We start from the raw sequence: 72,089 nt of genomic DNA, 5'->3' as shown, positions 1-72,089 counted from the left end.
CTCCCTGTAGGAAGTGCTAAAATCTGGTCTTCAGCCAAAAATGCTGCTATCAACTGTCCTCCCATACCTCTGGAAGACTTCTGATGTGGCTATATTTCTTTCACATAGTGTGCACTTTGTGCAACACCCCTGTGCCAAAGGGACTCCTTTTAAGAAGGGCTGTGCAGGTGAATGTGCTATTTTGCATTAGACACACTCCCTCATCAGAAAATACAACTCTTCAGCAAAGCAAAGTGTTAGGCTTCATAGCTCCAAAAAGACCTCTGCAGTATAGTCTGCTGCAAAATATGCAATAAAGGCCTTGTAGTGTAACCTCCTTGTATGGGTGCGATGATTGTCTGGTTGACTGACCATCCCAAACAGGAACGGTGTATATGCACATTGATCAGTCATGTTCATGTTCATATCTCTGACTTTGTCCATAGTTATCATGGAGCAGACAAATTTGTCTAAAGACAAAGGTCCCTCACGTACAATAGTATTTCATTCACAGGGTTTAATGTAGCTATTTGGGTGACTCCTCAAGAGCTAACCATGAGAAACCTCTCCAGCTGTAAGGTGTGTTGACTTTGAAGCCCTGAGAACTGCTGGCAGTTGCAGGAAAAGCAGCAGCACACTGTGTGTGTGTGTGGGAAGAGCTGACATCCCTGCAGTCTGTGGGGGCTATGGCAGGACTTTTGTCTTCCAACCCCAAATGCCTTGCTCCTTGGTCTGCATTTGGCCAGGCACACTGCTACAGCTCCTAGAGTTACTTTCTAATACATGGTGACTTCTGAGAAGCAGACCTGAGCAGGTCATGCAACTGATTTGGTACAAGGCAGCAGCTGTTTTTACGAAGAGCATATTAAATGTCAGAACACCTGGATAATGAGCTAGTGAGATGCTTTCAGTGAGGAGAAGACAAGACTACCAGCTGTGGAGCTGAAAAGTAGCCTGTCATCTACAAATCAATGTCATGACAGGAATCTGCACATTGCTTTGTTTCAACAGCCTTAGCCCTTTGGACATGGTATGTGGTAGAGGTATTTCTCCTGAACATCACGGTGCCATGCTTTTGCATTTAATAAACTGCTTTTCAAAAAGTGTTGATTCTGAGCCTCATGATAAGACCAGCTTATGAAAACATTGGGATGTTATTGACTGTAGCTAGCTTTGATATGCATCCCTTATCATGTGCCCTAGCATCTGGGCCCCAGCTGACATAGAGAAATCCCCTGTGCATTTTCTCCAAGATACAGAGAGTGTTTGATGATTTCCTTCAAGAGCGGGCTTTATTTTCCCACCTGCTGGCTCAGCTGGTGTTGGATGTTGACTCTGTCCCAGCTCTTGCGTGCTGGGTCCTGGGAGCCTCAAAGGTGATTCCAGCCACATCAGTTACCTGCAAAAAACGAGAAATAAAGATGGCTAATGAAAAGGGGATTATAATTGCTCTGCTTGATATTTTCACAACTTCTCTTATCGTCTTTACTCTCAACAGCTAGTAAGAGTAAATGTAAAGTCCCCTTAGCCTGTGTCTAACCTGCTTGGATGTCAGTATGTCTATGCACTTTTGCCACCCACAAAAGTTCTTGGTCATGGCAAAAAGATTGAGAGGGGGGGAAAATGGAGCTGAAGAAAGGGCTTTTGAAGAAATACAAGGACAAGGACTGGGGGGGAGGTCAGATCTGACTGATCCAAGAGTTCAGAACAAACTCATGAAGTAAAGGAAAGGGAAAGGGGGAGAGGAAAGGAAGGGAGAACTGAGATCTGAGAGGGACCCGGCGAGCGAACCAGAAGGCATGGGATGGGAACAAACGGACATTGAGCAGCAAAAGACAGGTCAGATCAGAAGTGAGGATCGAGGGAACTAGACTGGAAAAGTGCTAGGAACAGGGACTGGAAAATGAGAGAAATAGGAAGGCCTGGGCAAGGAAACTGGGACTGCAATGTATAGCTTCTATTAAACCTCCAAATCTAATTTGTTGCACTTGAGGAAAAAATGTTAAATGCATTGTTTCTCAAGAAGTCTGTTGTGAATATAAACATAGACCCATGTTATATGGAATGCAATATGCATATATTTGATCTGTAAACATAACACTAGGTGGATTTAGACCTATGCAGGGCATGCTATACGGTGTAGTCATGGATATAGAGTTGAAAAAAGGTGTTCCTGCTGAAACTGGTGATAGCCTTCCTCTGCCGATCTGTGCAGCACAGCAGCTCAGGAGGAGCTAGTGGACAGGCAGGTCAGGATGTCCAGACAGCAGTGGCCCCAGGACCACCATGCCAGCCCTTCCTTGCTTCTTTGTCAAGCCCTTGCGCTTGGGTCTCAACTCCCCCCAGGCTCTGGGTCCAGCCAGCGGCAGGAGAGGGGTCCTGCGCGTGTGTGTGCAGGGTGCACAGCCTGCTACCTGGCAGGCACCAGTTGCCATCTAGTGGCTATTTTAGGACTATCTGTGCGTGGAAAACATTTTTTTCTAACCAGCCTGCAACCCTGCAATTGCTTTTCTAGAGAAGATTTGCACAATTTGCCCCCCAAAGCCTCCTGAGCGACTTGCACAGGAACAAAGGGCCTGAAGCATGTAATGGAGAACATGTAGGCCTTTCTGTAGCACACACAGTGTTTGGCTTTGCTTTGCAACGAGGCAAGTTACTCACCTGCTTTCTAGGTGTGGGTTTTGCAGGTGGAGAAGGCTGTGAAAGTCTCAAGACCAGCCGAGTGAGGCCTCAGCCCTGCTGGGAAAGGTTGGCTCCCTTACTGGCAACGCTTCCAAGGAGTTTGGCAGCACCAAGATCTTTACCTCTTGCTTGCAGTGATTCTGGCCCCTAACAGATTATTGGAATATGCTGAAAGTTCTTCTCATTATGTTTTAGTAGGTTCACCCTTGCCAGATCCCCACCAGACCAAGACACAATATTCTAGCTGTTGGGCAAATATAGAGCAAATATTGGTCCAAAGGCTACATTGCACATTGGCTCCACACCATCTCTTTCCCCTGGTCAATGAAAACTGAAGAGCTGGTGCAGATAGACTGTTTCAAGTCTGATGCCCTTGAGTGAAAACAAAAGTAATTTGACTCCTTTCCCATTCTTTTTCTTTTTTTTTGTTCCAGAAGAAAAGAGGTGATAAAAGCTGAGAAAATTTGAGAAAGGTGCGAAAAGAGGGAGAGGAGTGAAGGAATGAGCTCTGGGAAGGATGCCCTCCATTCATTGGTGTCTTTGAGCAATCCCATTATCTCAAGAAATCAAATGAACAAATCCCAAGAGAAGAATTAGGTGAACTTAGAAAAGTGAAACAAAGAAGAAAAATTTCATTATTTTCTTAAAAGACAGATCACTACGAAAGAATGGAAAGAGTTTTCTTCTCTGTCTCATAGAGTGCCTCAGTACAACACATTCCCACATCCAGCACTGCGGTAGCATTTGCTTGTCTTTATGTTCACTTGTGATGGATTATTCAATTTTGGATTATGGCCATTGTGGTATAAAATCATAGTAGCAAACATTATCCAATATTACTTTAAGTACTTAGTACTTACACCCTGATCCTATTGCTGTTTTCAGAAGCAAAACTTCCCCAATTCTGAAAATACGATAAAATTGTATGACCATCTATTATGAAGTTATAATGGTAACTGGACAGTGTTTTGTTCATGCAAGAAAAATGAAGCTAGCAATGTGCCTGTAACAGTAAAGCTTTGTCAATGTGTTATAAGGCACAGCTGCCTTTCTCCTTTCTTGGCTACACTCGAAGAGGCTCCTTGGTCTGTTAGCTCTGGGCTAAGGCAAACTAATGTATACCTGCAAAGCTTGACTGCAGGGCACAAATCTGGAACCTTTATATGAAAAAAAAAAAAAGTTAGAAAAAAAATCATAGATGTCTGAACACTGGAAAAAAGCACACTGTTTTTTTTTTAAATGCAGAACACTTCCCTTGTTTCATATGTTTATTTCAAAACAGAAGAAACCTTTGATTTATTCATCCTTCTAAATTGTGGCTTTTATGCTGTTCCTCCTTTACTTTTTGTTTTCCTTTTTTCAGTGGGGAAAGAGGGAAAGAAAATATACGAGATACTGAAAGCTGAGAACAAAAATGGTTTTGATTTTTGAAAACAGAAAAGTAACAAAACCAGGTTAAGCAAAATGCAAGTCTTCAAGGGGGTAGCACCCAGCTGTAAGAGATACGGTTCTACTGGAAATAAAAGGCTTAAATGGCAACAGAGAATTTCAGGTTAGAAAAAACATTTTAAATCTAATCAGCAACAAGGGTTAGGTGACTTGGGGGACTGCCATCGCTGGAGATCTGTAGGGTCTGGCTAGAGACATCATGTATTTGGAATAGCTTGGAACAACCTGCCTGCTGAACCAGCCAGTCTTTGCCTCCTCCCAAGACAGTGGCTACCAGGCAGCTGACTTCCAGAGGTGCTGGTGCCGGACCTTCACAGCGAAACGAACTCATGATGACCTCCAGCCCCCTCTTTGGCAGTCCCATCACACCTACCGCTGCAGGGGGCGGGGAAGGGTACAACCTCCCAGCACCTCCCCTGGGCCCAACAGCCCTTCATGCACATCCCTGGTGGCTTCTCTCTACCGCTTTCACGCTCAGTCTCTGTCACCCGGCCCACCTGTGATCCGGAACAGGATTTATCTGGGAGCATGGTCAGGAGTGCAGGAGTCCCATTTTACTTCGATTGAAGCTTCCCCAAAAGGATATTTCTTGTGCTTGAGAGCTGAATAGAGTTCTACATTTAAAATTAGTTGAAAAGTAGTTTTATCATCAGTAGGTTTTGGTTTTTTTCTTAATTTAAGTGGCCTTATATTGCCTATTTGCTTAGCCTGAAAAATCCTGGCTGAATAGTTAAATAAGCACTATATTACCAAGCAATTCTTAGCTCTTGTTTGTATAAAAAGAGCAGAGTGAGCCTATAATTGTCTGAAAGGAAAGTCACATTCCAGATCTCTGCTTGCTTTGGGCACCAAAGCAGGAATGACTATTTAATTTTAACATTTTTGAACTTACATACTGGAACTGGTGCTGGAGTATCACTAACGTGATCACTGCACAGCTTTCTCTTATGTATTCCTCTTTATTCATTCATCTTAATATATGTTGACTTACAGAAATCATGGCATAGCATGTGCGACATGCTACAATGAAATCTAGAAAAGGGAGGGACATCATTAGAGGGTTAAGTTGTCCAGCTGACATTAAGACTGATAGCTTTGATATTCCTCTGTTACTCTCAGTTACGTCCTAGAGACGTGCACAGAGGCACAGCCAGTGCCTGTGCTGTCTGGCTGTGTGATCAGCAAAGGAACTGTGTTTAAAAACATGGCTCAGTTTTGGTCCATACATGTGGTTCGCTAGCGAGGGAGGGCCCAAATGTCACATATTTATGTGACAAGAGCTTTTTCTACTTTAGCTCTTTTCCCACCAGCTGATTAAGTCAGGTTAGGGCTGCACTTTGCATGTGGCTGGAGCCACGTATAAACATTGTCCTTCCATGAGGAAAAGCCCCAAATGGAGCTTGCCATGACCGCAGCAGGTACCTAATCTCCAAACTGAACTCACAACTGACAGAAAGGCTTATATTTCCCCAGTGGAAATTATATTTATTTTCAATGTATTTGGTGACATTAGAGATCAGGGCTCTCTGACAGCTTTTCTACATGACAGAGGTCCTTAGCCTGCTGATAAGAAATGTTGGTGGTGAGGACAGAGGTGCACACCCACAGTGCACCTGTGCCTTACATTTCACTATTAAGTCTCAGCAGGGTTATGTTAGTGTCTGTGAACACTCAGTAAATAAAAGCTAAGCTGAGTTAACAGCAAGCACAGAAGTGGCATTACAGCCACCAGTCCCAGCCAAAGTACTTCTAATAATTTTTCAGTACTTGCTTTTCACCTCTACTTTCTACTCCATGTCTGCTCTCCCAATCATATCCTACATAGCATAAGTTTTTTATGTTGCGCTAATACTGATCTAGATCTCAGTGCTAGCAGGGATCAGTGAAGTAACTCGGCCTGTCCTCCTGCATAGTCTAGGTCTTTGGTTGCCTCTCTTTTAATTTCTACATCACATCCACACTGACATTGCAAGTTTCACAAGTGGTGGTTGTGAGATGCTGAGAAAAGTAGTGCATCAAAAAGCTGGTAACATCTCCCTGTGCTGCTCCCACTTTGCCTTTCAAGTGCCATTACACTTTCTTGCCAGCCAAAACCAAATACACAAAATAAAAAATAAAACCTCATTGTCAGTGATGCTTTTTTTTTTATGTGAAGGGTTTTTTTTTTAATAATCTTCACGTAAGCCATTTCCGGTGTGGGAAAAATGAGCTGCCCTGACCTGGACTGTATCTCTAGAAAGGGGCAAAGGAAGAATTTCCAGTGTTGAGGCCACAGAGAAACAAGAGGCCTGTGATTATGAGAGGATTTACATTAACAATAATTAATATTGTGATACCTTCCTTGGCGGTAGATACCCATGGGGTGTCACACCACTTCAGGAGGAACCCTGCACAGTGCCTGGGGAAGCATCCAGGCTAACCAGGTGTCTGGTGAGAAGTGCAAGCTGGACAAACAACCCTTCAAAGTCTGTTTTAATATCTAATTTAAGGTGAAAGGAGATGCCTTGTCTTGTTTGGGAGCCACAGACATAAAGCCTACTTTGGAATTAAAAGCCTAAGCATTTCTTTTTGTCAAACATTGAATGAGACAGTAGTACATGTATGCCCCTAACATCCATTTCCTCAATATGCTATGGAGTGGAAGAGTCATCTGGAATGTGGACAGTGAGACCCAGATCTCAGCTCCTGCTTCAGCAAGTAGCACATGTCATAGGATATGAAATATCTTAACAGGAGAGAAAGTAGTACACACTTTCGGATACCCTACAGCATTGCCTTCCTGAGCCTTGAGGGTTCAAGTCCCCACATGCTTTATCCACGGCAATAAGAAAAGCCTTCTTTCTTTGTGTCTTTGGAAGAAAGGCCAACAAAGGTCCATCCTTGGTGAAACCTAAGCAGGGGGTAGATAGCATCTTCCAGCACTACATGCTTGTCCTTGAGGAGCTAATCTTAGATGTTTCCTACAGTCCAGGGATGTCAGCTTCCAGGACAGCTTGCTCAGCTTTGTGGATCGCATCTGGGGATCTGTGTCTCCTAATATAGGAAATTTTGATGCTTCATTTGGATTCCTAACTTCTTCAGGGAGCCATCTGGCTTAAATTCAGGTGTTTCAACATTAGATCCAGTTTAATCTTTGAGCACAACCCCAACCTTTACATCAGTTTTAGAAATGGTGCTTCAGTTCCTAAAGAACCATCAAAAATCTTGTCCCATGTCAGAATTTAAAGCATCCCACTAGGAGAGAACCCATCGCACCCCTGCAAGTCATTTCACTGTTAAACTACCTGCTGAGAAGTGCCACAGCACAATACAGCTAGTCTAAATTTGTCTGGCATCATCTTTCAAAAATTGCATGATCTCTTCTTGGTACATGGTAGACAGCAGGGATCCCTGACTAGTTAGATAATCCATGCTTCTTGCAAGGAGCCTCTTTGTTTTATCACCAGGGAAAGATAAAACCCACCAATTAGCTCACCGTCCATTTATACAGCAATTACTCGATACTGAGGTACCATAAGCACATGTGAGAGCTAATGGCGCACCTGGATGATCAATGTAAGTGTACCCAAATCCATGGTACAATGAAAGCGTTATTCCACAACCCCTCTCTGCCACGTGGCCACCTTCTTTGTGTGGACAGCAATATTTGCACAGACCCATCACCAGCTGCTTTAGTAAACTGACCACATTAAAAACTAATCTGCAGTTTTGTTTTGCAAAGGAAATATAGGGCTTCCTGGTCCAGCAGCCTGTGACTGTACAACTCGACATTGGCATGGGGGAAGGCACTGGCCAAGGGGCAGAAGAGGGAAGGTGAAAGGTGCCTTGCAGTCACAGCCTGGCCATGAAACACCACCCTAGGCTAATTAATTGCACAGGCAGTGCCAAAAACCTATTCCTGCCCTACTAAGTTACGGCCATTTCAAACCATATTTTTCTTCCCCAGTTGTTTGGCAAGAGTGTTATATTCCTAGGTTTAAATACAGCTATCTAGGGACTCCCAGAGAGACATTTGTTTTTATTATGTTTTTCTTTTGGACTTTATTCACAAAGCCAGCAAGGATAAGAGCTAAAAAACTGATATTTGAAAGAGGAAGGGGGTTTAAATCAGAAATAGCTTTTCAAGGAATTTTGGTGGAACATCAGAATCTGGAAACAAAGATTAGAATGTAGATAGAATTTTCTTGGTGTTTAAAACTTTCATGTTTGAAAAAACCACCCTGCTTGAAACAGGCCCAGGATTTTTGAGAAGCTGATGGAAGTAATGGAGTGTGACGTACGTAGCTGGGACAAGGAATCGATTGGAAGAAGCGAGCACTGTATCTTTAAGAAGTTGCCAAAACTTGCAGAAGGCTGACATGGGCAATTTCCTCTGAACCGAAGTTACCAGCAAATGAAATAGATGGAAGGCTGTTGAAGTCATGAAGGTAAGAGTCTTCTGAGCTGGTATATGAAATGACCAAGCAGGCAATGTTGAGAATACCTAAATTATCAAAACCTTGGAGGAAATGTATGCTCTATGAATGTGCAGTCACCTTTGTTAAGATGTTCACATTAGATCCTAAAACTGAAAACATTTCACATGGAATGACTTTAATGGGAAGAGAAGAAAAATCTACCAGTTAAATTCACTCTTTACAATATAAACAGGTACAGCTTCAAGGAATTCAAACACTGCTTAGGGGGGACGTGTAGAAGTCACTCAGTGTATCCCAGCTTCAGGGCAGCAATTCTCTTCAGACCAGTGACCCTCAGCATCACAGAGGTCCCATTACCTCTTTCAAAAGCAAGAAGTGACAAAAGTCTGTGGCGGAAAATGATCTTTTCCCAGTGCAGAACTTGATACAGGTATCAGACTGACCACTTTTCCTGTTGACACCTAAGCCTGTATTGGACTTGCATCATAGTGGACGTCTGTTGATAGTCACTACGATCAGGAGCACTTGTTGCTCTTGGTTGCTAAATTTTATGGGACAAATTTTTACTGAGTTTCTGGACTGATGAAGGCAGCCTAGGACAGTATGCGGCCTCTGAGGGATCAGGGCCAAAGGTTGCTCTATACACATGGTGCTCTCAGAACATAGGCTGAGAAAGAAGAAACAGTGGGCGTGTGTATTTGGGATGGATCTCCCAGACTCAAAAAAGACCCCCAACAACTGAGAAGTAGATGTGTTACTATAGAAACTGTTGGAACAGAAAATTGAGGCATTCAGAGATCTGCCAGCATCAGCAAAAACTTTGCCCTAGCTGCTGAGTGCACCTACTGACTTTGGATCAGGTTCTAGAGAGAAATCACACCAGTTGCAAGAGTTACAAGCTTGCCAGACCCCATCAAAAAATGAAAACTGCAAATGAACTTTTACTGATGACCCTTTAGCTGGTTTAAAAAAACCACCACCACGAAAACCCCAACCGAACAAAATCCATTTGTCTGATTTAAAAATCTATATGGTAGATAACCCCATAGTATTTTAGGCTGAAGACGGTAAAGAGATGTAAGTAACATTTAACTAGAGTGCACTGGAAAATATGAAGAGATATTGACAACTAGCCAACAGTCAGCTGGTTAACACAGGCAGCTGAGGTATGGTAAGCAGGACTCAAGTTCTTGTTCTCTGAAACTCAGCAGGGGCACTTGAACTCCATCTTCCATCAGGAGAACTCTGTTTCACTCGATATTTTAATATTCAGAGAAATTAAGCCGTTCCAAGAAAAGGAACAGGAAGAAAAACCAGCCATTATAACATTAAAAATAGCCAAGTAGTTTAGAAATGTATTTGGTTTGCAGGGTAGCCGTGTTCTTGCACTAAAGGTGGCAACAAACTGCCTCGAGCACCTCTCTCAGTGAAACGCTTTCAGGACGTTCTGTTTCATCAGTGCAGAACAGTACTTTTTTTCCTGAACTCTCTAAATTTGGGGTAGGAAAGTATAGGTGTTTTATATATATGTTGAGGTTGAAGTTGGACTACAAGCCTAACTTCTGAAAAAGAGGGATGTGCCTCCTGTGGCACCCAAGGGAAAACTGATTCCTCTGCCCCCTCTCTTCCCTGTGCTCAGGAAGGGCTCTGGGAGACAGAGTGTATTAAAGGCTTGGAAACTGTAAACATTCAATATCCAAGTTAAGCTTAATAGAGCAGACCACTACTGTACCTGTAAAGTACAATATTAATTTAGATGACAGACACTTGAAACTACTCAGCAAAGAAAAAAACCATTCCAAACATGGATTGACAGCAATGTGGCTTGGCAGAAATGTCTATTTTGTTGACAAGGAACAAGAAGCTGGTGTTCTCATACATCACACAGCGAGTGGAGCGTGCATAAGTTAAGAGTTTGTGGAACTGGCACTTTTTTCCCTCCCTTTAAGTAAAAGTGGCTCTCTTGCTGAACAATATTTCCTTTAATGCCTTCATATTATGAAATAATTTAATGAATGATCAAAGATACATTCCAGAGGCAAGAGGATTTTCCTAAATATTATGAAATATATGAAAGGTGAAAGGCAGTAGAAGACCTTCTAGGAGGTGAGCTCTGTGAGACTGTCATTGATCTTCAGGGTTGCATTTCTCTACTGAGATTATTAGATAACAGACAATTGAGAGGGTCTGGCACATGTAGGAACTTTGTCACTCATGATCCATCAGAAGAGATATGCCTCTGAAGTAGGCTGATATAAACCGTACTGTGGCAGGAGAGGTATTACCAACAGAGAGACAGAATAAATGATTGTCTTGGTTTTGGCTGGGACGGAGTTAATTTTCTTCATAGTAGCTAATATGGGGCTGTGTTTTGGACCTGTGCTAAAACCAGTGTTGATAATGCGGAGAAACCTTAGTTGTTGCTAAGTAGTGCTTACACTAGTCAAGGACTTTTTCAGCTCCGCATGCTCTGCTGGGGAGTGCATCGGAGTGATGGTGTTTGTCTTCCCAAGTAACCGTTACGTGTGATGGAGCCCTGCTTTCCTGGGGACGGCTGAACACCTGCCTGCCCATGGGGAGCAGTGAATGAATTCCTGGTTTTGCTTTGCTTCCACACGCAGCTTTTGCTTTACTTATTGAACTGTCTTTATCTCAAACCACAAGTTTTCTCACTTTTACTCTCCAGCTCTCTCCCCCATCCCACTGGGGGAGAGTGAGCAAATGGTTGTCTTGGCCTTAGTTGCCAGCTGGGGTTAAACCACAACAGTCCTTTTTGGCACCAAACATGGGGCTCGAAGGGTTCGAGATAACGACAGGCTCGGCTGGAACATGCTAGGTCAAATTCATAGCTGTTATTGCTCTTTAGCTACTAATTGTCAGGCTCCTGTGCTTGCCGTGGGGCTGTACATGGGAGTCTAGTGCTCGCTACAGGCTGCTTTTTGCTTTCGCTGCTTGCTGTACTGCTGCACTGCTGACCACCTCTCTGTGCCGTGCCTGGGAACATTTCGATAGCAGCCACGGCCACGCACCTGGGCTGGCGGGGCCTGGGCCTCGCTGCTGTTTCTGTGCTGCTGCACTGGGCAGGCTGGGACTGCAGTGCGAACCCCAGTCAAAGGGACAGGAGAAGGAGACCCCGAAGCAGCTGCGGCCGTGGATAAGGCCATGCCAGAGCAGGTACATCTCAAAGTGTCTGTGGCCGTGGTTACATCTGTGCCACAGCAGGTATGCCTCTGAAGGGACTGTGGAACAAGGGTAAGTCCATGCTGGAGAAGGTACACCTTGAAACATCTGTGGCTGTGGATCAGTCCGTGCTGCAGCTGCTACACCTTGAGGCATCTGTGGCTGCGCATGAGGTCGTGCTGGAGCACCTCAGAGCCTGCGGCCATGGATAAGCCCATGACAGAGCAGGTACGCCCCTGGAGGGACTGCAGCCACGGGCAAGGCCATGTTGGAGCAGATTCACTTCTGAAGGGACTGTGGCTGTGGGTAAGGCCCCGCTGGAGCAGGTCTATGTGTGAAGGCATTGTGGCCCTTGGAGGAGGCCACGCTAGAACAGGCGCACCTCAAAGTGACTGTGGCTGTGCATAAGTCCATGCCGCAGCAGGTATGCCCCTGGGGATACTATGGCTCCTAGATAAGGCTCCACTTGGAGCAGGTACGACCCTAAGGGACTGCAGTCTGTGGCTGAAGCAGGGGGAAGGGGAGGAGTTCACTGCAATGTTAAACCTGATGGTCTGGTCCAAAGGCACGAGGGGTGGAGACTGATGGAAATACCTTTAAATTGTTGTAACCTGCGATTTGAGTTGCATGTTATCGGAATTACTATAGCAGGAAGCCAGGCTACGAGCAAGGGTAGGGGTTCACTACAATGTTAAACCTTATAAGCTGGCCCAAAGGGACCAGGGGTAGAGATTGCAATACTTCTACCTTTAAATTGTTTAACCCAGGATTTAACTGGCACGTTACAGGAATTACTATAACACTGGGGGGGAGTGAGTGAGTGGCTGCGTGGGGCTTGGTTGCTGGCTAGGGTTAAAGCACGACAATGACAGTAGCGTACAGTGCAGTAAGGGGCTTCCTTAGGAACTCCTGAGTAATCTCACTTCTGAATTCACATGTAAGGAAACAAAACCAGAACAGATGCACAGAAGGATTCCAACTATGATTAAAAGTCTAGAAAGCACCAACTGAAAAACAAACAGTTCAGCTTGTTCAGCCTTACACAACAAAGGCTGAGAAGAAATCTACAATTTTGGTCTATGGATACTGCAGGGGGCAAAAGGGGAAAAAAAACCCAACCAAACTAAACAACCAAAAAGGGAAAGATTTAACTTATCCTACAACTGCATATGAATCAGTGCATAAACATTACTGTTAGTAATATACAGGTACATATCAGCAGTATGTTAGCAAGGTATCTATTAGTACGGCAGCAGTTAAGGTAGAAATCAAAAGGCGTTAATTTTCAGAGCAAAGAGGTTTTCTTTTTTTAGACTCAAGTTTGCTTAGGAAAAAAGTTACGTGTGGACCTGCTTTTATAGTGTGCCAAGCCAGGTAAGTGGTTAGGTCCTTTGCCAGCTGTTTATATACCTAAAATATAAGCACCCGTGAACATTTAAAGACTGTAATCAGGTAAAGCTTAGAGATATGGCTCCAAACAAATGCATTTGTAAAAACAAGTTCTATAGCAATACAATAAAAGGATAATAAAATATGGCAACTCAGGTTTTTGGCAAACATTTTATAATTTTTATATAAAAATCTCAGTAAGAAACCAAGCAGAGTATCTGACGGAAACATCTGCCTTACAACAAGTTCAAAAAAACCTCACAAAAGAAAGAGAAAGTAAGAAAAAAAAAAAGTAAAATTCCACCCCCCCCAAATCCTCTTTAATTATAAACCAGAATATCAACAAAACACTTAGAATAATCTCAGATTATTTGGCAACTCATCACATCATAACAAGAGACACATTTGATCATAAGAAAAGTTTAACTTTATATACAACTTCACTTGAACATTTGCTCTTACCAGAGTTAATATACATTAAAAAAAGATTCTGGCAATAATACCAGGCTCTATTTTTAATACCTGTGTATAAAATGTAACATAAAACGCTGAAGCTCTATAATTAGGAGACGTAACATTTGATTTCAATGGGTCCCTCTTTGTTGAAAAAGACAAATACTGAAAGAACAGGCGTTTAGCTGCAAAATAAAACTGTTTCATTTCAGGGTAGTGTTGGCAGACTGTGAATAAATCTAACCTAATACTATTTATTTCTTGAGGTTGGTAGTAAATTCACAAGTGAAAATATAATCTAGTAAGATTACATTTTACATTTTATACTTTGTCACAAATGGGAACAGAAAGGAGCCAAGTCCCTTTGACTATGCTAAACTACTTTAACGCATGCGAGAAAAATACTTTACCAACTGTCTTGCGCATATTTTAGAGAACTTCAGGTTTTAGACAGCCCTGGGGCAGCAGAGGGGAAGTTTCCTACTGACATCTGCATAGAATGTAAAATATATAATTAAAAAACCTAAGGTATATACTAAAGTTTACAGACCAATGCTTTCCATATAATAAATAAAATGTCCATCATTGATTAGATTCATACACAGAGTAAAATACAACCTATTTTTACAAGTTTATATACAAAGTGTATTAGTAGGCCCAGGGGTGCCTCATGGGTTGGAAGCATCTGCATTAGCGTGTCACATTGGGAAACCCCAACTTTCCAAGTCAGTGATAAAATATATAACTACTTTGTTTTTCATTCAAATACAAAGTAAACTTATTTTTCCTCTGAAAGAAATGTACATAATATTCTGTATAAACAATAGTTTATAAAGCTGTTTAAAATGTAACTTAAAAGTACTGCATTGATTAACTTAGAGCTCTGAAACAAGCACGTGCAAATCCCTTTGCTTTAAAAAAAAAAATAGAAGCGCAGATTTTTTTTTTTTTTTTTTTTTTTTTTTTACTTTTGACTCTTCCCCGAACAGTACTAGCTGGTAAAGATTATCGTTTTGCTTTCTTTACTGGTGTCTCCTCTGTTTTCTGCTGGCCTTTCCTCCGTACCACTGTTGGGCTGTCTTCCCTTTTACGTTTGGCAGACTGCACCTTTAACCTGAAAAGCATTAATAATTATTTTAACAATGGTAGGACCTGTAAAACAAAAAGGTTGGTCAGGCACAATCCTATTTAGGGGATGGGACTTAATTGCCTATCTCGGGTGAATTACCAGGATATATTATTTAAAACCTTATTACTAAAACATTATATACCAGCACAGACCACAGTGAGACCTTGCACACTCCCATCACATCTTAGTGGAATACTGCATTCTAATTCCGTATGTTGTAGCGTGCTCCAAATGTAGGATTTGGGGCTAGAGCTCTCCTCCTCCCTTCTCACTCTTCTGGAAAGACTTGTGGATTATAATAAAATATGATGAACTGCATTATCTTGTACCCTGTCTCACAAAGATGGAAGAATAGCAACAGTGGCTTAAGTCTTGTATACACAAGAGGGAGAAAAGTGCAGTCATCACGTATGCTTATCTCTAAGCATCTATATGTAACCCACCACATTTTAGCTGCAACCAGTTGTAAGTGTGGCTTAAACTCTTGGCCATCCATAACCATGTGAAGTAATGAACATGAGGTGAACTGTGACAGACACTGCCACACTGCCACATTTCAGAGTGGACGACAACTAAACGTGTTTGGCATATAATCCATTTTACAGGTAAACTACACAATGAATAGCAACTGTGCATCACATTTATCACTCCCTTGGGATTTTACACTGTGATCTCAACTTTAAAAATTAAAGTGTACCAGGGAAGGAGGAAAAGGGAAATATTTTCAAAACTTGTTATAAAGACTCTCAGAGTTTCTCCTCTTTTATCAGCTGATCTTAAAAAGATATTTGAAGCATTAGAATTGTGACATCATATGTTGCTTTAACCTGAACTACAGCTGCTCCTCCCCCTATTCAGGAAGGAATCACAGCTCAAATTAAAATACTGTATAACAGCGTTTTCAGATTCTCCCAAGAGTTTTCTTAGGACAGAAAGAAAAAAAAATCTAGTCTTCAAATGTTAAAGAAAGTAGGAAAAAGAGAAAACGTAAACAGAAGAAAATCCTTTAAAAGCTTTTATATATCACAAGAGAACAGAACAGAGCAAAGCTAGGCTGCTGCTCAGGTTTTGAAGCAGTATATTATATATAAAGGAAAGGATCAATGTAGTGTCTTCCAAAACAAATAATGGAAGTAGATTCAACTTTAATACTTACTGTGTCAATGGTGGAGATTTATTAATTTTTGTATCACTTGGAGATCTTTTTTTTGCTGCTAGGTTCTGTCGTTTTCTAGGAGAAACTGAACTTGGACTGCTGCCTTTAGAAGTTGCACGTGTGGTTGGCTTGCTGGGCTGCTTTCTGTAATACAAAAGAATGATGAATGTATATATAACAAAATACTTTCACCAAGTCACTTTCTTCTTGCATTCCAAGTGCAGAAAATTAAGACTGCACAGTATTTGCAACAAGTCAGTCAAAGGTGCCAAGAGAAACAGAGAAAAAAACCCCCCAACATTTGCATGCTTCAAGACACAAACTGCAATGTTGAGCTGTGTATTTTCATATCAAATACAGAATCAAAAGGCTAGTTTACTGACAATTTAGTATTTAACTAAATAAAAATCCTAGTTCCAAGTCTGCAATAATTCTGGTACATAAAACGTCCACATTTAAAAAAATAGCTTATAGTACCCACAGAAAAAACAAAAGCAGCAAAGGTGAACAGGCTGCAGAAGAAAAGAGAATCTGCTTATCCAGGGTAAAGAAAGAACTCATATTGGCTTCAGTATCCACCAGTTCAGAACCATGAGAAACTCGTTACTGGTGATCAACTTCAGAGTTTGGAAAACAGGTTACTTAAGTCAGAAAAAGTGATAATCCTACAATGCTGAAGATGACAAAGCTGCCCCTTCCACAGAATTATTCCAAATGCTACTTATAAAAAGCAGACTGTTTGCAGCACCTTGAGATAGAGATGCTCTATTACAGTCAGAGCTAGAAAGATAGCATTGGAAATCTGACACACAAAACAAACAATCTAATCTGTAAGTAAAAAAGTAGATGTTTCTGCAAGCAATCAGATCGAAAGCACTAATCTTATTACAATTTTAGAGTTAACAATTATGTGAGACTAAAGGAAGTCCATTTGCCTTTACCAAAACAAACCTGTTGTTTACTAAGTGATACTAGTAAACCTTCACAGGTTTTATTTAAAGGAAGACTACATAAGTGCTTTCTGATTTGAGCTCTGAAATTATGAATTCAAGAGCATGCTGTGAACAGTGCTTCAAATAAGCCCCAAGGGCTAACATAAAATACAATATGCCTAGGAATGAAGTAAATCCAGTGAATTTACAGAAACCTCACCATGAACAGAAAAACTAAGCCTGGACTCCAGTTCTGTTCTGGAAAGCAGCAACGTGAATGAAAACTTCCCAAAGCTGATAACTGTCTTTGCTTCCACAATGAAGTTGAGAGGATGAGCTCTGCTATAATTCAGTTTGCATACAAAAAGGCAGACCTATGCTAAGGGAGATGAAGAATGGCTTCCTGAAAATGGAGCCCCTGCTTCCACAACTAGCTGACTGCTTTCTGAGCTTGCAGATCACCATACTAGAAATTAAATCCTCCAGTACTGCAGATTTATGTATTTAACTTGGACAATATTTGGAAAAAAGAAACAGACACGGATAATTATATCTGCACCTTGTTCCAACTCCAAATATCAAATGGTGAATTGCACAGTTAAGTCAGAGGTCCCTTTTTACCCATCAGAACTAAGTGCCCTTTGACTCAACTTCTGAGACATCATTAGGATGAAGACTGCCAACAGTATCAAGCCTTACCTTCTGAAATATTCAAGAATGTCTTTTGAGACCCTAACAGTTTCCCCACCTCCCCTTTTGTCTCATCATCCCTAGAAGAGCAGTACTAGAATTAGAACCAAAATTATTCGGGGAGCTCTCATCAATTTAAAAAAAAAAAATGCAAAAAATTAAAAGCACAGTTACCTTTGAGCCTCTAATCTTGTGGCTGATCTAGTTGTGGCCCCGGAATGTGCTTCATCGTCTTCCTCACCGTCTTCTTCCTCACCTTCCTCCTGCTCTTTTAGTTCATCTTCAGATGATGTTAATTTCCGACGTTTTCTTTCTGGCTCCGGTGTTTCTGTCCATGTAAAATTTTTACACATGTGCTATAATTTTCCAAAAGCCCTCCAAAAGGATACGGACACTTAGTTTAGAAAAGGTATTCTATTTCACAGATCCCATTTTAAGTAAGTAATTTTCCATTTCCTTTATGCTTCAACATTTTAAATTCACACTTGTTTGACTTGATCTTGCTAACACATTCACCATAGTTTACTTACGCAGCTCATAGCCAGAATTCATAGAAAATTCATGAGGTTTTGTAGAAGCATCTGGGATGTAGCAATTTTGACATGAGATTACAGCAATTTACACGTATTTACATAATATTTACACTAGCTGTAACTCAATGATTTTTTCCTCAAGAAAGGAAAATTGAATAAAGCTTATCTTGTTGCTATTAGTAAACAGAAAGGCTCACTAATATCTCCTTATTGTGTTAGGAGCAGTACAGTTTCATGTTTTTACCAGTTTCCTCTGACTGAACCAGAGAACGCCTGGGCTTTCTTCCCCTTTTACGCACAATCATGTCTGCTTTCTCAGCATCATCTTCCTGAAAAAATAAAATGGAAGCAAGTAAGGCAAGAACAATTTAATTTAAATAGAAGACAGACATTTTGCATTACATACTGCTTATAAACTTACGAATGAAAATGGTTGCACTTACATTTGTTGTTTCGTTCTTATTAGATATGTCTGTACCTAAAAAGAAAGAACAAAACTTATGGCTGAACTTCAACTCTTTCACCAATCAGTTTAAAAAGGAGTTCTTTCAAACTCCATCAACTTTTCATAAACATCACAGAAGCTCAGAAAACATCTGAAGTCTGATTTAGAATATGGTTTTGCTGTATTTTGTTATATACAGAGACTGGACAATGATTTTTTTTTTTTTTTTAAAGTAGAATCACAGAATCATAGAATTAAGGTTGGAAAAAACCTCTAGGATCATCAAGTCCAACCCTTAAGTAGTAAGCCTATATATGACTGACATTATTTCTTGCTTTGTTGCATATGCTGTTTTGTTTTAATAGAAAAGCAAACATTTCTTGCCCCTTTCAACTACTGTCAACCCATTACAGAATCACAGAAAAATGTAGCTTTTCCAAGCTCTGGGGCCTCTGGAGATCATCTAGTCCAACCTCCTCTTCCAAGTATGGCTAAATTAATTGATCTGATCATACTGCTCAAGATCTTGTTCAATCCCAATTTTGAAAGTCTCCGAGAGCATGGTCCCTCCAGGCAATCTCTTCTAGTGCTTAACCATACCCATGGTGAAGCACCAAGATAGCTGTAGCTCAAACACAATATTTTAAACCTAACACCTGGTGTGCAATCTACGTGACTTTCTCCACTGAAGTACTTCTTACATCCAATTCAGTACTTCTTACAGACTGGCCCATGCATGTTAAAATACATTTATAACCTACAACCCATGTCTCAACCTGGCCTCTCTCCATGGTAGATGCTTACCACTTCTACCTTGACTAACTCTGAGATAAGGAAGAGATTATTTTACAAAGCATTGTCAAATGGAATTATCTGCAACACTGCAAGGATAAAAATCCTTAGCAATAGAAGGAGAGAAGCTGTCATGGCTTTAGCTGGGATAGAGTTAATTTTCTTGCTTTTGTTTTTCTGATTCTCTCCCCCACCCCACAGGGGTGGGGGGAGTAAGCGAGTGGCTGCGTGGTGTTTAGCTGCCAACTGGGGATGAACCGACAGAAGAAACCTAAACAAATGCAAGCTTTTATACGTTCTTCTCCTGACATAAAATTGCTGCCTGTTTTTGTTTTGTTTTCTGAAAGCTACACAAAAGACGACACACACTCTAAACCCATCACCAATTAGCCTGACAGAACAAACAGAAGAATGCCAATGCAACAGATCAAAAGTAGATCTCAAAGAGCAGAAACATATTCTAAAATTCACACACACAATGCAGTTCCTTTGTTAAGGTTATGGGAGAAAACTTTTACTCAAAAGTAAATGAAAAAATGCAAGGATGTGTAACTATTCAATAAAGAGATGTAATACATTTTGCAAACGTACATATGCCAATCAGGGCTGTCCACTGTATTAAGTATTTTACACAAAGTGAGTCTAACGTATAACCAATATTTCCTAGTTCTGTTGTGTGCAAAAGAGAGATACATCAAAATTCTGGTACATTTTGGTAAATTTGTAGCAAAATGGTTTTTGATTGAAGAATACTCCATGTAAGTACAAGACATGCCTTTCTTAACAGACACAACCCTCTCTTTAGTATGTGAAAATGTAGTACTTTTGCCTCAAGGTAAGTACAAAAATAGTAAGCTATAGTATTTAAAAAAAAATCTTAGTAACTTCACAGCAGCAACCACTGATTAGTGCAAAGTAATTTTATTTTCAGGTTCAGTGTCAGTGTTACGGCAGGATGCTGCTTTTAGAAACCAGATGTCTCTGAACTGCATGAGTTGTACTGGCTGCAGATAAACTCTCTGCTTCCCACTCCATATGCGAGTCTGTCCCTATCACAAACCCTTGTGCAGAACACCCAGAAAACACCAGAACAAGTAAGCTGCACAGAGGGATTCCACCTTAATTTCTTTTCACTGCCAGGGGTTTTCAACCCCTTTTCTCACAAGAATGCTAACATATGATGAAAAGTTTAACAGGATATTTCATCCGCTTCATACACTCTTAGTATTGCTCTGACATCAACAGCCTTTTACCTGGAAAACAAATGTTACTTAACACACTAAATTAAGCTTTAAGTACACAGTCAGGTGTCCATCCTTTTGAATAAAAAGCAAACCAGAATGCACTTTTACACTTTTCTTGCATTCTTGTCTGTTCTATTTGCAGTTGATAGAAACCAAGTACCACACAACCAGCAAACCCTCCAGAAACAGTTCTGAAGCATATGGATTAAAGCTGACATTTTAACAAATGCAGAGATAATAGGAAATAGTCCATATGTGCACTGCAGCCAGATTACTATCTCTGTAGAAACCTAAACTTCTGGAAACTCCAAAAGATTTTAAGACTTTTTTTCTCAGATTTGTTGCATGAATGTTTGTAATTGTTTACAAACCATTTTTTCACCTGCCTTTCCGGTTCGTCTGCTCCCTGAATGGATTTTAAAGTCTCTTTTATGAATGGCCATAATTAGAAACACACATTCGAACAATCAGTGGGGTTCCGACTCCACATACGTGAAAAAATAACTACGCCATCTAAAATTCCAAGTTTGACCTCTTACAAATCACAGATGTTTGAATACAGAAGAGAAATAGAAAAGTATCTCACTTTAGTTTGTAGCACTCAAAGTACATTTCTGAGTAAAGTTAAGCGATCATCTTCTAAAGATCTTACAGCAGTTGTGAAAGGGGAAAGAAATATCCCCTCAAGCTACCACTAAGCTCTTTAGACACATATCCACAGAATCCAATTAACTGAACAAAATTTGAAATTTTAAAACAGTTAATGTAATAAGGTTGATCGATAGTTGCTCTATCGAAGAATATAAGCAGAAATGGAAACCAGTTCTAAGAGCCAGTTTGTTGGGACACCTACCTGCCTCTAAAGCTCTGCCGTGTGCCTATCCACACAAACAAATTATTTGGTATACTCCGCAATGCATTATGCAGCACTTAATATCAACATGTTGAAAATTGCTGTCAGTCAGTATTATTTTTAGGAAGGACCCACATGATTTTCTTGAAAACCCTCTTCTATTTCTTCCTCCTTTTGTATTACTTGTTAAAGCAGATACCATTTGCCTACCTGCTTGAGGTGTTTTTCCTCCACTCGCAAAGATAGGAAACTGCAGCTGAAATTCAAAAAAGTGGAATTTAAAGAAAATCAGAAAAATCCAGGATTGTATTACATAAACACAGAAACTTGTTCCCATTCATAGTAGAATATCTCTAGAAATCATGAACATTCCAAGAGCATAGAGAAAGTTTGTACTGGGTTTCTTAGTAGTAGCATGCATTTTTTCCATTTATGATAAAAATTTGAAACGAGTCGTATCAGCCCATAAACAAAAATTATCGTAACAGTTTCAGTAACCTAACTGACGCTGTAAAGTCATTGCAATAAAAGACAAAGTTAAAATCAGCTTCAGTCAAATACATTTCTGAAAACTTAATTATCAGCAATACAAAAAAAAGTTTAGTGCAGTCACTTTATGTAATCACACATACAGATTTGCAGAATTATAGATCACCAGAAATTTGTATTTACTCAGAATGCAGAAAGAGCTATGTATAATTACATCATCTCCTATGATGACTGTCCAAAAAATCAGTTGCTTTCATCACTGAAGGACTTCACTAGGATGTGTACACTTCCTGTGAAGTAGCAACAGGTTCTCAAAGCAGCCATGGGGAACTGCCAGGCAAAGGTACTATCTCACCTTACAGAACCATTATCTCAGATGGAGGGCAGATATCCCTCCTCCTGGAGCCAGCCTGTAACGGACTGACACACCAATCAGTCATCACTAAGAGGCACAAGATCTTTTAAATAGTCGAACTAGAACAAGAAAATTCTGCTCCAGTACTGAGGGTGCCAGGGTAAATAAAATAGGATTTTAAAGTTAGCTTTAATTCTTATATGGAAAAAAAAAAAAAGCAGAAACCAATCAAACAAAAAACCCCAACCCAACTAACCAACCTAAAAAACCACAACCCCAAAACCCCCATAAAAACCCAAACACCAAAACCCACACCAGTTCAAATTACATTTCATTAAATTAATCTTGGGGGGTGGGGGTGGGGGAAAAAAAATCTCTTAGGAAAGATTAGGAATTCTGAAACAAAACTCCACCAGACTGGTAGAAGGGACAGGACTCAAAGGACTACCTGGAATGTTGTGGGGCCAGAACAAGCAGGAATGAGAACTCCTGCTATCTATAGCCTAGGTAAATTCCCAAGAATTCTGACACCCACACCAGCTGGCGCCTCACCAGGCACACAGGCAGAAAATATGAGTTTCAATACAATTTCTGTTTTTAAAATCACCTCTTTTCTGTGCAATAATGTTGATTCTGACATTCAGGAATTCCCAAGAGAGAAGCTTTCTACTTGAATAAATCCAACTAGTCTTACTCCACAAATACACCTGATCCATTACTACCCTGTGCTGTAATTCAGCTGGACTGGGGAAACACTCCCAACAGAATACTTTCTTAGCAGCGACTGTACTGCATGGTGGTTAAGAAATTAAGATATTGATCAGCTTTAAAAGATGGAGGTATGTCTCATGAGCTCTTAAGTTACTAACCAGCATGCCTCTATCTTTTGGATGAACTGTACACATTATAATATAGATAATACAACTGCATTACACAATACTTTATTTTACAGATATTAAGAGTTACTATGAGCTATTATTATAACAGGTTCAGTAGAGAAAAAAAAGTCAAGTGTTTGAAACAAAGTCAACTCTTATCTTCAGGTCAAAATTACTTTCAGCACAAATTAAAAGGCACGTGCGCACACAATCAGGATTCCACCCTGCATACAAGTATATTGCTAGCCAGTGTAACACTAAATTTATATTAAGCATGTTGTACTAAGTTTCATCCTGTTAGATTATTTTGTGTTCCAACTCAATAGTATGTTTTGCTTACAAAGTTCAGTTATATTAGGAGATACTATTAATAGTTTTTGCTTGCTTAGACTGAACTCAATTATTGAGTTTTCCACAAGATGTTTCTGAAATACCGTTAACTGTTAAACAGATAAATGGCTCTTGAATTACTGTGTTTAAATGCACCCAAACAAAATAAAGGCACTTACATTCCCAGTGCTCATATCAGCTTTTGACTCCCCACCTGAGGGAAGAAATATGAATTCAGAACTTGAATATCACTATTTTCCTTGTTTTCCCACACAGGTATTATGAACTACTTACCACCAGGCTGTACAGCTTCAAGAGGGTATTTACGAGGCCTTCCCCTTTTCCGTTTCACTATCACAGGCTGATTTCCCTATTAATAGTAAAGGACCAAAGTATTTTAGTTACTGTAATTGACATTTAGTATTTGAGCAATAAAATACGAAGATTGCTGCTACTTCATAATGCGACAGTGGCAGATGTAGTGCTCGTCAGTTTAAAAACATACATGAGGCAGGTTCCATAGGAAGAGATGCTGCCCGTTAAAAAAATCCATTGATATAGCTCAAAAGAAACAAGGCAACTCCCATTATACAAGATTCTCTGTGGCTGGCCTTGGGCACAAAGCGTACCTGAGAACACAGTGCCTTCTGGCCCTCCTCTTCAACAACTCTATCACAAATACTGCTGGCTTACCCTATATATCCCACCACATCTTTTCAGTCTTAAGAGAACTCCAAACTTTGTACCTTGTGAGCCCCTTCTCCCAGTGCCATATAGCACAGGCTACATCTTGTAACCGTTGAGCAAGTGCTATTAAGTAGCCAACACCCTAGTTATCCCAATATACAGATTGGTGATGTTTTTTACTAAAAGCCCAGTTTAGTAGAGAAGGCCCCTTACTCTGAAGTTTAAGCTTTGAAAGACAACTAAGTATTCATTAAGTAGTGAATATGGTCAGATGTTCAGATCACAAAGACCCCCAATCTCAGACCACAAAATCCCCAATAATACACTTTCTCCTATCTACCAGGAAAGGTTAAGTGCCTCATTCAGTGTATCCTAAAGTCCAGCAATGTCTCTGCCCACACTGGATCTTAGTGACTCAAGCCTTAGGTGAACAAAATTAAGTTCTTTATGTTTTCTTCCACTTCCAAATTAGAGGCAAAAAAAGCAAATGACAAAACCCAATGTCTTTATGAGGAACGTGTCCATTTCTGGGGGCCAGCAACAATTTTAATCTCTATGGTTCAGACATTTGTTTACAACAGCCACTGTAGAATATTACAAGAATATGCCTAAGAGATAACATAATGAGTTTTAAAATTGTTGAATGATAATATTTTTGTAAAGCCAAGTCATATTTGCTAGTGACTAAACTGTCCACATCTCAATTACAAGGTATTCAGAAAATGAGTTCTATACAGTACAACTCTACAGAATTGCTTTCTATACAATTGTACGATTTGTAAGTACTATTAAATGTAGGAATGGAGTGACTTCTACTTCAATAATCAGCCATAACACCATAATATGTTATGGTCTGTCAGTTTATACTTTGTGACACAGAACTACATAAGTCTTTGGTACTTTATGGTACCAAACATAAATTTTCATAGCTATTTTAGTGTTGGTAAAGTCAAAGTTTTAATTGCTGTCAACAAAGTACAAAGTACTTATTTGCAGTGTGAACCTCCATTACCTCAGTTAGTTAACATGAATAAAGCCACTCACCTCTGGAGAATTTTCATTTGATTCTAGACCGTGCTTCTCCTTTTCAGACATTTCCTGTTCAATGGTAAATTCATCTTCACACATATAAACAAAAAAAAAAGAAGAGAGAAACTGTACACCTTTGTTTTAATAGACAAAGAAAGAGGTACCAGCCACAACCTCTTCACTAAATGCATTTTTTCATTCTGTAGCCCAAAATTCCCTAAAAACACTCATCAGAAATTAACACAATTTGCCTTGTAGCAACAATGTATTGGTCTGCCAGAATGCTTCCATAACACTAGATGAGTTAGACAGGTCTTCTAATTTACAGTGAGACACACTCTTGAGCTTTTGTTTTTATCTTAAAGTGGTAAGATAAATAAAAGCCACTACTCAATTTCCTCATTTTCTCCCACATTCCATGAAACAGGAAGCTGAGGATACAAGCTCATTGCAGAACAGTTTCAGACTTGTCAACACGCTCACTGTGGAGGCAAAACTAGTAATAGATAACATTAGAGAAGATACACTGTTCACACAAAGACAGACTGAAGTTACGTCAAAGCCACAGTGGACACACCATCTTTTATTATTTAGTTTAGTGCAATTAAGTCAATTACAACAGCACAACTTGCACACTATTTCCTGGTTGGTTTCTCTACAGAAACAAACAGGACTAATTTTGATCGTGAATATGTGATGGGTTTTTTTCATGGAAGGAGACCTCTTATTTGTGGTCAGCTAGGAGAAGTTGTTCTTGCCACATACCCTGATTGTGCTATTTCCCTATCTACCTGTTTATTTGCAATTAGCTTTCCTACTGAAGGTACATACTGAAGCAAAGTGGATGGGTGATATCACAGCAGAAACACCAAATCTGCTCTCACTGTGAAAGGAACTAGGATTAATGCATTATTTGATAGCAGTAATAGAACAGACAGCAACTAGAGAATACATGCAAGTAATTGCTGGGATTGAGTTCCTACTTTCTCTCAGAATCATTCAAATGAAAAGACATTTGCATACAGTATGGGTTCAGAAAATTGCCCATGATGGGCAGTTTAATTACCTTTTTCTTCCATAGTACTTTTAGGAGGTGTACGCTTTACATCGATTTCTTTGGACTCTTCTGCTGTGTCACCTGAAATAACTTCCTGCATTATTTTGAAACAACAAAGAAAAGAGCATTTTACTACAAATTAAAAATCACTGTCAGTTACTTACACTAAAAAACCCCAACCAAATCAAACACCCACATCCTAATACATGAGTAGTTATTTTATTCAAGATTTTGTAATGTCTCTTAAAAACTTTGATGCTGAGAAGCTTTGCCAAAATCAATGGGTGAGAGAGTCCCAAATATTCTGCACGTACTCCTAAAAGACATCTATTTTGTCCTGAATTCCTGTTCTGACTTAGAAGGGATCAGTGCAAACCCAGAACTTGAGTAAAGTCCGATACTGTCTTGCAGATCTCAGCAGTATGACCATGAAGATGCTGAACTGACTGGACAGCTGAGATCCAGCAATGCTCCATGTGATCCCAAGCTCCTAACCTAAGTGTTGTGCAAACTGGTCCACCACACCACACAGGGCTTCAGCTGCTGTGCACATCGACACAGACCCCTGCCTTTCCTTTTTTTTTTTTTTTTTTTTCTTTTCTTTCCTTTTGAATTGTCTCCCCCTTGAAAAGTGAGTATCTTTCTATAGTCGGTTATTTTGTATTCAAGACGATGCAAAAGTAGTTTACAGTTAATAATGGAAATACCCCCCAAAATAAACTGCTACAGAAATAAAAACTTTATTTACATACTTTACATATTTACTCTGATTTACATTGCAACTGCAGAACATTAAAAAAACCCAAATGTTCTTGAAAATACCTTGATGTTATCAGGTTCCGTTCTGGAACACTGACTTTGTTCATCATCTTTTCTCACATCCTGAGCAATCAGCTGGTTGCCTGCCACAACAAACAACAGTTGAAGTGTTAAAAAACTTCTGCGTTTGTCAGATTTTGATACCTCTTTTCTATAAGCTCATCATTACTGTGATTCAGAAGATTCTGCAAAGCAGCATCTTATTCACAAAAACATGAACCGAAAGTTACACTATCTCCTCTTCAAAAAGGGAAGACAAAACAATTACAAAAAATAATTCCATGTTTCTTGTATGTTATGGGTGGGTTTTGGTTTGTTTGTTTGCTTTTAAAGATAAGGTCAGAATTGAAATTTGACAGTTACCACATCAAGAAATAAAACATCAACCTCACCCAGCGACAGAGAAAACAGCTCATGTTATGTGAGACACTAAAAGGAATATAGCATGTCTTCTAATTACTCACTTCAAATCAGAATTCTTAGATGCAGAATAAAAACTGTTATAAAAATGACATTATTAATTACCCTAATTTTAAAAAATTGTTCTGATGCTGAAACAACAGAAGCAGTTGAGGGAAGAGCCTGCTATATTCCTTATAGTGTCTCACATAACATCAGCTGTTTTTGAAGACACAGTGACAAGACTGACTACTGTCTAACTTATTTCTAAGTTAATTTTATCTAACTTTAACTTAGAAATGTTTATGCCATTCAATGGACTGACTTCCCTTCTCACTGTTTGCTTTTAGACAGAGAAAAGGTTACACTAAAACCCAGTTCTTTCCAATCTAACAGAAGAAAGCACCCAGCCTCATAAAGTCTACTGAATGGATAGATTTTCCTCTGATGATCAGATTTCCTCAGCTTTAGATTCCTTCCCTGTGTTTTATGTAGAAAGAATAAAATTAGTAATTACTTTAAAGACTAAACAAAAAACTTTGTTCACTTATGATCAAAAAAGGTACTACAATACTCTTCCATGCAGATTATATTTGTTACCATATTTTTATCAAATACATTAAAAGTTGTTTTGGGAAGAACAATTTCTTTGGAGTTTAAAATTCCTCATACTCCAGTCTTTCCTCCAAAATACCATTTTATGGCCTAATCGCAGTTTGTTTTGCAGCAGAAAAGCTTTACACAAATATCATGCAGTTCTTACACTTGTATTTTGTATCACTTACATTTTTCTTTATCCATTGTTCCTGAAGATTTACACTGTATTCCCCTAGATCTATGTTCTTCAGTTTTCTGGGTATCCAAGTTTTCCACCTACACATAAAGAAAGAAAGGCAACTCCTTACCTTTTTTCCATAAGGTTTATAAACACAGAGAAAAGTTTTCCTACTTGCTACTTTCAAGTACAACATGCAGTAAAATGGAAAGTAGCAGTATTACAAAAGCAATTTATTCCTAGCACTGAAGTAATGTTACTATAGGAGAGCACCTCAAAAGAACTTCTGACTCATAGTGTTTCCAGAATTTCTAATTAATATTTTAAATGAAAAAGGTCTCAGTTTCAATTGAGCACCCTAGTATGTGCTTTATCATGGCAATTCACACAAAGTATTTTTGTATTTAGAAGGACACTCTCCTACATGCGGAAACAGAAGTACTATCTCACTAGCACCAGAAATGAAGCCAACCAGCATTACAATATGGTAAAAAATAAATCTACTACCGAAGTTCAAGAAACCATAAACTCATTTTTTAGCTTGTCATCTGTGCTAAATGTCTTGTTTCTGCTCTGTAGGAAACACTTTACGTTTACAACTTTCCCAGGCATCCTTTTTATACTTATAAGCTCCAAGTTTTTGTGAAATCACAGTGGACTGCATCAAAATAACAGGTTTCTAGTCCTGATCAAAAGCCCCAAGAATAATCCATACTTTTGTCCTCTAGTCTCAAGGACGACAACCAAGCTTCTCTTTTCTGCCAGTTACCAACAGTCTTGAAATAGTCATAAACTTTAGAACAACAATACAGGAAAATTTAATTACTGGCAAATTTGAAAGAATAATTAGGCATCAATCTACACAGCTGCAGTCTCAATACACATAGGCTCCTATACATATAAACATATACATAGGTTTATTTAATGTAAACAGAAGTAAATGCAAGTAAGGAAAAAAAAAGGCAGCACAGACTTTCAGAGTAAATTTTGAAACAAAGAACTTACCTGAAAAGTTGCTCTTTCTAAAGCAATATTCCTCTGCAGCAGATCTATTAAAAAATAATTACAAAAATAATCAGAAAAGCTAAGCAAGAGCGAAGTATCATAGTATCCTCTACTTCACCTCTCTGAAAGGAGTCCGGAGTACCTGAAACTACATAAAACTTACTTTCAATGTTGGAAATAAGAGGCATCCAATCTTCTCTAACAATATTCAAACAAAAAATTAAAATAAAAAATATGGATTTCTAAAGCACAGGATAACTGAGAATCATTTTACGGCTAAAATACAGGCAATCACGGCGCTGTCATCTTTGAAATATACAGTAACTTTGACATTTCAAATATAGTTCTAGCATTTAAATTAATCGGAATTTTATCCATCACAACTCTAGATGTGGGATCATGGGACAAAGTAAAACATGATGAAAACTACACAGTAACATTATGCTTCCAGAGAACTAAAGTCTGCATAATTGTACTAGTGAGACCTGTAGCTGATACAGTGCATATAAGGAAGTTGTCCAATTGCTAAACTGTACTGTACTGAAAAAACAGAACCTTAGCCTTCCCTATCACAAAAGTGTAGAAAATAATTATGAATTACGGGAGCTGGTGAGTGCTCCGCACTTTTGAAAAAAAAACCATAACTCTCAAAGCCATTTCATATAGATACATAGAGAGAATCATAAAGAACCTGCTCCACTGAGCGTTCTACAAAACCCTTAAAGTCCGATTCATAAACGCACTGAATTAATATTTTAATTAAAAAAAAAGCTGCTAAAAATATTCCAAGCAGTCTTCCTTTCAGCTACAGTTAGAACATAAACCCATGACCCAATAAAACTACTCTGTTCTACATACAATTTTATGTAATTTGTAGCTCATTTATTAAACCTACGTTTTAGCAACAACTCTTCCACTGCTATACTATTTAGTTGTACAACATCTTTCAATTTTTAAAGCAGTGTCAAATGAAGAGCTAGATCCTACCCACTCGAACAGCAACGATTTGTTTACATTCCAAGGAATCTTGGACTATTGAACTACTGTGTCTGCTGTTCATACTCATGACAGAACACACATTTGTCTTTTAAACAACTTCCTTTTACGTATGTTGAGCTATATGTATATATGCATGTATATATATAGAGAGATTATTGTGTGGTGGGGAAAAAAAAGAAAAAACCCTCTCTACCAAGAGGTACAAAGCATTATTCTTCAGTGCGTGCCATATCCAACATGATTTACACAACGAATGGATTTTTGTTAAACATTTTACATGGAACAAAATTATCACAGCTAGTTCAATCTGCACATTTTAAGTACTGTCTGTCTGGGTGTCTGAGTGATGTGAGGTAGCACAGTTTTTCAGGCACTTCAAAGAAACCTCACAGTACAGAAAAACTGGTTCAGATTTCAGATCTGCTGTCCTGAAGCCCACATTCTTCTAGTCCGTTCTCAGGGTTTATATTTTCTTTCTTGCAAGCAGAGCATGTCTCTTACCACTTAGATGAACACACACTACTGTTAAACCAGGTATGTGAATTTGACCTACCGCAAGAATAAAAAGGAATCCAAGGTTTTATACCAATGCTTTTATCTCACCTTACTCCTATTTTTGTTTCCTGTTTGGTAAAAGGTTATTTTGGGATGAATGTCTAGAAGTTTAGAAGTAAGCTTAGGAATCTGTCCTTTCACAGCATTTAGGCTTTCAGCTGCAACTTTCCAGAAGAGGAAATACATCTTCAACCTCTTTGGACTCTATATGCAGCAGTATTGCTGGTACCTCATGGAACTCACTTTAGTTTTGCTTGTTACTCCATTAACTGAGGATTAACTCTCATCTGGTAGTGTTGTAAACATCTTTGTAATGCATCTGGAGCACGAAATCCATCAAGATGGGAACAAAGTAGGGGATTGTTTCTGCTTTAATAGGAAAGCCAAACAATTGCAACACATTTTAAAATACAGTGGTTTTGGGAAACAGGGATTTTTTTTTTTTGTCCTGTTGAAGATTAAATTAATACATGGAAAAAGAATTACTGAGCACAGATCCCAGTTGAGTAACTGAGATTTCTAGCTAGGTGATTACCTATTTATAAGTGCTCTTCATATTTCAGCGGATGGCCAGAAATATTTTAATCTTCTGGAGAGCAAGAAAGAAAAAATAAAACTAATAAATCTTTCTGTAAAGTCTGTGACTTAAGTCATATAATACTTACTCTTGTCATATCCTCACCAGGCCTGTCACAACACCCAGAACAAGGATGTTCTAAGTTTATAAGGAAGAAGGCCATTCTTTGGGGAGGTTTCTCTCTCTCCTGGGCAGATGTTTTTCTGTTTTTATTGATTTTAAATAGAATGTTAGCAGCCTACTTTTTTAAAATCTTAAATGCGTTCCACCTTTCTTTTAGCATATCGCATTGGAAGAAAAGGCTGACAATCCTCTCTCCCACAAACCAAATGCAAAGCCACATGAGCTCCCAGAAACATTTCAAGATTTCTACAGCTTTGCTTCAATCCCTCTTCATATAGTACATATCAAATCTACAACTCTCCCATCATAAGCAGTAGTCAAATCAGTAAGTTGCTATTAGTAGAAAAATCACCTTTTTGAAACTCTTTAGTGTGAAGTTCCATATATCCCTCTTCACTTCTTGGACTTTCAGGCTGTTGTTGCTAAACACAAAATCAAAAGAAACAAAAATATTGCAGACATCCAGAAAAAGTATGTCTCGCTCCCCTCCCTCATGTCATGATGAACATTGTCTTATCATGATCTACAAAAGTATTCAAAAGCTTTCTTATTAAGACAGCAGTGCAAATATTAATAAGGAACACCAATAGAGCTAAGTCACATTACTGTTGAAGAGTACAGTGCCTAATTTTGACCTCAGAGTCAACACTGGTACCAGAGGTTAGTTTAAGAAAGGAGATCTCAAGAGAAATCCCAGGAAGTCAAGGTGCAATACCTACTCTAAGATGAGTTTCAAATACGAACAATATTCTAGAAACGTTCGCATATACAGAAAAATACATTTCTGCAATGTATAACAAGGTACAGTGAACTCTTTTCAACATGTGGGTTTTTTTGTTTTTTAAATTCAATTTGCAGGTGAGCTATATGTTACTGATGCATAAATAATGCTGTATGTAGCTAAATGTACTTAAATCAGATCTGGACATTGTAACCTCAGATACACTGTCATGCGAACATGGCTATACTGACTGTAGGACCTTCTTATGCTGGCAAACAGTACAGCTATGTGCAGGCAGAACTCAAATCAATAAACCCCCCCAGACTGAAGTTGGATTTTCCTGAAGCGCATCCCAGACATCAAAACCATGGTTCAGAAATACTGAACTGGTCTGCCCTGAAGCTGCAGCCAGTAGCCCTGTGCAGGTCCACCCTTTCATAGATGCTTGAGAGTCTCTGACCCATGTTCTCCCTCAAAGAGCTTATTATCAGAGTTTGGCAAGATATGAATACATGGATCCAGTACTGCATCTGAATGAAGAATTAACCCATCTGGAATCCTGGCTAGTATGGATCACAGCACAGTCAGACAGGCTCAACTTTGGGTACACAAGCTATATGTGACCATGAGCCCCAACACCCTGAATTACCCAGGATGTCCTACACTTCTGTTACAACAGATAATGGGCTGTAGTTATCACAGTACAGAATGGCAGCAAATGTTCCTCAAACACATAAAGAACAGATGAGTCTGAATTCTGGCAAGGAAGTGATAAAACGAAATGAACAGCAGTGTACGTTTTCTATTTCAAAGCCCTAAACTAACAATTGCCAACCCTGAGAGCTAAGGCATGTATGACTATTTTACAAGTATTACCACAATCAACATGCATACAGTATGACAGAGCATGGCTGAGGGAGGGAATTGGTTCTACCACAGAATAACATGGCCAACCCACAATTTAAATGCCAGCTGCTTATAAAAGTACAGCTGAATTATCTGAAAAATGACCCTTCAGAGTTCTGAAGTTCAAATATCACTTTCACTGCACAATAAAAAATAGTAAGAAACCCTAGCAAGATATATAGTTACACAAGAAACAGTATAGTCAAAGTTTTCAAAATAACATAAGTACCTTGTCCGTTTTCAAGTCACTTTCAAATTCTAGTTCTTCTGCCAACTTTGGTAAAGCTGCATTATTGCCTAATGAAATACAAATATGTTAGTTATTAATTACATTATGCTGTATTTATCTTATGCTACAGTAGCATGCTATTTCTCAGTACCATCTTATGAGCACAGTACATTAATTCAATCTCTTCCTGCAGGCAATGGAAACAATAGCAAGCCTGTCTGCAGCAAACCAGCTCAAAAACACACCTAACCTGGCATCTGCAAGAACACAAGTACTTCTACATTTTTGTTAAATACAAAAGGATTGGAAAATAGGGGCTATCAGGATTTACCACAGCTTCTTATGAATTCTGACTTTGGCTTTTTTTTCTTGCTTTTATTTAAAAAAAACCCAACCAAACAAAAAAAAAAACCCAACCACCACCACCACCACCACAAAAAACCCAACAGATTTTCAGACCAAATTCCAAACAGCAAATTATCTCTGTATTAATGAATGCAGAGCTAAGAGTTAATACTAAGGATAATATTTTTCTTTAAGTGACAATTAGATCTAAATCCACAAGCTCTAGAATCACAGCCACTGAAATTAACCAATTTGCATAGAGCCTGAAAACTCAGTAGCTCCTGTTAGTGTCAATGTAATTTCAGAAAATCTTAAAGCTCCACCCATTTCATTCCCCATGTGAACAGCTGTATGCTTATAACACCTGAAAAACAGGCCATGCAGACAGCATCTTCATATGACCTCTACAGCTTTTTTGGACACATAACAGAAGCCTGTTTATACAGCTTTTCCTATAGAAATAGTTATGATAATTCATCAATGATGCATGTGAAGTTATTAAACTGTGGTTGAGGTTCACAGAGTAAGACTACCATTACCACTGGTGCTTACAGAGGCTACATCAATGGACAATAAGGATTGAGCAAAGCACCAAGACAGAAATACCTTAGTGTAGCAGTTTACATTTTCATGGCTCTTGTTTGCCTCGTGTATAAATACTGAATAACATTTTTCAAGTTTGCTAGATTGGCATCTTTCCTTGATCCCCAAATCTGCAGTGTGAGCTTTCTCATGCCAATTATCAATAAAGTTAGAGATTAAAGTGAACCTTTGAGAAACTGGACCTAAACTCACATTAGAAAATGTTTTTTGAAATAATAACAAAGACAGACGTGAGAAGGAAAAGTCTTAATAGTACTTGATTGCCATCATTCCACTTCCTTTGGTATAAAAAAAGATAAGCAGATTTCTCCACCATTTTTCTGCAGTTTAATTTCTCCAAAATTTATAATGAAGTAATAATCTTGACTTCATTATGGCATCTACAGAATTTATTAATTTTCATAAACTTGGTGCTTCAACTAGTCTGGAGGGTCAAGGAGGAGAAAGGCTGAAAATAGCAGGATGTTCATTACATGGTATTTTAGGAACTAGCATCCATGCAAGGTCATTTCAAATGTTACCTTCCAGAAAAATGGATCTGGAAATAAAATATGATATCCTTAATGTCATATAGTGTCATAACTTAAGTTGTCTATTTAAAATAGACACCTATTATCATGGCTCACTTAAAATACTCATTTACTTAGGATGACTGTCCGATTCCATTGTAACACATTTCAAGTGTACTCAACACAAAATTCAGCATAAGAGAGTGAATCTGAGTACGACCATAAAATACCATCCAGAGAAAGTCTGCAGTTATGATTAAGGATGGCCACTCTTAAACTTCAAAATAACAAAGAAGTTACCTTTTTAAAATGTGGAACATATGTCTAAACAAAATGCATCCTCTTTCCTAGAAAAGCATTTTTTAATTTCAAAAGACGTTAATAAAACCCACCTGTAGCTCTACAATAATTACCCCTTGCAAACCACTTCATGTATTAGCTCACAATTTTAAGCCAATATATTTTAACATCTTTTTTGCACTTCAATAACATTTAATTCTTTTCCAACATACCTCAGATAGTTGTGTTCAGTCACTCCCATGCTCCCAGAATCACATGCTTACTTAAATATTTGTCACCGATTCTTAAATAGATTATTAATAGTTATTTTGCAACCAACAAAGAAATCAGGTATATTTGAACAGTGTAAGTTAGAACTGCAGTCACGGTAAAATGCATCTATTTATCACAGCTTATAGACTGAAGAATTAAAAAAAAATTCCTCACCTGAATTACAGGTTTCATTACTTTTTTGAAAAGTAACTTCAATTCCAATATCATCTATTTTGACCAAGTTCGTTTTGTCATCACAGCTGTATAGCTCTCCTACATGCAACACAGGGAAGTCACTTTTTTCCCCTAATTCTGCTTCTATTGTCACTTCACCACGGCTGGTATTTACAGTCACTTCACCATGGTTGGTATTTACAGTCACTTCATTTGCAGAAACCAAAGACAGCGCCCGTGCCCTAGGCAGGGAAGTCCTTATTTCAGAAAAGTCACTTTCTAAAAGCAGGTTTGAGCTAGATTTATAGTTTACATTCTTTAGAGCTTCACTCTCTGCCGCTGCTTCTGAAATCATACAAGAGAGTTCTGATGTAACACCCTCATGCAAAGCATCTTCTGCTTGCTCATCATCCTCACTTGCCTCTGACGAAGGACTTGGACTCACAGCAGTCTCTGTACTAATCTCCACGCAAAGGGCTTCATCTACACTCATGAGGTTCACTGCATTTTCATCTGTTTCTGTGATTTCACTGTCTGCTGTGTTCTGAGACACTGCTGATTCTTCCCTCACACCACTCTCATGGGTCTCGTTCTCTCTACCAATGACAAGCAAGGTATTACTGCTTTTTTCTGGGCCTGCACTCGATAGGATGCATTCAATCTGGTTGGCAGTATTAAAAATCTCCTCATTTTTGTCTTTTAATTCTGTACTCTCAGCAGCAAGCTGACTTTCTTCTATGACTGTAAAGGTGAAGAGACTATCACATTCTTCCATTGTGCTCAGAGTGATCACTGCCCCTTCTTCCTTATCTCCTAGACTTGAAGCAGCGTGTTGATCTTCATTGTTGGTGGCAACCCTCAGCACAGGAGCTCCACATTCTCCCACAAAAATCACAGAACCTTTGCTTTTTGCATCTGCATTGAAAGCAGCTAGTCCAAACTGCTCATCTACAGCTGCAGTGGTCTCCACAATTTTACATTCCTCTGATGCATTTGGAGACATAACAGCATCTTCATTTCCTTCTGTGACAATGAGCTGACTTTCAGCTTGTGGTGTTGCACTGATAAGGACTATCTCACATTCTTCTGTCATGCTTGTAGTGATCACAGCAGCTTCATATCTTCCTTCCGTTTCTGAAGAAGCGAGTTTGTCTTCATCTTGCACAGCTACACTAGACATAGGAGCTTCAAAACATTCTGCAGTACTTGTAGAGATCATTACCGCTGCATTCTTTGATTCCGTGTCTGACATTCGTTGAATCGCCTCTTCTGTGACCTCACCTGACATTACGATTACTTGTTCTTCCACAACACTTGTGGAAATCATAGCACACTCATCTCTTTCTTCCTTACCACTAGCAGTTGGGTGACTTTCATCATCATCATCATCTCCTCCAGCACTGGATTCGCTGGGCATGGGAACCTCATATATTTCCATATCTATAGAAACCATTCCATTCTCATTTATTTCTTCTGTTTTCACAGAGGGGAGATGACCATCATATTCAATAGCTGCACTTGACATTGGAGCCTCAAATTCTTCCACAATACTGGTGGAAATCATAGTGCACTCATCCTTCTCCCGCTTCCTGCTAAAAGCATGCATGCACTCTTTAAACTCTGTGGCTGTACTGGGCATAGGCACCTCTGTGTCTTCACTGTCTATTAAGATCATAGAGCTTTCCCCACTTTCATTTCCTCTTGCAGCAGCAAGTGGACCCTCCTCAGCATCCATGGCTGAATGTAAGGGAGCATCACTTTGTTCCACTGTACTGGTAGAGATTATATCACCTTTTACTTTTTCTTCTCTGCCAGGAGGAATAAGAGAATTCTCATCTTCTGTTGGAACTGCGCTACTTGTAGAGGCATCAAGTTCTCTGCTGCCAAAGCAAGTCATGGCATTCTCATGTTCGTCTTCAGCACCAGACTGACTCTTATCTTGCATGGCCATAGCACTAGTCATGGGACCCTCGCATTCCTCAGCATCTAACGGAATCAAGGTACCTTCATGCTTTCCTGTATGCACCATCAAGGCACCCTCATCTGCAGCACTTGCACTGGTTACACTGCTTTCAACAATCCCTTTAGCGTTTTTGCAGTTTGTGCCAAAATTAGCTTCTTTCTCTGCGCTCGTCATGCTGTCAACAGTGAGCTTATTTATATTTGTGCCAGCGACTCCTGACTCAGCTTCCATTTGTTCAGCAACTATGCAGATAATGGAACTTTCGCCTTCTTCTGCACCTATACAAATCAGTGCATTTTCACTCTCCATTCCTGTACAAGTAGGAGCATGCTCATTTTCTTCATTTCCTCTTCCTGTACTGGTCACAATGCCCTCACCTTCTTCATCCTCTTCTTTTGAACCTGTACTAGTCACAAAATCTTCATCATCACATGGACCTACGCTGGCTGTAGTGATACTGGCCTCTTCCTTTGCCCCTGTACTGTCCATTAGATTTCCACATTTTTCAGCTTCTAAACAAACTGCAAAGCCCTCATTGCTGTCTTCTAGCCCTGTGCAAACTACTGAAATTTCAGCATCATCTTCTGGAGTTATGCCTGTGCTGGTCACTGCGCTTTCACCGTTTACAGTGTCCTCAGATTTGTTCCCACTAGTTCCAGTTGCGCCACTGTTATTTGTGACCATTGCAATACATGCTCCGGTTACAGTGCTTTCTCCTTGGACATCTGTACCAGTCACTGAGCAGATGATGAAGTTATGACCTCTTTCTTCTGCACCTGTGCAAGTCACAGTACCTTCATGTTCTTTTACTTGGCCAGCTCTCACACTGCCCCTAAATTCACCTAAACTGTCACCACTTGTCGACCCTTCACCCGTTTCTGTCCCTGCACTAGTTACAGCACCATCGCTCTCCACTTCACCTAAGCAGGATACAGAACTTTCAAATTTGCCTGTATCTACACAAGTTGAGGTCTTTCGCTTTTCTTCAGAGCCTGCACTGGTCACAGCATCATCTTTTTCTTCTGCCCCGGCACTATTCACACTGTCTTCAATTTCTACTCCACTTGCATTGACTGTGTCCTTACCACTTTCTTCTGCATCAACCATGGTACAGTCACCATTTTCTTCTCCTTCTGTACTTGTTAGGAAACTTTCACTTTCTGCTAATCCTTCAGTGACAACACTGCCACCACCTTCTTCAGCTGCTGCAACAGTACATTCACCAATATCTGCTCCTGTGATGAAACTGCTGCCCTCACTACTTTTTACCCATATGCCTGTTGTGAAACCTTCATCAGCTTCTATGCTTGTGCAGATTACAGTTACCTCGCTTTCTTCTTCTGAGCAAGTGGTTGTAGCATCACTGTCCTTTTCAGAACGTAATGCACCCTCAGCTCTTTCTTCTCCTGTGCTAGTGGCCATGACAGTGCTCTCAGTGAACTTTTCTGTGCTAGTTCCTATCACAGTGGCCGGAGTTGTTTGTAGGCTGCTGTACAACAAACTAAGTTTACTGCTTCCTGCACTGGTACCTACTGCATTGCTTTCATTTTTATCTTCCATGCCAGTCACACCATTCCCTTCTTGCCCACTGGCTGCAACACAGCTTTTGACTGTTTCCTCAGGAACTGTTTCAGGCATGAACACAGAGGAAGATTGTATCATATCATCAATATCATGCACTTCATTCTTTTCCACATTATCCATTTCTGTGCTTCTTTCTCCCTTTGCGGAAGGATCTCTATGCAAGCACTCTCTCTTTTCTCTTTTTAGGAGAAGTTCTTCTGTTGTTACATCTCCACAATCTTCAGCTTTGTCAGTCAGCAAGTTTTCCTCTTTTATTTTCAACTCAGTCTCCTGAGGGCTTTCTAACATTGCTGCTTCACCATAATCTTGCTGACTAGGTAATCTAGCTGTACTGTCTTCCATTGCCTGTTCATCAGGCCGGGGTACCTCGTTATCTTTTTCTATATTTTTTGTCATAGTCGTGTTCTCACCATCGTCTTTCATGACAGAACTCAGTACTGGGCTATCTTGTTGCTCCATGCACACAACCTGTTCTGCATCATTCTTCAAAATGCAAGTATCTTCAAATAAAGAAGTCCCACCTGAATTATGGCATTCTTTAGACATGCTACCCAAGGATTCTGTAAAATCTGAGATATCCATAGACACTGCATCAGCAGCATCTTCTCTGGAAGAATTAACTGCTAAAGGAACATCGTCTGAATTAGAATTTATCACAGTTTTTAAGTTCTTTGGTCTTCTGCTATCTTCTGAAGCTTGATCCTTACTGGGAACATTCAGTAAGATTCTACTACCTGTTTCATACACAACGCTCATTTTATAAGCCCCTGGTTTATCAGGTCCTTGATCCATGGAAGCTTGTTTGGACAAAGCGTCTAAGGCACCAACTTGTTTATTAGGGGTATCTTCTTGTTTTACAGTTTTTTCAGCTGCAGGTAGAAATTGCAATTCACAAACTTCAGGATTTGCCAAGTTGTGCTTTAATTCCTTATCTGAAAGAGAAACAGATATTTTTTCTTTTACTGCATACTCAGCATCTGTGGCTTGGAGCAAGTTTTGAATGCTTTTTCCTTTGATGTTCGATGCTTCCTGTTCTTTTGATTGTTTCAAATCAACTTCCATCTGCTCTTCCTCATGACCAGAATGCAAGTCATCATTATTCATACTTGACTTTTGAGGGGCTGCAGTATGGCTGCTTTCAGTTGTGCTAGCTGATTGCTTTTCCTCTCCAGGTAAATCTTGATTTGATGTATTAGATATACTACCTTTTCTGTTTTCACAGGATATCTTCTTACTTTGTTTTTTATCCATTGCCACAGTGATGCTCAATACTTTTTCATGCCCACTATCCATTTCTTTAATATCTTTATCTTCCACTTTGATACTCTCTTCCTTCTTCTTTATTTCCTTGTTGCTGTGCTTTAAGTTTCTGCTTTTGTGACCTTCAGCAGAGAACCTTCTTTCGAGTTTGGAATTGCTTAAATCTTTATCACCTCTATATTTCTCTTTTACAGATCCTCTTTCTCCAGAATGTAACTTAACTCTGTGACCAAAGTCTTTTTGTGATCCCTGAGTTGACTGCGTACCACTTACAAGCTCAGACTCAGCACCACTCTCCTCAAAAACTTTGTCTTCATTCTTGGATTTGTGTTGCTTGTCTGAATCATTCTCTTCAATGCTCTTATCTTTGTCTAGTTTCTGACCAGTCTCTTGTTTTGTTATATTTTCCTGTAATTCTGTTTCAGATGCTTTGAATTGTTTACTATGACTCTTAGACTTAGACTTTAAGATAATCTTTTCTTCTACAAGGCTCTTAGATCTTCGTCTATCTTTATGAACACCATCTTCTTGCTTCGAATTACAGTCAGAGTTAGTTGATTCCATTTCATGTTTATCTTCTGAGTAGCTTTCACTCCTTCTGTGTGATGCAGAAGCAAGTTGCTTTGAGGCACTTAGGGAATCCTTTTGCGGCCTAGAGTCACTCAGGGACCTTTTGGACTTGTATTCTGCTCTTGATTTTTCTGTTGAGAGATGTCTGTCTTTTTTATTTTCCTTACGCAGCAATTCTTCAGCTTTTAAGGTTGATTCAGATATATTTTTTCCATCTTTTCCCGTTACTGACATTTTCCGTTCACTTCGGTGTTTACTTTTTCTTTCAGATTTGTCATCTGAGGAAACCTTTACTTGTTGATTATGTTTCTGACCACCATCCTCTCCTTTTGAACTTCTCTCAAGTGAATGGAGTTCAATGTCTTCACTTGATTTGTGAATACTGTCTCCTTTATACTTGTGCTTTAAAGAAAGTTTATCTTCTAAAGTAGTTCTTTCCTTTTCATTTTTATCTCTGTAAGACTTGCCTTCTTTTTTGGCAGCATTTCTCATATGTTGAATTTCTGCATCACTGTCTTTTTTGGGATGTTTTTCATTTTTCAGTATGGATTTCTGCTTCTGTAGTTCTTCAGTACTGACTTCTACTCTATCCAGTTGTCTTTTTGGATCCCTTGTTTCACTGTCCTGCTGGGCTCCTTCAGCCTGAAGAGAGGCAGAGGGTTTTCTTTTATGTTCTTTTTCTGCTTTAGAATCACTTTTGCTTTCCTCAGTTGAATGCACTGATTCTGAAAGTCTTCTAAGCTGTTTAGAGATTTCACTTTTCCCGTGATTATGCTTCAACTCTTTGGAAGAATTTTTTTCACAAGTCTACAAAAGAAAGTTTTTATATATATAAGAAAATGTTACCCTGTTCCTTCAACTATGTGACTGAACAGAATTGTTAAGGGCAAACTCTCTACAAAAACAATATGCCAGCGAATACACTTAACATTGTAATAAGAAATCAGCTAAAATACAGTCAGTAAGAAAATGAAACTTGCTATCTTCACTTCAACTATTGGCCACTGTGGGGAAATCCAAAGAAACAGAAATTAACCTTAAGCAGTCTGTTTGAACTTGAGTATCTGTTCTTCATAAAATGATTTCTCTAAAATGATTTAAATGGATTTTTAAATGGACAATCACAATTTCAAGTACTCTGTAAGTTACTTTAAACAGTCATTATGCTGTTTTAAAAAAAACAAACAAAAACAAAAAACCCAACACCCCACCCCAAACAAAAAACTAAAACCAGACAACACCCCAAAACCCACAGAAGATAAATCTAGACTTCCATTTGAACTTCCAACTATCAGTCTCTGTTGTTAATAATGTTGTTGGTAAAAACTTTCACAATAAAAATTCTCTTTCCTTTAGTGTTTGGACTACATTCAGTTTTCCGTTAACTTCCCAGTGAGAAGTTTAAATAGATCAACCTCCTCAAGTCTTTGTATAAGACACACTTTGCTCTTCTTAAAAACCCAACATGCTTCACAAAATAGGGCTTAAACTATATCTCATGTTCCACTACAACACACATCAGCACCAAACACATAGACTGTATAATATAGTGGCTACGGCAATGTCAGATCACTAATGCAACTGAAAGAACTAGCAGGAAAAAACTAATTCATAAGAACAAATGCAATATTATGTGGTTTGGTACAGACGTATGAACAAGTACTATCACAATTAAAAAGGAAGATGATGAGTTTTATGTTTAAGAGACACACACCTCATTTGTCTTTTGCATTTCTTTAGAATCTTCTTCAGATGGCTCATATTTCTTTTTGCAGCCATCTTCAGCATGCCTGAAAACAGGTATTTGGACAATTAAAAAAAGAAAAATCAATAATAGACTAACATTACTTTGAAAACTTTCTGCTTCTAAAGCTGAAGGAGAGAGAAATGCACTCCAAAAATACTGAAATAGAACTTTTGCTAGACAATTTGTCCAAGCTTTTTTCTTTTGGAAAATTACCTGTGCCAACTTCAAAGATATCCTCTGGACATCAGTGCTTTAAAGCAGAGAATATTAGTGTGACAATATTAGTAATACAGTTGTCCCTGTAAAATGGATAAGAGATATCCATGCCCATATACAGCTGTATGTAGACATATATGACCACGTGTACGTATCTATGTAAAACATAAATTTAAAGACCAAGCCAAGTTGACTGACTTATGAGATGCACAAACTTCTAAAAGCTCTCCATTCTCATGCCTTTTATTACCATTTTGTGTGAAAAGCCACATGAAGGCTGATACTGCAGTCTGAGCTGCAATATACTTAGACAGCTATAATTTCATTTTCTGCCTGAACTTCATGCTTATTAGTAACAAAGTTATGTGAATATTTTAAGAGGAAGTTGTTAAAATGGGTAAGGCTACCTGCAAAGTTGAAAAGAACCTTTTCAAGTCTGCAAAAATGAACATTCAAAGACTTAATTAGTGAATTTTTGAGTGAATACATGAGTACCTGGAATCTCTTTTTCTTTTTCTGCTCAAGGCTACTTTTTTTTCTAAAAATTTCTGTTCTTTAAGTGCATCCTTAATGCTGGTACCAGCAGCTTTAGACTCAAGACTTCTTGATGAAGGTTCTTCTAAGTTCGAGACACTTTTTCCTAAAATAATACACAAATGATATAATACATAAGCATGTCATTATATTACTGTTTCAGCTATAAGCATGACTAAAAGCAGTAGAGAGTACTAATGTGTAGCAAAGAATACTACTGTATATAGGTATTCATTGCGTTTAAGCAATGTAATGATATATAAAAAGATATATGGAAAAAGTGAAGATAGGGAATTTTGTATTAATAATTTGCATGATACAATTTTCTGTTACATCAGTATTGAAACGTTGGGTTTTTAAGGGAAATGACTAGAGACCTATTACCAATATTTTAAGCTTAATTATTTTTTTTTTTCAGAGAGAGGGAGTGAGCGACAGCAGGGCGGCGGGGGCTAATGTTATACTTCTCATACCTTTAGAATTTTGATTTCCAGTTTTTAGGGATTTTGTTTTTTCTGCAGCCTTCTGTTTACGTTTTTCTTCAAGTCTCTCTCTGTTAATTTGTCTTCTTAGCAGTCTCTCTTCTTTTTCTTTGGCCTGGAGATAGAAAAACAAGGAAAACAATTTATCATTATTTATCAAAGAATACTCTTTGACCGCAAATATATGTCTAAAACCCACAGAAAACAGAATATTGTAGCTTGAGACAAACTAAAAAATAAGTAGTCCTTTGAAATTATTATATGAAGGTTAACAGAATCCTCTAATACTTCTGTGAAGTGAAACTAGCTGAGTTCCAGAGTTTCACTGCCACTGAACACTGCAGACTAAGGCTATGAGACCTCCTCAAAGAATACATATTATTTTTTACTTTATTTATATAATATGTACATATGATATATACATAGTGTGTATATATTAAATGTATATAAAATATGTAGAACTATAAAAAACATATATTTAGCCAAAGGAAAAAATATCTAAAAGAACTGCTCCTCCCTTTTCTGTGTGCTGGTCCTTCTTCCACAGAAGATAGGGAACATGGTTAAACCTCTCTTTCAATTCTCAGTGGCTGCAGACGTGCCAAACACTACTGATTTCATGGACAGCAAGAACTACATTTGTAAAGAGATTATGTAATGAAGTAGCCTGCAGTAGTCAACACAAGCCCGAACTACACAAACCTCATTGAGGGCAGGCTGTAGGTAGATATGGGCTATTTTTTCCACCCAAATTGTTATTATATACATGAAACCTAGTGAAGACCAGGTTTCTCATATGTTCAGCAGTTCTTACACTCCCTATCAAATCACTCAGCTGAGAAAGAATCCACCTATTACTGTGATTCCACAAAGACACTGCATGTAATTAGTAAATCCTCTGTCAATATCAAAAGACTGTTGATTTTTAATTGAGGAGATGGGGAAAGATGGAAAAGCATGTCATTACTTTCACCACCAGAAGCCTTCAAACTATAACCAGCAGAATGCTTTGCTGGAGAGCAGATCATGCAATATTGGTGGAAGTCTGAAGGAGGGGCAGCTGTAACACATGGGACGGGGAGAGGGCAGGGCAGAATGAAGCAAGAACAGAAGACATCCACTCAGAAACCACCATCAAATAAGAAGTGAAATTTCTGTGCTGAAAGTTTAAGGAGCCAGAATGTGAGCAGTAACAAAATCCACACTTACAATGGACTGACGGCGTTGCTCTACAGTTCGTTCATCATCAGAATCACTGAAGTATTTGGAGTATAAGAAAGGCTTGCGAACATAAGCATGACGAACAGGCTTCGCTTTCCCATCACTCAGCTCATTAGCATGAGGCTTTGTCTTACTTAGGCTGTTTTTCTCCTCTTCATCTGAAGAAAGGTTAGTGAAGTGTAGAGATATATTGATAAATTAGGGCAGTGCTTTCAATGTAACTCTTGAGGAGGCAAAGCTACTCAAAATGTAGTATCAATTATTTATTCTAAAAACAAAAACAGTTAAAAAATGAAGCCCTTTAACATAAAAATATCACTGAATTACAAAAACCTGAAAGGTATATTCATGTGTTTATGCACACCATTCAGCCAAAAAATTGCAAGATACAAACCCCAGAATAAACTGGGATAAAACAATTGGGCTTACTGTCTTGCCTGTAATAATGTTGCCTTTTTACATATAGTATTTAGTAGTTAACACTGCGTAAGAAGTCAAAACATAATTTCTGCTATGTATTTAATTAAGCTTCTTCCCTACACAAAAAAAATTTTGTACAATATTTGAGTACATAAAAACTAGATAGGTTTAGTGAAATATATACTGTTGTTTATACTCATGTAAGTAATACTCAAGTGAAAATAAATAAATCTATTTCAGTTTTATCGGTATTATTAGAAATAGAGCAAAATCACTTGTGCTCCACACTGTACAAATTTTGTGTATCCCTGAAATATACTTAAGGCTTGCTTTCACTTCACAAATATTTAGTGATAACTGAATGCAAACTGCCGTATTAAAAGGTAACACCAAAGCCAAAGAATACGCAAGTAATTCAGTGCTTCTAAATAACATTCTTAGAGCAGAAAAGATAAGCTCACAGCATACTACAGACAACTCATTCAGGTACTGAGGCACTCTGTATGATGAAGTGGAAAGTCTTATTAACTGCAAAAGCCACATATCTGCAAAAATCAGAGCCTGAAGTCTGCTCTAGACAGGGAGAACACAAAAAGGTAACCCAGTCAGTGACAAGATTCGGTATTTCCAGACTAGATCCATTCCTGTTCCTTCTACTGTGGCCAGGTAGCATTTGGAAATTCCTGCAATCCTAAAGCTCTAAAGCTCTAAAACCAACCTGATCTTCAAAGTCACCTACAACCCTAACCCTGGGGTCATAAACAAAGCATTCCAATGTTATACCAAATTCACGGCAGGAGGGAGGGGGAAAAACCCCAAAAGGAACATGACATATCTGTCACTGCTAAGTGTTTTTGTCACCTATGAAATACTGTAGTACAAAATAAGATTTATAATGTTTAGAATATTTCAAGCTATTAAAAATATTCAAAGTGTGTTCGCTACTCATCTTTCATAATTGCACAAATACTATCCATTCCACATTCAAATTCTTTCTCATAAATAAGTACAATAAAACATACTGCAAAACCTCAGATTTATGATACAATGCACTCAAAAGCATTGCATATTCTTTCTTGCTATTTAACAATCTAATTATTTTTACCATCTGATGTGATCTCCCCCTCTTCAGTACTGTCAGAAATTACAGTCTCCTCTTCGCTCTCCTCTTCAAAGGAAGAAAGGTCACTGGTATGGACGGAGCTGACAGTGATGTCACTGAGTACATCCATATCTGAATCTACTGACATATTTTCTTGCAAAAGGAAAAAATAGAAAGAAAGGGATATAAAGCAGCACACTGTATTTGAGAACCTTTTCTCATCAAAACAGTGATTTTGCCACAGAAAACAAAATTATCTTAAGAAATAGGGGAAAAAAGAGAATTTTTAACACCTTAATGAAACATTATCAGGCTAACTCTGGTTTACTCAAAACAAAAATCACCCTGAGGTACAACCAGAAACTTTAAATGAAGACTGGAATAATGGAGACAAGATGCCAGAGTAAGGCAGATGACCAGTCACACACTTGAGGAATCAACGCTCATCCAATTCCTAATGTGGGTACCTCAGTTAAGTGAGATGAGGCAAGGCCTAGCTGTGGCTAGGCAGACAAATTTGCCAGAACTAGCAGAGAACCTACAGTCCAAATGTACTTCTGATGCAACTCCTGAATACACTTAAACCGCCATATCCGTATTTTAAGGAAGAGCATTGCCCACGCCATACCTTCTTTAGTGCTTTCAGTTGTTTTATGCTTATTGCTATTTTTTTCCGGAACTAACTGTTTCACTGGTTCTGACTCTCTTGCTTGCTTTTCTTCTTTTGACTTCAGAGTATCATCACTTTTCTTTGAATGGTCAGACTTCTTGTCAGGTTTTTCCTTCTTTTCTTTTCTTCTTTCACCTTTTTCACTGCTGTCTGGTTTCTTGTCACATTTATCTAATAATTTACTCTTTTGATCTTCACTTTCCTGTTGAATTTCTTTACTTGTATCTTTACTTGTAGAAGTCAAGTTATTAGTATCCTTTGCTGAATTTTTTATTTCTTCACTTTGGCAGGGAAGCTCATTTAAATCTTCACACTTTGCAAATGTTTCAGCCCCTTCTCCAGAAAGATCACAAATTGCTTTCTCTCTGTCTGGCAAGTCCTCCGCATTTTTCTCTCTATCACTGCTACCATCCACACTCTGCTGAGATGAGAGTCTCTTTGCAATTTTGTCATTGTTCTTGGGATTTGAGTTCTCTGTTGAAGCCCTGGCAGCACTTGCCTCTTGGTTAAGAGAAGTTATCGTTTCCAAAATGGACATTGCATCACTAGCTACGTTGCCACTAGGAGCTGTAGCAGAGACACCTTGAATAGTAAGAAAGAAAATAGTTTCAGTTCACCTTTGTTTCCGTAATTCTGTTCAGATATAATGTTAAGCAAGTGAAAGGAAAAAGAATAATTACTCCATTTAAAATAATTAAATTAACTAAAAAGGTTTCACTAATTTTGCATTTAGAGATTTTGGTTTAAAAAAAGAACAAGAAGTTGCATTCCTGCAGCAATTATGATCTGATTACTGGAGATTCATTTTGCTCTGTGACATACTGCTGTTCTGATATTAGCTAAAGAAAGCAGGGGTTGTCTATGGGTAATATGTTCTGAACACAACCCTTGTTCAACTTACTGTCTTCCCAAGTGGGATGATGACTCTGGAGAAGCACAGCATAGAACACTGCAGCAGGAAGTCTGTATTTTGTACCTCTGACATCTCCATAAACGACATGGAAAATGGACTCAGCGTATTGATTATATAACAATAGGACTATCAGAAATGCCTTATCGCTTTGCCACCCTCTTAGAAGCAACTCTGAAGATGGATGAGAAAGGGTTAACGGGACTAGCACTAAGAGCTGCAGCTGGCTTGTTAACCCACTTTAAAGGAAGTGGGCCTCACAGGAAAAGGGCTAGGATTTAAATAAAGGGTCTGGTTACAAATAGATGGACTGCTGTGGAGTCTCTTAGGAAGGGAAAGAATGGACAATTACCTGCAGGAGTGTTTAGAAGCTGATACTAGGCAACAGAAATGAAAACTGTAAAGAAAAAGTGCTGTGTTTATAAACAAACTAAAGATTGGCTGATTTAGAGCAGACCTTAAGCTCCTGAGAGAACCATCACCACTCAAATTTTACGACACACAGCAACTGCATTAAGACAGGTAACTGTCTCATAGGTAATTTTTCTCCCAGTCTACCAATGCATAAAAAAATTGAATCATTCTTCTGCTACAGCTATGTCTTATCTGATCCTGTAATACTTAGGGGGCTAAACCCTGAAACTGACGTTTTTCTCTACAGTAAAAGGATCTCTTGTAATCTCAAGTAGATGTGACATGGTGGTACACGGTGACATCTCTCTTGCCTTCTATCTTTCTACATAGAGTAAGAGGCAAGTATTATGGTACACTGCCTCAAGCTCACCTTTTTAATACTGATGCTAGCAATTCTGGCTAGCAGCAAACCTAATCAATGTTTCTGCTTTTTCAAAAAACGAATTTTTATTAAAAGACGGCTCAGGGAAATGGTAGAATACCTTGTACTGCAATAGAAGCATCTGTTTTCTCCTCATTTGGAGCTGTACTGGGGCCTGCCTCTTCTTTGTGATTCAATGTGGCTAAAAATTCATGGACAGCTTTTTCCACCTGAGGTCTGAATGTGTGGTTGATCTTTGGGTCCACAACCTGAGAAATAATTCTGTCAATTCCAGATTCCAACATTCCAGACCTGGAATAAAGTTACATGAATACTTAATTTAAAAAACCTGACTTCAAGAACATTTTAACAAAATACGCTCATTTAGATGTGACGCAAGCACTCTTAAGTACCTTCAATGAAGCATTAACATTTTCTGAGCATCACTGCATCTATGTATTTAGCCAGCTGCCTGTATTTCAACAGCTCTCTCTATGCCTTATGAGCTAAGAAGAAAAATGCTAGAGAAACAAAGCAATCCAACTGCATAGAATTAACACAACAAACAGCCTGTTATGTCATTACTGGTTATGCCTAAAAATGTTATCCAACTGTAAAAGCGACATTTGTGGAAAAAAATTATGAAGAAACCTAATGATATAAATTTCCATGGCATAAAACAGATGAATTATAGAAGGCATGCAGGACAAATGACTACCAGACCAGTCATCACCACCCTACGTTACTTTCTGCCTAATACAGTGTGACACCTCAGAGTTCTGCAGCTTTACAGAACACCCTTAACCTTCACTAAAAATCAAATAAATGGCAACACAGCTTCCTAGCTATGGGTTCTCCCTAGACTCCTGTAATCTTTTGTGGAACATATATTCCCACTTGTCCTCATTACTTCTTTAAAAAAAATTAAAAAAAAAACCCAAACAACCACCATTCCTCTCCTCCCAAATAAATTAGCTTCTCAGTACCAGTTATCAACGGCACCACTACAGCATAACTGAATAAGTTTGTTCCCTAATCCCTTGTTTGACTTAATTTAGCGACCAAACTCATGGTACTTTGCAGAAATTTCCTAATGGTTCTTATGAAGCCAAGTTTTGAGAAGAAAAACTAGAGGAACCCTCGTGAAATAATATAACATCAAATAAGTGTTTGACATAATTTTGATGTAACAGCAGTTTTGAAAAACCTCTTCTCTGTCCAGCTAGATTCGCACCCAGTTTTTTGTTTGGTGAATTTAGCTTTACTCTCTGCAGAGCTTAGTTTGTCAAATCCTTTTAATTCTCCTTAGTTCAAAACTTGCTGGGAGAGCAATTTTATTAATACCTCCTTTAAAAGAACCAGTAAAGACAGACCTTAGCTAAGGCATTACATCTGAAGTCAGAAAAAGCCTTCTACCCCTGCATCAACTCGGATCAGGCAAATAATATTTGCTGTCTAATTCTGATGGCAAGCTGCTATCTGAAATAATACCACTTTTAAGCACTAAAAAAAAAATGCTTCCTCAGAAGTTTCTCTGGAGAAAGCAGACACTTTACAATTGACCTAGAGACTCTGTCACCTATGGCGGTACACAAGCATGTCCAAAGAAACCACAGAGCTGTCACTCACTTGAGAACTTGCTGCCTGATGTTATTTCTCAGCTGGTTTTTGTTGAGATGAGGACTCCAGGTATGAGTTGCCAAATGGTTGGAAACAAAGTTGTCAACACGCTGTCTCAAATTCTGGTAGGCAGGCTAGAAAGTAACAACAGAGAGGTTGGACGGGAGGGTTTCAGTAGGCAGCCGCCCCCCGGGGGCTGGGCTGGGACAGCCGAGAGCCCCGCGGACCCCCCAGCCCACGGAAGGCGCAGCCGCCTCCGCTCCCTCGTGGGGCGTTAAACCCGCCTGTACAGCCAGACCCGCTCCGCAGAACCGGGCACGTTGGCACGGCTAGCCGGCCCGCGCTCCCCTCCGGGAACATGAGCTCCGGCTTCGTCCCCGGCCCGGCCGAGAGGAGCCCGGGGCCGAGGGCCAGGCCGGAGCCCCGCGCGGCGGCTCCCCCGCAGCCGGCCGCCACCGCGGGCCGGGCCCCGCCGCCTGGGACGGGCCCGGCCCGCCCCGACGTGCCGGAGCGCCGCGGGGAGCCCCCGGACCCGCCCGCCCCCACCTTGGTGTCCACGTCGGCCAGGCAGTCGCGGCGGAACTGGTCGAAGAGCCCCTGGCTCTTGAGGTGGTTGACGATCATGGAGACCAGCTCGGGCTCGGCCGCGCCGCCCCCCACGGCGGTCCCCGCACCCGGCAGCGGCGGCGGCTGCTGAGGGGGCGGCGGCGGGGGCGGCGGCGGCGGGGGCTGCGGCTGGGGGTTGCTGGCCATGGGGGCGGCGGAGCGGCGCGGCCTGCGCGGGGCGCGGCTGCCGGCTCTCCCGGCCGGGCCCCGCGACGGGGCTCGTTACCGAGCGGCGGCGCTGACCCCGGAAGCGAAAGGGAACGGAGGGAGGAAGCGGCGGGCGACGCGCAGGGAAGCAGGGACGCCGCCGCCGAGAGCGGCGCCATCGGCGCGAGGCGACGACTGGCGAAACCGCGCGCAGCGGCCGCGGGCCCTTTAAGGGGACGGAGTGGGGCGGAGCCGCGCTCGGCCCGCTCCAGTGGGACCCCGAGCCGCCAGCGGGGGGGGGTGGGGGGGGCCGGGGGGCGGCCGCGGCGGTACTCGGCCCCCCCCGCCCTCCTTCGCCGGCAGCCCCCCGCGCCTCGCGGCGGCGGCTGAGCCCTGCGGGCAGCGCAGGGGGAGGGGTCCCGACGCCCCGGCCGCCCGGCGCCAGCCGCCACCGCGCTCCCCGGCAGTGCCCCAGCGTCCCCACCCCTCGCCCCTCCACGCCCCGCCCCTTCCTGCGCTGGCCGCCATCATGGTGGGGGCAGCGTCTCGCGCTTCCTCCCCGAGGCGCGGGGCGGGGTTTCCAGGGGGCGGGGTCCCTAAGGGGCCGGGGTGGGTGAGGCTGCGGCCCGTCAGCGGGGAGGGGCTGGCCGGGTCACGTGGCCGGCGGCGGCGGGGTGCGTCCCGTGAGGGGGGGGGGAGCTGCTGGTGGCGGCTAGCGGAGCCTTCCCCCGGGGTCCCTCCTCCGAAGGAAGGGCCTGGACTGAAGGCTTAGGTCTCTACATGGGTCCCTGTATCTTACGTGTCCCCAGGCTCCCTGGAGCTGAGAGGGGCCTGGGTGAGGCAACTGGGAGATGGCATTTAATATGCTGGAGTTTAAGCTTGTTTACTTTAGATTTCAGTGCATTGCCACATGCTTTTTTTCATACAGGTGTTTTCAGGTCATCTCTTGTTACAACTTACTTTGCTGTGCCTCTCTTCATTTCTGTCTCTGGTATGGTCACAACTTTAATATGCTGTCCTGAAGCCTCATCAGTGGCTCTAATTGCTCTTGCCACTCTTCTGAGTATACCCTGTTTCCACAGTCTTTGAAGTTGAATTCAGTGCAGACTGCTGGCTGGTAATGCCCAGGCTGACCTGTTACAGCTAAAACAGGACCCCAGAGGCAGTAAACAAAAAAATACAGTGATAGAGATGTGAATTTCATTACACTTGGGACAATAACTGAGGGCCAGTGCTGTGTTACTGGGTATGGTTTGGCTCTCCAGTCTATGCCTGAGCTCCCGTCCTAACCAGGATGAATAAAGATGAAAAGAAATATAAAAATGTAGTTAAAAATACAAAGAGTGAGTGGCTTACAGCAAAAGGGACTTGGCAGCAATAGTGTTTTGGCTGCACAAATTTTGTGGCCTAATGAGTGGAGATCTTTTTCTGCTATAAATGTTTGAAATCGCATTCTGCAGTAATCATTAAAGATCAGTTTGATCATAAAGGCAAGAGTGTTGGGATTGCTATTACACACTTAAAAGCAGATTAGAAGGGTAAAGCTTGCCCCTAGTTTTCCTAGTGTAAACTAAGTACTCCTAGACTAGAACACCACAGAAAGAACTGAATCTGGCAACTCTTTATTGTGAGATCTTTATCTCTGGATGCCAGAGTAATTTTAAAAATCTGGCTTCTATTTGTGTAGTTTCGTATTTTCTGCACGGACATCTAAAAGGATTAAAGCACCAAAGATTAAGAGGAGTGGAGAGTCTGCAGCTCAGAGCCTGGTACAGCCCCTACTGGTGTACCCAGATGTGTGATCTAGTGACTGTTACATCTCTTTTCAATAAAGAAGTTTCTTCACTGCTGACTAAAGATCATGTAGCAGTAAGCAAGAAAGGGCAGAATTAAAGAGTGTCATTTTAGTATATGCATCTACTAGTTTTAGAAATAGCGTGTGATGTACTGTGATAGTGAACGAAAATTTCAGATTTTACTGGGAGGTTAACATTTTCAGATTTTTGTGTTAGGAAAAGTAACTGCGACTTCCTAGGTTTTTTTTTTCTCAGTGTTTGTTGTTTGTTTGTTTTGGTTGCACCCCTCCCTACCCCAATCAAGGGTGGTGCAGAAAATGAGAAAGAAAATTATTCTTTATTTTAACAGCATGAGCAAGATATCTGCCTCAGCAGAACAGTATACTACTGTTATGGTTTAGCCCCAGCTGGCAACCAAGCCCCACACAGCCACTTGCTTACTTGCCCCAGGTGGGATCCAAAAAGTAAAAGTGAGAAACCTTATGGGTTGAGATAAAGACAGTTTAATAAGTAAAGCAGAAGCTGCACACACAAGCAAAGCAAAACAAGGAATTCATTCACTGCTTCCCATGGGCAGGCAGGTGTTCAGCCATCCCCAGGAAAGCAGGGCTCCATCACGCGTAAAGGTTACTTGGGAAGACAAACACCATCACTCCAAACGTCCACCCCTTCCTTCTTCTTCCCCCAGCTCTATGTGCTGAGCATGATGCCATATGGTATGGAATATCCCTTTGGTCAGTTGGGGTCAGCTGTCCCAGCTGTGCCCCCTCCCAGCTCCTTGTGCACCCCCAGCCCACTCGCTGGTGGGGTGGGGTGAGGAGCAGAAAAGGCCTTGGCTCTGTGTAAGCCCTGCTCAGCAGTAACTAGAACACACCTGAATTATCAACACTGTTTTCAGCACAAATCCATAACATAGCCCAATACTAGCTACTATGGAAAAAATTTACTCTACCCCTGTCAAAAACAGCACATTCTCCTCCCCTTATTCCACACTATTTATGTCATGCTCAGGTCCCACACTATCCAATACACCCTTATTAACCACCACTCCCCTTGCCATCCTTTGCTAGAATACAGAGATACCATTGCCTTAGTGGATGGACCACCCCTGTGAAATGTCCGTGAAATGTCCATAAAATGGCCATAGATGTCTACAAAATGTCTACCGAGTTAATTCAGTTCATGACTTTGGGCTTCACCTGCTGTGGTGGTCACCCAGGACAGGAGAGGTGGTGTGTTGTGTGGAGTTCCTGGGCACCAAAGTCAGCTCAGGTAGGGTTACTGCTGCTCTCGCACTGCTTCTTGTAAGGCTGTCTTCCAGTGGTTCATGGGGTTCCGATAACATGCAACTCAAATCGCAGGTTACAACAATTTAAAGGTATTTCCATCACAGTCTCCACCCCTCGTGCCTTTGGACCAGACCATCAGGTTTAACATTGCAATGAACTCCTCCCCTTCCCCCTGCTTCAGCCACAGACTGCAGTCCCTTAGGGTCGTACCTGCTCCAAGTGGAGCCTTATCTAGGAGCCATAGTATCCCCAGGGGCATACCTGCTGCGGCATGGACTTATGCACAGCCACAGTCACTTTGAGGTGCGCCTGTTCTAGCGTGGCCTCCTCCAAGGGCCACAATGCCTTCACACATAGACCTGCTCCAGCGGGGCCTTACCCACAGCCACAGTCCCTTCAGAAGTGAATCTGCTCCAACATGGCCTTGCCCGTGGCTGCAGTCCCTCCAGGGGCGTACCTGCTCTGTCATGGGCTTATCCATGGCCGCAGGCTCTGAGGTGCTCCAGCACGACCTCATGCGCAGCCACAGATGCCTCAAGGTGTAGCAGCTGCAGCACGGACTGATCCACAGCCACAGATGTTTCAAGGTGTACCTTCTCCAGCATGGACTTACCCTTGTTCCACAGTCCCTTCAGAGGCATACCTGCTGTGGCACAGATGTAACCACGGCCACAGACACTTTGAGATGTACCTGCTCTGGCATGGCCTTATCCACGGCCGCAGCTGCTTCGGGGTCTCCTTCTCCTGTCCCTTTGACTGGGGTTCGCACTGCAGTCCCAGCCTGCCCAGTGCAGCAGCACAGAAACAGCAGCGAGGCCCAGGCCCCGCCAGCCCAGGTGCGTGGCCGTGGCTGCTATCGAAATGTTCCCAGGCACGGCACAGAGAGGTGGTCAGCAGTGCAGCAGTACAGCAAGCAGCGAAAGCAAAAAGCAGCCTGTAGCGAGCACTAGACTCCCATGTACAGCCCCACGGCAAGCACAGGAGCCTGACAATTAGTAGCTAAAGAGCAATAACAGCTATGAATTTGACCTAGCATGTTCCAGCCGAGCCTGTCGTTATCTCGAACCCTTCGAGCCCCATGTTTGGTGCCAAAAAGGACTGTTGTGGTTTAACCCCAGCTGGCAACTAAGCCCAACACAACCATTTGCTCACTCTCCCCCCAGGTGGGATGGGGGAGAGAATGAAACATATATATAAATATAACATAATGTAATATAATATAAATAAATATAAATAAAATATCCTATATGCTGTCTGAAGATGGCTTTTGTGTTGTCTCGGTCTGACAGTACATTGTCCTATGGGAAGATGCTGTAAAGGAAACTGGAAACCTCCTGAAAAGAAAGATATCATGATTTTGAAATAAACCAAAATCAGCCCTTTGTTGTCCATTTTAAGGATGCTTTACAGTTTTATATTAGCTCAGATATGGTCACATGAAGTCCTGTATGCTAATAAAAAGATATGTTATTTGTTGGTTGCACTATAGGATCTCTATCCAAAGAATTATGAATGTATGACTGGATGTTAAGCCATCTTGATGTTTTCAGTGAGTTCACAAGTGAACTTACATATTTAAATGTAATTGTTTCAGTTTTTCCAGAACTATTCCATACTTTTAGTGTTTTATTTGTACTCTGTACTTATCCTTGTAGTTTACTGTAGTTATTACTGTCATTTAATGTAGTCACTTAGTGATGCCTGATATCCAGGGCTAGTAAAATGTTTTTATTTGTCAGCTAACAGATTGAAAAAGACTTGTCAGATAATAAACAGAAACAGTTTGGAGTTAATACAAAGGATTTTGGTTTTTTTCCAGTATTTTGTTGTTCTGAGTTGAGTAATCTCCTTCTTTACTTTCGTAGTCCCTGTTAATTTTCCTAACCTATATTTCTGCTATCACTTGAATGTGTACATGCTTCATATCTTCCCTTATCCTTGGAACAATTCTTTTTCCAGACAGTTCTAAGAGTACTTTGTCCATATTCACCTCATTCACGTTTTCACTTGTGTAAACAGTTGAATTACATATTGTGTCTGTTTGGTTTATGTCTTGCACTGCAAATATTCTGTATGTTGAATTATACTTTTTCTAAAGTAATTTGGAATATTTCTGGTGTTAGCCTCTATGATCCCTAATGACAGTATGAGAATCTTCATTTTATACTCCGGGGTGGGATTGTAGTGCATTTTGCTTGATCTCGAACTTTTAGTGGAATGTTTTTGTTTTAAAAAAGATCACATTACTGTTATTTGTCCAGTTTTTCATATCCTGCAACCTGCATCCCCTGCTATGGGTATTTACAAACTGCTAATGACTGCAGTTGCTGTTGCATTATTTTTCAGGGAAACAGTCTCATTTTAAAATATTTTGGACATATATTTGATATTAAAAGTCCCAGCAAGTTTCTTAGTATCTTCTTACTTAAAATCTTAGTATCTATCTTAGTATCTTCTTACTTGCTCTTCCTAGAAAGGTTGGACTGGATGATCCCTGAGGTCCCTTCCAACTGTGATTCTGTGATTAATAAAGTAGATAACAGATATTTCTTAGTTCCGGCCACATTTCTTAAAGCTCAGGCAACATTTAAATTGCTGAAGAAGTACTAAGATATGAGACAAACGAAAAGGAGGTGCGTATGTGGGAGCGAAAAGTTTATGTGGCTACAAGAGGAGACCGGTCAAGTACAGGAAAGTACGACAATTCACAAAATTCAGGGAAAGTGCTTCTGGCCCAGGATGTACCTGCACTGCGTGCTGCTGGGGGCCGGGAGAGTATCTCATTCCATTTCTAGTTCTTGACTTGCTTGTGGTCTCCCAGAATCAGACCCAGGACTGTAAGGCTGGACAGACCCTCTTCAGCCATTGCTGTTACGGCATCAAGCCACGCAGCTTCTGATTTCAGATTAACATCTTTTTGTCTCAGGTTATGGTTGAGTAACTAGGGACATAAGTGGAGTAATTATGCCACCTCCAAAGCAGAAAATCGTCTCCTAAATAGTGATAAAATGGTATGTTTAATTTGGAAATACTGTTACTGGTAGTAGTGCAAGTAAAAATAAAGCACCTGTAATAGCTCTTTCGTTTTTAGACAGTGTTGCAGAAATCTTATTCTGTGAATGCTTACTATAAGCATCAAATTCATAGTGGCCAATATCCCGAAATGATTTCATGGGTGTTAATAAAATTAAACTCTCTTGAAGTCAGTTCATACCATAGCTGATAAAAGTGGTAACAGAACTTGGCATGTTAACTGATGTTTTCTGGTTTTTTTTCCCAGTAAACCACTTTTTTTGGTGCATTTTTTTCCTCTGTCTAAAAAACTTTGTTTATGCATTGTATGCTGATCATGAATCTAAATTTATGAAGTATCTGAAATCCAGGTGACTGCTGGATTAAGGAGGTAAAAGGAAGGTGAGAAGTTAAAAATCCTTCACTTTGCATAGGAGTGAAGTACTAATTTGAACAAGTTTGGTTTTGAAAAGAGATGCCCTTCCCCCATGCTGAACTCTGTCTTGCAGAGTTCTGCGCTCTCTGTAGATGAAGTGTTGCTGGCAGTGTTGAGCTTACAAGGGTAGTCTTTTACAAACAAATGTACACAGAAAGGGCACCTGTTTAGAAGCAATTCGAGTTTTCTAGGAAAAAAGTGAAGACTTTTCACCAGGAATTACTGAAATACTTGAGCAGATTCTTGGATAGTCAAAAGTCTAAAGCTGCCCAACACCAGCTAGACATGTCCCTGGGATGAATTGCTGTCATGGTTTTAGCTGGGATAGAGTTAATTTTCTTCACTCTAGCTGGTGTAGTGCTGTGCTTTGAAATTAGCATGGAAAAAAACCTGTTGAGATAACACACAGATGTTTTGGTTGTTGCTGGGTAGTGCTTGTACTAGTCAAGGACATTTCTAGCTTCCTGTGCTCTGCCGGGTGCACAAGAAGCCGGGAGGGGAGGGGGCACAGCTGAGAGAGCAGATTCAAACTGGCCAAAGGGATATTCCATATCATGTAACGTCATGCCCAGTGTGTTACCTGGGAGGGGCTGGCCGGGGGAGGGAGGAAGCAATCGCGGCTCAGGGACAGGGCAGCGTCGGTCAGCGGGAGGTGAGCGGTTGTATCGTTTGTGTTTCCGTGTTTTTTTTTTCCTTTTTTTTTTTCCCTTTCCCTTCCTTTTCCATTTTATTATATTAATATTATTGTCATTATTATCATAATCATTATTACTATTATTATAATTTTATTGTAATCATTAAACTGTTCTTATCTCAACCTACAAGTTTTTTTGCTCGTCCGATTCTCTTGCCCATCCCACAGCGGTGGGGGGGGAGTGAGCGAGCGGCTGCGTGGTGTTCAGTTGCCAGCTGAGGCTGAACCACGACAGTCTATTTTTGGCGCCCAACGTGGGGCACGAAGGGTTTGAGATAATAACAGTTGCTGGTCACAGCATTGATTCATCTGCTCTCAGTATTAGTTTGTCCAGTCTTTACCATGCTGATTGTAAAGTACATGTTAAAACTTGCTGTTGGTTTTGTCAGTTTGCTGTGCTCTGCAGTGATTAGAGATGTTTTGCCTAGGAGACTTGTTATTAAAACACTGGCCTTGACTGTTATCGGTTATTTAGGTCTTGCGTGGAAGCTGTTACTGTATGTCGGGTACCACCTCATGGAGGCAATTAGCAATTATACCTCCTCCTTTGAGAAGTTTTTTATGGAGGAAATACAGAATGGCCCTGTAGCTGCCATCTTATATAATGTCTCCTCCTTCATTACAACAACTTTTCAGTATCTTGAACATCCTTGGGTAGTCAAGATACATCTGTTGATATTGCTTTGGCAGACGATGTCAGATCTGTCTAAGGTTAATAAGCAAGTTAAGAATATAATCCAGACATCTGCCCCAAGGCTCAATAGCTATGCGTGGCAGGGTATGTGGGATAGTATGGGCAAATGCCTAAGACAGTGGGCACCCCCCCATGGTGTGGGACTTCCCCCCTGAACAAGTGCAGAATCCTGAAAAATTAGTAGAATATTTGGAGGAAGTATGTAGTCTGCCTGGCAATTCCAGAGAGATACAGATTACTGCAATGTGCTGGGGTCTGGCTATGCCTATCGAGCCCTATTTAGCACTATTCAGTACCCCCAAGGGAAAGAGAAGGGGGCTACTCCAACCCCAGTGACGAGCACTGCGGCCACCCGATCCCCCACGACAGACACTGCAACTACTCCAACCCCAGTGCCAAGCGTTGCAGCTAAACCAGAAGACCAACCTGTGCCAGTATCAGTCGCCCCTATACGCAAGAAGAAATCATGGAAGAGAAGGTCAACTCATTTAGAAAGAGATTACGAGGAACCAGGGCCATCACGAGAAGAGGAGGAGGAAGAGGAAGAATGTGTACAAGAAACAGAAACTACCCAATCCCTATCCTTGAGTGAGTTGCAGGATATACGGAAAGATTTCAGGTGTCATTCAGGTGAGCACGTTATCACCTGGCTGCTCCGATGCTGGGATAATGGGGCCAGTAGTCTGGAATTAGAGGGGAAGGAAGCCAAACAACTGGAATCCCTCTCTAGGGAAGGGGGCATTGATAAAGCAATTGGAAAAGGAACACAAGCCCTCAGACTCTGGAGGCGGCTCCTGTCTGCGGTGAGAGAGAGGTATCCCTTCAAAGAAGATATTGTATTTCGCCTAGGAAAATGGATGACCATGGAGAAAGGCATTCAGCATCTAAGGGAATTAGCCGTGGTTGAGGTGATTTATGGTGACCTGGATGATCAACGGTCCTCCAAAGATCCAGATGAAGCCGAGTGCACACGACCCATGTGGTGGAAGTTTGTACGGAGCGCACCATCCTCGCATGCAAACTCATTGGCAGTGATGTCCTGGAAAGATGACGAGACACCAACGGTGGCGGAGTTGATTGATAAACTCCGGGAATATGAAGCGAATATCTCTTCCTTGCTCGTCTCTGCTGTTGAGAAACTGTCCTGAGAGTTCCAGCAACTCGAAGATATGTCCTACTCCCCACCAGTACAGACCAGTATCTCAGCCATTAGGAGTAAGCGTCCCTTGGCTCAAGAGAAGGGATACACATGACGGGGCACCCTGTGGTTTTACCTGCATGATCACAGAGAGGACATGAAGAAGTGGGATGGAAAACCTACCTCAGCCCTACAGGCACGGGTACGTGAGCTGCAAGGGAGAACAATTACTTAGGGGAGTTTCTCCAGGAGAGCTGCTGCTCCAGTTTCCAGTAAGCAGTTCTCCAGACAGAGGAGCAGAAGTGCTGATGTCCTGTCTGATCTTAACAGAGACACTCGTGATTCATATTTACAGGAAGTGAGTGATGAATACTATGATCAGGACTAGGGTGACCCTGCCTCCAGCCAAGGGGAGGAAAGGGATAACCGGGCTTACTCGACTGTGTGGATCCGATGGCCTGGCACATTCGGCCCACAGGAGTATAAAGCTTTAGTGGACACTGGCACACAGTGCACCTTAATGCCATCAAAGTATATAGGGGCAGAACCCATCAGCATTGCTGGAGTGACAGGGGGATCCCAAAAGCTAACTGTATTGGAGGCCGAAGTGAGCCTAACTGGAAATGAGTGGCAAAAGCACCCCATTGTGGCTGGCCCAGAGGCTCCGTGTGTCCTTGGCATAGACTACCTCAGGAGAGGGTATTTCAGGGACCCAAAAGGTTACAAGTGGGCTTTTGGTGTAGCTGCCTTGGAGACGGACGAAATTAAACAGCTGTCTACCTTGCCTGGCCTCTCGAAGGACCCTTCTGTTGTGGGGTTGCTGAGGGTCAAAGAACAACAGGTGCCGATCGCCACCACGACAGTGCGCCAGCAGCAATATCGCACCAACCAAGACTCTCTGATCCCCATTCATGGGCTCATTCGTCAACTGGAGAGCCAAGGAGTCATGAGTAAGACCCACTCACCCTTTAACAGTCCCATATGGCCAGTACAGAAGTCTAAAGGAGAGTGGAGGTTAACAGTAGACTATCGCGGCGTGAACGAAGTCATGCCGCCACTGAGTGCTGCTGTGCCAGACATGCTAGAACTTCAATATGAACTGGAGTCAAAGGCAGCCAAGTGGCATGCCACAATTGATATCGCTAATGCATTCTTCTCAATCCCTCTGGCAGCAGAGTGCAGGCCACAGTTTGCTTTTACTTGGAGGGGTGCCCAGTACACCTGGAATCGACTGCCCCAGGGGTGGAAACACAGCCCTACCATTTGCCATGGATTGATCCATAATGCTTTGGAACAAGGTGGAGCTCCCGAACACCTACAATACATTGATGACATCATTGTGTGGGGCAATACAGCAGAAGAAGTTTTTGAGAAAGGGAAGAAAATAGTTCAAATCCTTCTGAAAGCTGGTTTTGCCATAAAACAAAGTTAAGGGACCCGCACGAGAAATCCAGTTCTTAGGAATAAAATGGCAAGATGGTCGTCGTCAGATCCCCATGGATGTGATCAACAAGATAGCAGCCATGTCTCCACCAACCAGCAAAAAGGAAACACAAGCTTTCTTGGGCGTTGTGGGTTTTTGGAGGATGCGTATTCCACACTACAGTCTGACCGTAAGCCCTCTCTATCAAGTGACCCGGAAAAAGAATGATTTCAAATGGGGCCCTGAGCAACAACAAGCCTTTGAACAAATTAAACAGGAGATGGTTCATGCAGTAGCTCTTGGGCCAGACCGGGCAGGACAAGATGTAAAAAATGTGCTCTACACTGCAGCCGGGGAGAATGGCCCTACCTGGAGCCTCTGGCAGAAAGCGCCAGGGGAGACCCGGGGTCGACCCCTAGGGTTTTGGAGTCGGGGATACAGAGGGTCCGAAGTCCGCTATACTCCAACTGAAAAAGAGATATTGGCAGCATATAAAGGGGTTCGAGCTGCTTCAGAAGTGGTTGGTACTGAAGAACAGCTGCTCCTGGCACCCCGACTGCCAGTGCTGGGCTGGATGTTCAAAGGAAACATCCCCTCTACACACCATGCAACTGATGCTACGTGGAGTAAATGGGTTGCACTGATCACCCAGCGGGCTCGAGTAGGAAACCCCAGTCGCCCAGGAATCTTGGAAGTGATTATGGACTGGCCAGAAGGCAGATTTTGGATTATCACCAGAGGAGGAGGTGACACGTGCTGAAGAAGCCCCACTGTATAACACACTGCCAGAAAAGGAGAAGCAGTATGCCCTGTTCACTGACGGGTCCTGTCGCCTTGTGGGAAAGCACCGGAGATGGAAGGCTGCTGTATGGAGTCCTACACGACAAGTAGCAGAAACTGCTGAAGGAGAAGGAGAATCAAGCCAGTTTGCAGAGGCAAAGGCCATCCAGCTGGCCTTAGACATTGCTGAACGGGAAAAGTGGCCAGTGCTCTATCTCTATACTGACTCCTGGATGGTGGCAAATGCCCTGTGGGGCTGGCTGCAGCAGTGGAAGCAAAGCAACTGGCAGCGCAGAGGTAAACCCATTTGGGCTGCCACATTGTGGCAAGATATTGCTGCCCGGGTAGAGAACCTGGTTGTGAAAGTACATCATGTGGATGCTCACGTCCCCAAGAGTCGGGCCACTGAAGAACATCAGAACAACCAGCAGGTGGATCAGGCTGCCAAGATTGAAGTGGCTGAGGTGGATCTGGACTGGCAGCATAAGGGTGAACTATTTCTAGCTCGGTGGGCCCATGACACCTCAGGCCATCAAGGGAGAGATGTAACATACAGGTGGGCTCGTGATCGAGGGGTGGACTTGACCATGGATGCTATTGCGCAGGCTATCCATGAATGTGAAACGTGCGCTGCAATCAAGCAAGCGAAGCGAGTAAAGCCTCTGTGGTATGGGGGACGATGGCTGAAGTATAAATATGGGGAAGCCTGGAAAATTGACTATATCACACTCCCACAGACCTGCCAAGGCAAGCGCCATGTTCTCACCATGGTAGAAACAACCACCGGCTGGCTGGAAACATATCCTGTCCCCCACGCCACTGCCCGGAACACTATCCTGGGTCTCGAAAAACAAGTGCTGTGGCGACATGGCACCCCAGAGAGAACTGAGTCAGACAACGGGACTCATTTCTGAAACAACCTCATAGACACCTGGGCCAAAGAGCACGGCATTGAGTGGGTGTATCACATCCCCTATCACGCACCAGCCTCTGGGAAAATTGAAAGATACAATGGACTATTAAAGACGACACTGAGAGCAATGGGGGGTGGAACATTTAAAAACTGGGATACACATTTAGCAAAAGCCACCTGGTTAGTCAACACGAGGGGATCTGCCAGGCGAGCTGGCCCTGCCCAGTCAGAATCCTTACGTACTGTGGAAGGGGACAGAGTCCCTGTAGTGCACATAAAAAATATGTTGGGCAAGACAGTCTGGGTTATTCCTGCTTTAGGCAGAGGCAAACCCACTCGTGGGATTGCATTTGCTCGAGGACCTGGGTGCACTTGGTGGGTGATGCGGGAGGATGGAGGAGTCCGGTGTGTACCTCAGGGGGATTTAATTTTGGGTGAAAACAGCCAATGAACTGAATAATATGCTGTTAATTGCTATATAATGTTGAATGTCATCACTACTATGGTTGCTATATGCCATATCAATGGAATGTTATCATGGTGGGAATCTCCCAGTAAATAATAATAGCAAATGAACTTTCAATTGAACCGAGCAAAGTGCAGCAGTGAGAGAACAAGAACTACCAGTGCAGTTGTGATGGAACAAGGACTGACATGCAACAATCTGACCCCACACACAGCACCTGTCTGAAAGACTCTAACAATAGATAAAACCCAAAGTCATGGACTAAATGAACTCAATGGACAATTCACAGGCATTTTACAGGGGTGGTCCATAGACTAGGGGAATGATAAATGAAAATCTGTATATCCTGTTAAAGGATGAGAAGGTGGGGAGGGATTATTGAAATTGTGCTGAATAGTATGGGACCTGAGCATGATGTAAATGATATGGAGTAAGGGGTGGATACTGTCATGGTTTTAGCTGGGATAGAGTTAATTTTCTTCACTCTAGCTGGTATAGTGCTGTGCTTTGAAATTAGCATGGAAAAAACCCTGTTGAGATAACACACAGATGTTTTGGGCTGTTGCTGGGTAGCGCTTGTACTAGTCAAGGACATTTCTAGCTTCCTGTGCTCTGCCGGGTGCACAAGAAGCCAGGAGGGGAGGGGGCACAGCTGAGAGAGCAGATTCAAACTGGCCAAAGGGATATTCCATACCATGTAACGTCATGCCCAGTATGTTACCTGGGGGGAGCTGGCCGGGGGAGGGAGGAAGCAATCACGGCTCGGGGACGGGCAGCGTTGGTCAGCGGGAGGTGAGCGGTTGTATCGTTTGTGTTTCTGTGTTTTTTTTTTTCCTTTTTTTTCCCCTTTCCCTCCCTTTTCCATTTTATTATATTAATATTATTGTCATTATTATCATAATCATTATTACTATTATTATAATTTTATTGTAATCATTAAACTGTTCTTATCTCAACCTACAAGTTTTTTTGCTCGTCCGATTCTCTTGCCCATCCCACAGGGGTGGGGGGGAGTGAGCGAGCGACTGCGTGGTGTTCAGTTGCCAGCTGAGGCTGAACCACAATAGTTGCTCACTTCTTCCTGTATATGTGGGGTAACAAGTCTGTGCCTTGCACCATCTGTGTTACCACTGTTGCTCCATTCCCAAGGCTTATTTTCTTTTGGTGTGTAGCTTATGTATTGTTTATTGTGGTACAATAAAACCCAGAACCGTCAGTGATGAGTTGATTTGTTGTATAGTCATGCATCTCCGGATGCATATTTCACATTTGCTTCTCCCTGTGCATGAACAACATATTTTATGATCGTCTCTAGAAAATCTCAGATTTTCTGATGCTTGCTGATAGGGGATTTTTTCCAAAAAAAGCAAAATTATTATGCCTGGGAGCAGCAGCAGAAATCACAGTCTAGTCCATCCCCTTTGAAACAGCAGAGAAAAGGTGCCAGCACTGCTGAGGTTTTATGTTTTGTCAATAATGGCAAATGTGGCTTCAGCTGGGCTGCGGCATGAAATGCTCTAGTTGCAAGACTAAAATGTAGCCAAGATACGGACTGTACCTTTAGCTGTGATGTGATCAGAGTGATGTCCATATCCTTACATGGCAGTAGTCGCAGTAGGTGAAATGCTTTTGGACCTCCAAGGCTGGCAGATATGATTTTATAATCTTTTTTGCGTAAACTATTTTTTAATAAAGCATGCTTGAGTGCTCTTTCTGGCTTTACAGCCATGTTTCTTCCAGGTGTATCTAGTGTTATATGTTCAAGCATGTTTGTACATACATATATTCTTTTTTCATTTGGCACTGGCAAGCATCACCAAGGTGCAAGGTGATGCTTGATGTCTTAAGTGTATTATCCAGCGGAATGGCAAATGTATTTTGATTCAGCAGGAGGCTGCCTGTCCTAAGTGTTTTCCACAGGCAAGTTTTTGGCAAGTGAAAGGCTTGGCAGAAATTAAAACAGTGACGGGACAACATGTTTTAAAGTGATGAAAGTTTTTATTTAAACTAGCCTGTCATGACTTTGTGCTGAGACCTCTAATACTTTTTGGTTACTTCTACAGAGATTCCTCAAGCAAAACTAGAACCACTGGGAGATCCTGGCTCTCCCACCGGAGCTGAGCAGGGTGACTGTTGTCAGTGACACTTTAGTTCAATGGAGACGGCACATGGTGGCTCCTCAAAGTGGCTACTCAAACAGATAGACTGAAGGGTTCTTCAAAAATACTAAGGTTTTCAAGTTCAGTAGCTAACACTTTTTGTTGTATTTGCTGGGAAGGTTGGCTGCTTAAAGTTTGAAAAAAACCCCTTGTAAAGTCTTCTAAGTTACATTTCAGCAAATTGTTCTCTAATACTGTTTCACTGATGTGCAGAGAAATGAACTCACCTTTATTTATCTAGCTTTAACATGTAAAAATGATTTAAAGTTACTCGTCTGTGTGTAACTTTATCAAAGATTAGGATTATTTTTTCCAGTTTCAGAACCTCAGTGTGACACCTGGTTTGCAGGTGATGTTTTTAAAGTACATTATTTTGAAGGTACAGCTACGTCTCTTTTCCTTTGTTCTCATGTTTTGTCTATGTCAAGGCCAAAGAATGAGTTACTGGATCCTCCAAGTTTTGTAAGAAGATGAGTAGAGCCTGCTTAGTTGATGGCATTTGAGAGCAAAAAAAGATTACCGTTGCAAGTAGGTTCAATCCACAGACTTATTTATTTATTTATTTATTTTTTTCTGTAACCAGAAAGAAATCTTCAACAGCAGATGGAGTCTTGACCTGCTATGAGAGGAAAGCCAACCCGTGTGGCCATGGCTGCGGCATGGTACGGCTCTTTGTGCTGCACTCTTCCCTGGTAATGCAGGAAGGGAGAGAGGCACTGAAGCTTTCTTACCTCTTCACAAGCAATCAATGACTAATTGATGCAATATGGTTGGGATTGTTATTGGCATCTAAGGGACTGGACATGTAATTCCCGCTAAAGTGACTGATGATCTCAGCGTATCTCTTTTTCTTTCTTTTTTTGAAACGTAGATTCCTGTCTGCTGGAGAAATACCACTTTATTTCTCCATTCAGATGAAAAATGTTAGAATGAGTGACTGTGCTCCCTTTAATAGACTTTTTACTTTGCTGTTTGTTTTTGTCTGGAAAATACGTGTTTTTGATATTTGTGTACAGGAGATGGAGAAAAACTTAATGGAAGCTTGTTCTCCAGAGAGAGCACAAGAGATTATACACTCTCTCACTTTTGCCTAAATGTAATTTTAATGGTAAGGTAAAATGGTACACCTTAAACATGAAAGCAGAGCGAGTGGATACACGAAAGCACGACACCTTTTATATCAGCATTCTTCACTGACTGTAGCAAGGTGAAATCAAGGTGGAGGCATTTTTTAAATGGGATGCATGAAGCCTAAAGTAGAGCTGATGGACTGAATTTTGCTTTAATTTATACCTAGTGTAGTTCCATTGAAGTCTGCAGGGAGATGGATCAAAGCAGGACTTTGCTGCTAAATAATAGGGTGCTCAAAAATGCTCATGCCATCATTTTTGCAACCTTGGTTGTAAACCTCAAGTGAAAATCAGAGTTATTGTGTCTACTGCAAAAATTGTATTTTCCATGGAACATTTTGAAAATGTTTAGGAAAATAAAATTTTAAAAAGGAAAAAAAATAATTTGGGCTTTTGACTTATTCTTTTGTGTTGGGTGTGCCACATGTTCAGAGGAAAAGTGACGGTGAGTCACCTTCCAACATCGTACTTTTAGGAGAGGTGGGGTGGAGGGAGGGAGCAAGATGGGTCATTTTGTTGCTATTGACCTACTTTCTGTGCTTGGTTCCCCATACTGCTGGGCAATTAAGAGAGCTCTACCCAAAGTCATTGGTAAGGTGGGAGCGTGCAGAGAAGGGGCTGGTGTGAGGGAGGCGTCGGTGGAACACACCGCCCTGCCGGCTCCAGCTGTGAATCGAGGCCGTGGGTGGGGTGCTGTCAAGGGTGTTCCCCCATTTCCAGTCCACTGCAGATCCCACTGGATACCCCAGCAGCATGCCTGATATCTTGCCTGGCTGTCCATTGAGCAGGGAGACAGGAGAGCGTTGCCCACCTGTAGGCTGCTCCCACCATAAATCCAGGTGGCATGCCTAAATGGGAGCCTGGAGATTTCCCACCTACCCAGAGGAGTACCCAAACTATTGTGTTTCAAGGCAAAGTGCAGCCCTCAGGACTTGTTCAGAAGAAGGTGGGACATAGGGGGAAAAAAATCTTCAGTGAAAACAGCAGAAATAATAATGCTTGTTCAAAATCTTTCCTCCTCACCTATTGGTTTGCACAAAGATGAAAGGTATTTAATGTTTTTAAGATTTGTATTTTTCTGCCAGATTTCATTAAAATTGGCCAACTGTTTCAAAAGTTATGGGCAGAGGTTGGAGAAAGACTGACAAATAGTGAAATAATTGTTTCCTGGGAAAAAAAAAAAGAATAGAAGCCTGGATCCACTAGGATATATTGTATATGGAGATAACCAGCACTGAATATATTCAGAGACCAGCTGCTTTCTGAATGGGAACTGATGTAGGAGTCAGACAAGGGGGAACAATCCCAGACTAGTGCACCCGCTCACTCATGCTGGGGAGTGTGAGAAATGCAAGATTTTCTATTTAATTTTTTAACTGGAGAAAAATGGAAAGTCGGGGAAAAATATTAACAGTAGTACCAATGCCAATCCCAAACATTCAAGCATTCTGAGTTTGATCCTACAGTAGGAAGAAAGTGTTTTTAAATGTATATGGGAGTAATAAATCTGAATGTATTGGTATTTTTAACCTTTATTTGCTCCTCGCAAGGTTTGAAACCTTCCTGAAATGGAGAAGTGTGATGTTTGCTCCAGCAATGGGATTTGAAAAAACAACATTGAACATTTTTTGTGCTCCGTAAAAAGGAGCTATTGAGGCTGTAAAGGAGGAAAACAACTTTGCAAGAGCTTTTTTCTCCTGTTTTAAGAGTGTGCTGGCTGGAAGGAGGATGGGTGGTTGAAGCACAGCACTACTGTCACACAGCTGCTGGATCCAGCCAGCTTGTCTGTCCAAGCACAGAGGAGGGCAAGACTGCTTTGTCTGCAGCCTCTTCTGCAGACGTTGCCTCAGGTATCACGAGCCTGTCCTTTTTTTTATTTTACCCCGTGGTCTTTGTTGCCGTATGCTAATGATCATCACCTGACTGGCTTTGTTAATGTCACACAGCTTGTTTTGTAGAGTAATTCGTATACATTGCACTTCAGTGGATTTATTTTGTAGTTAGAAATATCTTAAAGCTATCTCCATTTGCCACAGGGTCTTTTACCCAGCTGTATGGTATGTTTTACATAAATCCAGTTTTAATTTATTTCTCATTATACACAGACTTAAAAGGCATATTCTTCACTTTATCAGTAAGGTGCTGGGAAAATTTAGGGCAACGTCTCTCTCTCCCTTATGTTGTTATGTGACGGTGGACCAACGAAAGGAAGCCTGATCATCTGAAGTACCTGCTTGCTCAGGGTTCTCTGAAATGTCTTAGCAGTTCAAAACTTCAGGAAAGGCAGGTTTAGAAAAACAACAAAAGGTTTACAAAATTAAAATACAAACTGTATGCCAGTAACCCTCTGCGCTCCTGTGCAGCCTAAGCCCTACTTGCTCCTCTCTTCTAAGGACTCTTGAGCAAGAACCCACTCTCCATCTCTCTGTCCTTCACCATTGCAGTAACACCAGGGTCTCCAGCTAGTACCAGCAGATGTTTCTGTAGAGATAAGGAAGTGCTTCTGCATGCTGCAGGGGGTCAAGGTGTTTTTTGGCCTGCTGAAAACATGCGTGTCAGGTTCAGAGGCTGGTAGCTGGGACACCTAGCCTGAGAAATGAGGACAACTATCCTTGGACCTCAGACTGCTCTCCTGCCCTCAAGTGATACATGCAGTGGGATGTTTTGCAGTGTTTATCACTGATAACAAAATATTCTGGTCCTGCCAAAGCTGCTGGCATCAAAGGAAATAAATGACCTAAAGTGGTTATAGTTTTCTCAGTCTGAACATCGAGTATGGATAGAAATTTATTTCTTTGACTCCCCATAAGTCTGAAGTCCTTTCCCAGGACTGTGATTCCTCTTGTGAGAAAACACAGTCTGAAGTTTTCCAGAGTTTTGATTATATCTACTTCTATCCATTAATGAAAAAAGCACCAGCTTCCAACTCTTCCTCCACTGAGACAGAATGAGTAATTGCCCACATTGGACAAGGATATTTTTTCTTGCTTTCTAAAATAAAAAGGGAGATCATGAGGCTGTGTAGCCTTGAGAGTGCTAAAGGAGAAAGGAGCTTCTCAGGACTGGTGCTACAAAGTCCTGACTCCCAAGTCTATCTCTTAGACTGTCCCATTTTCTGTCTACTCTGTATCCTGGTTTGTGTGTTTCTCCTGGCATAAGCTTGGCAGGGTTTTTTCCCCAGCTGTGATTACTGAATGATTGTTAAAATCAGCTTCATTTAAAAACTAGTACAAAGATCTCCCTGGCAAGGTCTGGAATTTTTTTTTTCATTTGAAATATCCTTCTATACTCTCTTGTTTCAGCCAAATTTGTGATTTACTGCTTGTTGAAAAGAGTCTGAAGAGACACGATTATCACAAATATGAGGTACACACTTCCCATAAACTAAAATCCTATACAGCATAACAGAACTTTCTTTACAATCCTGCAATAAAATATCTCAAGAGAGGAAGGGAGTCAGGAGAAAGATACATGAACTTTCAGAACTCAATAAAGGCTGGTAATAGTGAAAGTTTGTGCAGTCTACCATTCCCGAAAAACATCTATAGCATTAGATTATGCCTTGACTTTTCCTGTCACAGTTCCATTAATTGTGGTGGTAGAAGACTGCCTGTAAATTGAAGTGGGATTTTACCTTATATAGAGGAGGGAAGGATGGGGTTGCCATATGCCAAATTTCTCACTTCGCCTGAGGGATGGATTAAAATAGCTTATTAGACAAGTAATCCAAACCTCTGGGGCAGGTGAAAGTATTTCTAGAGTCTCCTGGGATGTATATTATAGATTACTCCTCTGATATTAAAACACTCAGAGAAAATTGAGGGAGTGGGCTCCCACATCTGTTTTCTCTTTAGATCTATTCTCAAATTCTCTTCCTGTCACAAAATAGCAAAGAGTCTTCTAAGTATTTCAAATACATTTCCTCCCTTCCTTCCTTCCTTCCTTCCTTCCTTCCTTCCTTCCTTCCTTCCTTCCTTCCTTCCTTCCTTCCTTCCTTCCTTCCTTCCTTCCTTCCTTCCTTCCTTCCTTCCTTCCTTCCTTCCTTCCTTCCTTCCTTCCTTCCTTCCTTCCTTCCTTCCTTCCTTCCTTCCTTCCTTCCTTCCTTCCTTCCTTCCTTCCTTCCTTCCTTCCTTCCTCCCTTCCTCCCTTCCTTCCTCCCTCCCTTCACCCCTCCCTTCCTTCCTCCCTTCCTTCCTCCCTTCCTTCCTTCCTTCCTCCCTCCCTTCCTTCCTCCCTTCCTTCCTCCCTTCCTTCCTTCCTCCCTCCCTCCCTTCCTCCCTCCCTCTTTCTCTTCCCCCTCTATCTTCTGTAACTCCAGTTTAACTGCAGCTAGAACTTGCTTCTCACAATTACATTTTATTGAAATACTGCACTGTGTAATTGCGGCGCTATTTGAGATGGCTGTTTGCACTAGCATATGAGCAAGTTAGGAAAATGTCAATAGTGCATTAAATGAACAGGGATTGTGGATAATTTTAAAATATTAATTTTATGCTTTTTTGGATCCTTTTGCTCATGGGTAGACAAAGGAAACTTAAATTATGGATACTAAAATTATTCCGTATACTCATCCAGGCTTATTCTTCCATTCTTCAAACCAGCTCCCCACAGACACATTTGTATAAACAGAAGCATGCTAATTAAAATTGCCAGGGAGACATGATCTATTTAAAGTCTCAAAGCACAATTTTACTTTTAGGCTTCATATTGTGATAGTGTAAAAGAGCAAAGTTTGTCTTCAAGGTTTAAATATAATGAAGTGAAAATTTTCATTAAGTATGTGCTATTTGGCTGCATGCTGCTCTTATCTCCGCTAACATGCACCTGATTTCCTTTTCTATCTTGCCTTTGTTCGTTGTTAAATCTCCAGCAGTCTTTCATGTTTTTTAAAG

General features: G+C 41.0%; 1 protein-coding gene across 4 annotated transcripts; it reads right to left on the bottom strand.

The window, feature by feature from the left end:
• Positions 1-13,254: 13,254 nt before the first annotated feature.
• Positions 13,255-51,409, bottom strand: BOD1L1 (biorientation of chromosomes in cell division 1 like 1). 4 transcript variants are annotated; one of them, XR_012660406.1, is made up of 26 exons: positions 51,061-51,409; positions 50,524-50,648; positions 49,016-49,206; positions 48,111-48,194; positions 47,168-47,791; positions 46,543-46,692; positions 45,006-45,175; positions 43,788-43,911; positions 43,276-43,420; positions 42,532-42,607; positions 35,441-41,624; positions 33,258-33,325; positions 31,754-31,823; positions 29,148-29,191; positions 28,153-28,240; positions 26,972-27,051; positions 26,159-26,243; positions 25,108-25,181; positions 23,671-23,746; positions 23,556-23,590; positions 21,535-21,580; positions 18,434-18,468; positions 18,235-18,319; positions 17,632-17,832; positions 15,836-15,979; positions 13,255-14,664 (listed from the first exon to the last, which is right to left on the bottom strand). XR_012660406.1 is itself a non-coding variant. In XM_075091850.1 (26 exons), the coding sequence occupies exons 1-26, from the start codon at positions 51,265-51,267 to the stop codon at positions 14,556-14,558; spliced, it is 9,273 nt and encodes a 3,090-aa protein (XP_074947951.1). In that variant the 5' UTR covers positions 51,268-51,408; the 3' UTR covers positions 13,255-14,555. The 4 variants fall into 4 exon arrangements, 3 of the variants coding, with proteins under 3 accessions (XP_074947951.1, XP_074947952.1, XP_074947953.1); XM_075091850.1 differs by having other exon boundaries at positions 17,632-17,785; positions 51,061-51,408; XM_075091851.1 differs by lacking the exon at positions 48,111-48,194 and having other exon boundaries at positions 17,632-17,785; positions 51,061-51,408.
• Positions 51,410-72,089: the final 20,680 nt, after the last annotated feature.

This window comes from Phalacrocorax aristotelis, chromosome 4, assembly GCF_949628215.1.
Source record: "Phalacrocorax aristotelis chromosome 4, bGulAri2.1, whole genome shotgun sequence".
NCBI lineage: Eukaryota > Metazoa > Chordata > Aves > Suliformes > Phalacrocoracidae > Phalacrocorax > Phalacrocorax aristotelis.
This window is presented reverse-complemented; position numbering and strand designations above follow the sequence as displayed.

Coding starts and splice junctions, on each gene's coding strand:
- BOD1L1 (XM_075091850.1), bottom strand. CDS start 51,267: ATGGCCAGCAACCCCCAGCCGCAGCCCCCGCCGCCGCCGCCCCCGCCG. Junction 50,649..51,060: donor TGGCCGACGTGGACACCAAG/GTGGGGGCGGGC, acceptor GTTACTTTCTAG/CCTGCCTACCAGAATTTGAG. Junction 27,052..28,152: donor AACAATGGATAAAGAAAAAT/GTAAGTGATACA, acceptor TTGTTGTGGCAG/GCAACCAGCTGATTGCTCAG.